Here is a 71,542-nt window from a genome sequence, read left to right on the forward strand (position 1 = left end):
TGGCAACGATGGAAACGAGAATACCTGCTAAACCTCCAACAACGACAGAAATGGCAGAAGACGTCCACGAAACTTGCAAGCAGATGACATTGTAATATTAAAGGATGACAGTGCACCAAGAAACCGGTGGAAGCTTGCAAGGGTTGTGGAAGCCCTGCCCAGCGCAGATGGCAAGGTGCAAAGCTAAAGCTTCTGCTCAGTGACACTACCTTTGATAAGGGAAAACCAATCACTAAATCAGTTTACCTTGAGAGGCCTGTTCACAAAGTAGTTACATTACTTGAGGCCACCTAAAACACACGTAAAGCTAAATGACCTACACTTAAATGTACACTCACACATCACTTCTTCTATAATTTTCATTGAGGAAAATCTCTCCTTTTAGGTCAATGAGTGATTTTGGTGGGAGTGTAAATGCTGTTAAAATGTTCTGTGTAGATTTCATGATGTAGATGACTGATTTATAATAAGTTACATAATTTCATGAACATATATATATATATATATATATATATATATATATATATATATATATATAGTTTGTGTTAAAATGTCTTTATTTGAAATGTACATGTGTAAAGTGTAAAAGCTAGTGTCTCGTGAGAATACCCCTTAACGAGAGTACACGAGACCTTTCATGGACTGCGAGGGAGCAGATGTCTCTCATGAAGCGATTTTAAGCTAAAGGTTTACTAAAAGAAAAGGTAACACAAAGACTTAAGGACCTCTTTTCAGGACAAGCAGCCAACGAGGTATTTGTCATTTGAGAAATGTTTTCATTTGTGTTTGGACTTAATATGTGTACTGTAAAGTTGCTAATTGGTTTGTACTGTTTACTCGTGACCAGTTCTCACGGCGTAAAGGCGTAATGGCGTATCGGCGTACTGGTGATGGTGAAGCTGAGGAGAGAAAGCTCAAGTAATAAATGCCCGTTTCAAAGAACCGACCTGTGTCTGTGTTGTCGTGAAGAGAGCTACATTCACAATGTGCATGAACTTAAAATCTTTAGAGTTTCATACTGATAAAGTATAGAAAAGAATACATTTATTCCAATATATGAAATACACTTCTTGTAAAACAAAAAAAATTGATTCGAAATGCATTAAAAAAAAGCTCCTGCCATCACCTTTCTCCTGTGCACACACACACACACATACACACGCACGCACACACACACAGAGAGATCATTAATACAAAAGATTGCACCAGCTTTTGGATTTTCACTCTTTAATATGAACATAAAATCCATTCCAATTATTTGCCTCTGCTTCAATTAAGATGTCTATAAATCTACGATACCTTTCTTGTTCAAAAAGCTTACTGACACAGTAAAGAAGTAGCTAGGGAACTCAGTAAGTATGAACAACAATAGCTTAGGGACACTTTCTCAAATAAAGAGGATTTCATCATCTGCATTTCGTGAAAAAAAAAGGTGCCACATTAAAAACAAATCTGCGTATCCACAAATTATGGATACAGAGTCTTTTCAGCTATAGAGGTAAAGGTATACTTCATGCACTTATCAGCATACAGTTTAAAGGCTTGCATTAGAGTGCATTGGTGCACACTTGGGCATCTTTTATTTAACATGGTTATACCATTGTGAATTTTGCTATATAAATATGCTCAAGAGTCTATCATATGTGTGACATCCAGCTAAAAATCGAAAATATATATTTTTAAATCAGCAACTTTGCAAATTTAGAGGAAATGTTTTTGGACAACAAATGAGTCGCCTTTTAAACAGGGTTTGAATAATTAGCACTGACAGACAGACATACTTACGTGTGAAAGGACCGCGGATGTCTTGGAGCAGAGAAGCACGGCCTTTCTGCCGGCTGGCTGGACCCTCAGATTTCATGCTGGGATCTGCAGCACAACTTCGCACTGGCCACTGGGGCAAAACGGATTCAAAACTTTGAAGTGCTAGTTTGGTTCTTCACTGCTCGCAGAGAATTAACAATTAAAGAAAGTGATCCAACACGAAACTCAAATCAAACAGCACAGTCGGAATTGTCCACAACCACGCTCAGTTTCACAAATAAACAAAAAGCTTGCACCAGCCATAGACACAGGAGGGAAAACGGAAAACTTCCCAGAAACTGACATTGTAATAAATTAATCACGCTAAAGTCGCCTCTACGCCTTTTTGGAAAGGTCCAGAGCCTTTATACATAGCATATGCCAAGCAGACTTAGTGCGAGATAAATATGTAGCCTTAAAATTTAACATCTAGAATTTAAAGAGACACACAGGTCAGTACCTTCGCTATTGTCTCTAAACATTAAGATCCATTTAAAAAAAACAAAAAACAATCAGTTTTATCAACAACGAAACGAGCAAAGCTGACAGTTCTGAAGAGCACGGTGCATGCTCTCATTTCACAAGTTGACCTACATTTTCCAGAAAGACAGAAAGACCACAGAGTTAAAACCTGTAAAAATACTGAATTAAGAGTTTCGCACTATGTTTCACCAAGTTAAAAACAAATCCAGCAAAGCTGCTTCTACCAAAAACATTAATCTTTCAGATCAGTGTCTAAAAAGCACCATTAAAAAATGTGATCCTGCATTTACAAAAGTAACTCCTGTTTGTATATATTCACACTGAAAACCAAAACGCACACAGCGGTTGATAAACAAGATTAAAATAATATATTGCACATCTATGTTTTAAAGATGGCATCAAAAATCAATGCGTATTTTGTCTAAAAAATATGAAATTTAGACGGTCAAATACACAAACTAACGTGCGGGTGTCAGGCTCAAGGAAGGAGTTCGCTGGCTCTTATCAAAGTTATTCTTCCAGTTATATTCTTCTCCTGTTTATCTGGACTTTATCTTGCGTCTTCCGCATTTTTGCTTTCAAACATATAAACGTGAATAGAATATGATCAGACAAAATAAATAGAAACGTTTTGTGTCCAATCTTGTAAGTGATCTTGTTTATTGTAGGAGGAAGTGTGCACTCTGAAGTATGGAGAATCATTTAGAAAGCAAAGTCAAAATCACGACTATAGTTATGATATCCTGGAGAATCAAACCGAAATCCTGCAGATTAGTCACGAAGCTTGAAGAAAATACAGGAGAAACGTTTATCACAGCTGATTTATTTGGGTTTAGCAAATCAATATTGAAGTCTCCACAAATGAAAACTTTTTTGTGAGCTATTTCAACAAATGTTTCTTCTATCCAGTCTTTAAATGTCTCAATACTATACCTGGAGCCCTGTATATACAGCTGATGATTACATTTTTACTTTTTTCTTTACAAATTTCAACTGTAATACATTCCAGTACATTATCAATCACCATCGTCATATTTTCCACCACATTAAACTTCAAGGATTTGTCCACATACAAGGCCACTCCTCCTCCTCCTTTGTTTCGCCTAGTTATAAATGTGAATTCATAACCCTCCAGTTCAAAGTCTGTTCCTTTTTCCATATTTATCCAAGTTTCTGATAAGGCAATGACACTATTGCCTTAGTGTCATTGCCACTTCAATTCAATCGCTTCGAATCTTATCAGTGACAACATCTGAAGCGGGTGGAAATTCTCACTGAGTTTATGTTATGTGCTTTATTTCTATGAAAGCTATGCTTTGATAGTTTTTTGTTGATCAAATGTTAGAGAATTTAATACGTTATGAAATAACGTCACGAAGCTCATGAATGCTAGTTGATAGTTTAACGGTGTAAATACATTAAGAGTAACTTTCATCAACAGATTTCTGAACTGTTCACTGGTAAGTTTTTAAATAGTTTATAAATATTCAATCAAAAGAACTTAAAAAGCGTGTATTGATCAAAAACGTTTACTGATTAGACTTTTTTTTTTTTTTTTTTTTTTTTTTACACTTTTCACAGAAGCACTTACCATTTGAAGACACACAGACGACCCAGAGGGTGAAAAGAAAAATCCACCTTGCAGCGTGCATCTTCATCAGCATCTCGTTCAATAAAATCATGGTATAAAGTCTTTAGACATCACGGAACAAAACCACGAAGTTTGGGTTTGGACCGCCTCCTTGCTTCAGATTTCTTCCCTTTCACGTGGGACGCGGCAGCGCTGTGCTCCGATATGGCAAGCCATAACCCATTCTTTTCTAATGCTTGCGCCGCGCAATAGCGACCCAAGCGACCAATAGAAACGAAGCCTAGAACCGCGCTAAGTTCAACCACACAATGAACAAAAACATTTTGCGCGTACCCGAGGCTTAGAGTGGCATGGAAATCAGATAGGGTGGCAAAATCAGAGGCATTTCTTTACACATCCAGGTGTTACGTTCTGTGATATGTATTATATATGGTTAAATTACATTAAATGCTGCAAGTATACACATGTTTCATATATACATAGTCTGTAACTTTCTTATTGGCTTTAGCTCAAACAATTAAACACTACAGTTAAAAAAATGTGAATTTTCATTCTGTGTACTGTATAGCCTATGTAATAAACAAGCATGTAGCCCAATAAGTATAAAATTCAGAAGGCTACATGAGGTGGATTAGTTAAAAATACAAGTCTAACTGAAGTTTATCTTCTTATGTCATGGTTCTGGGTCAACTGACCCGGCTTTTTGAGTTTTGATTACTTTGTCTTAATGTTTTAGTTTTCTGTCATTTAGTATTGAGTTTAGTTCTGGTTATGCTTCTATGTTTAATTATATTTCTGTTTTTGCAGATATGTCACTCTCTGTTTCCTATCTGAGTCTGTCATGTCGCATGTGTTTGTTCCTTAGTCATGTCCATATCTTGTCTCCCTTTTCTGTTCCCCTCGTACTTCCGTGTTCTTCCCAACCCATCATGCTGCTCGCTCTCCCTTATTTTTATTTTTTGACACCTGAACCTTCATTATATTTAAAGAGTATAACAATCAACACCTGTGATGAAATCTGAAGTTCCCATTGTATATATTCAGTTATTGTGTCAGTTACTACTGAAAAGAAGAAATAAAGCAGTTTCAGATGCTTTGAGCTGAACCATTTTTATTTGGCGACGGGGGTGTAACATTATGCAATATGTCCAGTTTTACAAAAATTCCTCCTTATCTAAGTGAAGGAGATTTCATTTAAACTACTTCATAGATTTCACCCTGTTAAAAGCTTTCTTCAAAAATATAAGAGCGATATAGATACAGTTTTGCCCCTTTGATAAAATCGTCCCAGAGACCTGCTCGTTTTTATTTCTATCTTGTACCTTTACACAGATTTTATGTAAATCTGTGTAGCTTCATCTCTAACAGCAACTTGTCAAAATTTGTGCTTTTTTGATTTATTTTTTTAACCAAAACATGTTATTTGGTTATACTGACTTCCCTGAAAAAGACTGTAATGCTTTTTACCACATTAATCTGATTTTACTCCTCGCCAAATACCACATCCATAAATGTAAGTTCTCAAGCAAGAAACCACTTTCAGGAAAGAAATAGTACTCTATGTGACACACAATATGTTCCTGTCACAACAAGAAAGCTTTAAAAATCATTAATATTGGGAATATTTTAATGTCTTTATTTAATTTTTCAATCTCACTGTATTTATCACTTTTCTTTTTTCAAAACAAATACTTTATTGTTTCTCCCTTTAAATCTTTATCTCCATCTTATTTGATTGTACATACTCTTCCACTGTATTATAATTTTGCACAATTGCACAGTGTCTCCTTCATGTATTATGCTTGTTGTTGTTGTTCCTATTGAAATAAAGTTGGAGGAAATTTAAAAAAAAAAAAAAAAAAAAAAAAAAGATGTGCCGATTGCCAAATTGCCCAGCAGGTGTCACTGTGAAGATGGGTTTTACACTGTTTCAAAATCCCTATACAACAGGTGTTGTGTAAATGATTTGTTGGCCCATAACATGCAAGACATATGTCAAATGCATGAATGATAACAAGTCATCTTGAGCCACAAACAACATTCCAGTCACGAGCTGGAAGCTACAATCAGTTTTTGCCAAAGTAACTTCTGTATAACCTTTATCTATCAAGTTAAAAAGAGTCACTGAAAATAAAAATGTTTTCTTTGAGAAGGATCTGTCCGATATGGTAACTCCCTAGAAACTTCCGCTGAAGTCACGGAATCATGGTAGGATTAAAGTTGTTTCAAAATCTTTGGAAGAGATTGGCCGTCTTACAACAAGAATATTTAAATCCTATCACAACTTTTAAAAAAGGATTTGACAGTAATTCACTATTAAAATGACTAATGTGAAAACTGCTGTTCACAGTGGACAATGAACCTGGTCAGCCAAACAGAAAGCATTTGAAGCTTTCTGAAAATGTTGAAACAAATGAATGGTTTGAAACTCAAATGCATAGTAATAAAGAGATACTGCGCAAAATGGAAAAGTGGCTATTTGATGTCAAAAACCAGTACAAAGACTATGATAATCATGATGGTGATAACAATGAATGTTGTGATAATAAAATGATGATGTTGGACCAAATGACAGCATTTCCATTGTTGTTGGTAAAACATGTTTGTCAGCTTGTCGTTACGGTCGTGGGCCTTCGTAAGCATGCCTAAAAGTAGAAGCTGAAAGTGCTGCTCCTAAGGAAAAACATGAGCTGGAGCCTCAGGAGGATCAAATATGACCAAAAAAACAAAAAACAAAAAAACCCAGAATTGCTCCAATTGCACATTCTGATAATATAAATTCACACAAAGAAAATTAAAAATGTAAACCTCTTCCTAGCTTCAATCCAACTGACTTTGTTTCACAAAGTTTAAGACAGCAGTTTGATTATCCACCTACAGGAGTCAAAGTTGTAGTTTCAGTAAAAGTATATTCTAAAGATTCAAGGCCTTACTTTAGTTATCTTCCTACAAAACTAAAAAACTCTGCTTAAAAAACTGGCTTTAAACAAGCTGGATCTCATGCTCTGTATATCAAACCAAGTATGCTTCAAGGATTCATCCACACATCATGAGCAGGAGACCACAATGTACTTAAAGGATCCCAATCAGTATGCTGAAACGGTACAACTGAATGTTGATCAAAGCAATTTTAATGAGCATTACAGCTCTGTTATTGTAACAACAGTCTTCATTGCTGCACAGAGACATAGAAATCTTTGATGAAAACCTCTTGAGTACAGAACATTCATCAGAATATTTGAGTAGTGTTGAAGGAACGGCTGTAAGCAGTGTGGATTGTTTGTATTTCTTGCAGCAATATACCCGAAGACAGCTTAAGGAATTTCTCAAGAGTTGTCAACACATGCCAGCTGATAGTATTAGGAGTTGGTGGTATGTGTGTTGGTGTTTCTGGGGTTTGTTTTCCTTTTTCGGCACAGGTAGGCGGGGGGCGGTGTTTGACGGCATGCCGGCACACCTGCGGCGCATCGGACGTCATCAGTGGGAGCATTTAGGGAGCTGAGTGATGGACGTCTGATGTCGGATTATTGTCGTTCCCATAAGTGGTAACAGTGCTGTTGCAAGTCTAGCCTGTTGGTTCCGAGCACCTGAGCTACATGTTTTAAGATTCATCTCCTGTCTGCTTTTTTCCCTACACCAGCCTGTCTCGCCGCCTGCTCGCCTGCCTGTTTCTTTGTGCGCTGGCCCATTTTTTGGATCTGTGACAGAGACTTACCTGGCGCTGGCCTGCGATCGTTGTTACTCCTGTATTCTGGTGTTTCAAGTAAGCTCTCCAACTCTCTCCGTGTGTTTTAGTTTCATTCTCGATTCTCGCCGGGTATTCGTTAATTCTGTTTTTGTCCCTCATTCTCAGGTAGCTCTGGTTTGCGCATCTATCTGTCTGCGTACCTTGGCTCCGTTCCGTTCCCCCTCGGCTCTGTTTATTTGCACATTTATTTGGTTATTGTATATAGCCCTGTCCCCTTGTAAATATTTCCTGATCACGGTTAATAAATCTGCTTCACCGCTGTTCTGCGCCTGTGTGTGTTTCTGCCACTGAATCCATCTGTTTAAATGAACCTAACAGATAGAGGATATCAAAGAGCGAAGATGCTTTTAGAATATTTTGGAAATGAGCATAAAAAGCCACTGCAAATATGAGGAAAGCACGTGATTGGCTGACAATTGAGCCTGAACATATTAAAGTCTTGCAGGCTTTTGTCTCGTTTCTACGTGCATGCTGTGATGCCATTGGTTTTCTTTCAGAAATGAATATGCCATCCAATATGAATGCCATAATCTTAAAGTTACCTGATATGTTAAGGGAGAGTTAGAGAGAAACTGCTTATGAGTTAAAGAAAAAATATAATCACCAAACTGGTTTCAATGATATTGTTCATTTCATTCAAAGACAAGTGTGCATTTGTCATGGAGACCTATTTACAGGCAAGACTCTGAGCTCTAAGTGAATAAGGTGCTTTATTTACAGAGAATAAGACTGAAACACAGTTTCAAAAAGGTCTGAACAACCGGAAGGGCCAGTCTCCTCAAAACTTAATTCAGACAATGACAATCTTCTCCCAGAAATCACACCCACATCAGTTCACCACTGGATGTCTTTTAAATTCCCAATCCGGCACACAGGGACAAACTGGTTTTACTCACAAATCTTCTACTTCACAACCAATGTTCCCTCAAATATTTCATGTGTCTGAGCGAACACACAAACTCCCTGAGCGGTCCCTTGGACCACTGTGAGCGACATCAGACGTGTGCACTGCGGTCACGCCAGCATCGAATCCATCCAAGTTACATGGTTTATTAAAATAATAAAATTACAGCATTTACATGTACGTTAGACTACTTTTAATTAACTGCTTTAGCCCATTTACAATGAAAATGTAAAAAATCTTGTTCATGACCTGTGTAGTATGTTAACACTATTGGAAGTAAAAATAACTTGAACTCCAATTTTGAAAACACAACTTTCTTTCTTTTTTCTTTCTTTTTTTTTTTTTTTATAAACATTTCAAACTATTTACAGAACAATCAGCTGTTCTGCATCAAATCTGATGCCACACAAATTATTTGTGCCACTCCAAAAAATAATTTCTGTCCACTATGAGATAAAGGAGAACAACAGCCTGATACCTGCAGGCCTGACAACAGGAGATGTATCACTCCTGTAACACCTGTAACATTCAGCAGCCGCCTCATTGTTCTGACACACACAACAAAACTACACTACACACTAACTACACAAGATTTGCGCTAAACGTCTCAAATCTCTCACATCTCAGAACACCGCCGTCACTCCTAAAACTTCCCCCCGTTTCTTAACAACTAGATGCCACGTTGCCATATCATTTTTTGATTGGTCGACACGGTACTTTTTTCGACCAATAGGAAAGGGTGGGGGGTTTTTGGTTTTGTTTTTGCTCACAGGCGGAGAGTGCTTTCGAGCGTTTCAATTTGTTGTGCGATTTGTTTTTGTGGTTTGCACTTCAGGGCCACCGTAGTTTTCCTTATAAAAAAAACGCCGTTTTTACCGTTTCTTCCCGCAGTAATTATAAATAACGATAGTATTCAGGAAGAAACCCAAACATTGCATATTTTTATCATAACTCTGGTTTTACGTGTCCCATCAATACAATTTAAAAACTGGTATAAAGTCCACACTTTTTCCGTCAGTTGTTCCGTCTGTCCTGCTCACATCTCCAAAGGTTGTACACGTTGTCATTAATGTGGCTTCACTCCACATCAGCCACGCTGCTTTGCTAGCTAAAACTCCGGTGTCGGCACATAAGGACGCGGTCATAGCCTGTCAACCACGTTGATTAGCTGCGTATATACGAATGTGAATCGCATTATTGGCTGGACTATAGGATAAGGTGGCATCGTTCTAATCCCATACAGGAGCAGCCAGTCACTTACTGACTAACACTGCAAAACAGAATTGTTAAAGTTTTAATTTTAATTTCAATTCAGGTTAGATTTTTTTTGTGCGCAACGCAGATTTTCTGTGCGCAGAGACCGTGGCAGCAGTGCGCAACGTGCGCAGCTTAGAGGGAACATTGTTCACAACTTCCATGGAAGCGATGACCCTTAGTGACTGCTGTTAGGGTAATGATCCCACGCATTCACTGCTGCTTCCTTATGAAGCTGCCCAACGAGATCATCAATGTAGGTGTCTGGTTGCCATTAGGTGTGTGCATCAGAAGGCATGAAACTCCTTTGCTACTTCTGTGGGTATTCTTGATTCTAGAGCTGCAACTGAAATAAAAAAGAGATATTTGCCTGAGAAGTGAATTAAAATATCTTCTATACTATGTGAAGACGACTATAAATTGGAGGCCACCCCCCCCCCAAAAGGTTTGCAGATAGCCACTTCATTTCTGGACTGGCAGTAGCTGCACTTAACAGCAACACTTATAAGGAATTGTCTGAAGTGTAGGATGCCAATGACTCATGATAACATCCCACAACAGGAAGAATTACGTGCTTGGCCACACTTAAACTCTGTGGAAATTCCGGCGCTGAGGTGGAGCTGATAATTAGAGCAAATAATTCAAAGGTAATGGAACCAAAGAGGTGGCACGTAACAAGAGTGAAGGCCCTCATGGTATTAAAACCTTTTTGGGCTGAGTTGTTCATGGACCGCTAAAAGAAGGCTATGAATGGGGGGAGCAGTGACCCCACCGTTAGTTAACTGAATCTCCATTGATCACAGAGGGAAAATCGACAGAGAAAAAACCTGAAATGTCCACTGAAGATCTTGATTTATAAAAAACATGAATAATTCAGCTGAGCTTATGAGAACTAAGAACAAAAAAACAACTCAAAACTCTCCTTTTTAAAATTGATTTTGGTTAATTATTGCCTGTTTTATATTGTCTGTTTTACCTTTTATGAATTGTTATCTTATGTGCGGCACTTTTTGATTCTGTTTAGAAAGGTGCTACATAAATAAAATTGTATTTATTATTTATTTAAAACTTTACACCCATGGCTGGAGTGGTAATCTGGCATACTTTCTAGAATAAGTCAATATACTTATGCGGGCTACAAGTCAGCTTCTGGGCCGCTGCCCACTGGCCCTACAAACACTGACAGCAGCCTATTGCTTAATTTTCATTACTGACACTGGATTTCCCAATCTAATCTCTTAAAACAATCAGCCCTTCCCCTTCCCTGCATGCCTATGCACACTGGGAACAAAAGCGAAACAAGAGAGACCTAAAAAGCTGACAGAGAAAAAGAAATAGTAACTAGAAGTCGAGGCAAAATGTGTCAAATTAAGTCACATGTTAGCAGCTGCACCTTTAACAGAGGGTTTCTTACAGCAACAACTAGTAAGAAGCCCTCTCGGTCACAGACGGTGGTTGTTGCTTGCACTAATGCCTCAGGGCCAAGAGAATGGAAACCACGGTCCTCATTATGGTAAAATACTGTGTATGAATAAAAACTGGTGGTTTGCACGAAGCTGCTGAAACTCACACACAGAAACATCACCTGCAACTTTAATGTACCCAGCTGACTTATACAGTTCTCACTTTTTTCTAAATATTGCATAGTAATAAGAGTGCAATGAGAAAAGGGAGAGAGACATATTATAATTCAACACGGTTAAAAGCAGCAGCTAAGGAATGTCTCAATTTAAACTCTTCCGGTATATGTCTGCTTCCCCTACAAATTAAGAAACTGACAGATGGTTTGCAAATAGGTGTGTACAAAACTTCTTTTCCTTTTTTGAACACTGAACTGAGCAGCTGAACTTATTGATCTTGACAGAACCCAGTAAACTTGCTTCTGGATAATCAGTTGCAAAAAAAACATGCATATTGAGTAAAAAATCATGTGTCAAGTAAAATTAATATGTTTGAAATAAATATAACTTGCACATTTCTTTTCTTTGTTAGTTTTATTTGGTGGTTGATGTCACTTGCTATATTTTAGTAAACAACAGATAAGCAAACCTTCTCTTTTAGAAGCCAATGCAATTTACACGTGGATGCACACACTGCATAAATTTCAGGTTTCAGAGTAGAGAGTTTAAATTAGAACCATAAGCCACAGTGGGTTGTGAAAGGGAAGTGTCAAAAAAAAAAAAAAAAAAATCAGCATATATGCATACATTGCTGTGAAGAAGTGGTTTTCCCTCTTCTTGATTTCTTTTTCTTTTTGCATGTTTGTCAGACTGTTTCAGATCAACAAACACTTCAATATCACACAAAGGTAACCCGAGTAAGTATAAAATGCAGTCTTTAAATGATGATTTCATTTATTAAAGGAATAAAAATGATCCAAGCCTAACTGGCCCTGTGTGAAAAAAGTAATTGCTCCCTAAACCTAATAACTGGTTGTGCGGCAGCAGCAAAACTCTCAAAGCAAACAGTTGTGATAAGGAGCAATATCTCTTATTGTTGAATCATGACCTCTGACATTAACTGAGACAAGTGAGGCCTGCAGTTCATGAGATGATGTTCTGTTTTCTTTTTCACCTCCTAGATGAGGTCAATGCGATCATGGAGTCTTCTTGTTAGGCGGTCACTCCTGGGAAGGTTCACCACTTTTCCAAGTTTTCTCCGTGTGTGGATAATGGCTTTCACTGTGGTTCTCTGGAATCCTGAAGCTTTAAAAATGGCTTTGCAACCTTAGATGTCATTAATTGCAGTTAGTTCATGAATAATTTATAGAATTTTGTATTTTTGTAACTTTTCAATCTTTTCATTTTTGCTCTTCTTCATCCTTCTTCTCTTTTCCCTCTTCTGAGGATTAATTATAAAAGGAAGATTCTGTGGCTTCTCACCTGTCTTCCCCTGTATATAAACAATACATTTTATTTTAGATTTCACATTTATTATTCCAGTAGTCTGACATTTATTGTTTTATTGGTTTGTGTTAAAGGTGCTTTTAGCATCATGCTGTAGGACAACAGATCCTATTTATTTAGGAATCATTAGCTAATTGATTACTGTTTGAAACAACTTTTTTTTTTTTTAACTAAAAAATAGGTTAATTCAAAAAAACAAAAATAACAAAACATTTTCTCTGTGATACAAATTCTACAGGACTGTAAACATGGGATATCTTGTAGTTTGGCAGTTTAATGATTTTTTGTCTGGTACAATGGTTCTGTGACCAATCCACCCTCCAAAACAATCACTTGATAACCCAGTCAGACACAGCAAATTCTCACCTTTGCATTTTTGGTAGCTGAAGTAGCCACCAACACCCACCACAAATAGAGCAGTCACACCAGCGCAGATGTAATTCACCAGCCACGGGATTCTTTGTGTACCTGCATGAAGAGCAGTGGTTTTACTAGATATGTATCAGAGTACATTATTGTAATAGATTATTGATTTGTCCTTTTGCCTGTCAGGCTTTGAGATTTGTTATTCAAAATGAAGAAACTCTACAGCTCAATATTAAATTAATTTAAAATCTACAAGTAAAAATCCACTTACCTATCTCATACAGCACCACTTGAACACATTTCCCCCCCTGTATACAGTGATAAAATCCTACGTCAGCCTTTTCAAGAGCATCAATTCTGATAGAGTAGTTCCCCTCTGAGCCCTGGTTTGGAAAGGCTTTCACTCGGCCATTTCTGGGGTCCAGGAATGTAACGTGCCCTTCAGATGACAGATTGAGCAATTGCCCTGAGCCATTGTAGTTCCATGTCACTGTTTTGAGGCCGCTTTTTTGAATGTTGCATGGTAGAAGCAAAGATGACCCAACTAGAGCCCCTAGTCTGTACTCTTCAACGATTCCTCCTAAATGCTCACAGGATTCTTCATCATAAAGGGAAAAATGAAACAAAAGAGAAAGTTTAGGTAACTCATCTCATGGTCAGATGATCAAAGAGCCAACAGAAGAACATCTTACTCCTCCATACAGCAGGTATTCAGAGCTCATGATGTGTTATTTTAAAGGTATTTTAAAGACACAAGCACTATATTTTACAAGAAAGATCTCTGGTTATGTTTCAGTAAAACATGATTGTCTTTTATCAGTTGGATGTTTGTAGTGAAACATGAGGACATAGCATGCATAGTATACTTTTGCATACTATGTTCACACTTCCTTTAATAAATACAATTATAAATAATAAATGCAAAAATAATCAACCTCATGAATGTTAGTTGATTAGTTTAATTAATATATAATAAGTCTAATTAAAAATATTTTTCTGAACTATCCACTGGGTCAGCAGTCCAAATATTCAGCCAAAATATTTCAATCCACATTTTGTTTTTATTTTTTTTAATTAATTAGACTATCTTCATACTTTTTAGACTTCCACAGAATCACTTACCAATTGAAAACGCACAGTTGAAGCACAGACAGAAAACCAAAGTCCACCCAGCTGCTTGCATCTTTATCAGCGTCTAGTACAATGTGAGCAGCACCCTGGTGATGGTGTACTAATCTGTTTGAGCATCACGGTACAACACGCAAGACCAGGTTCTATTTAAAGGGTCCATCCGGAAGTATATTTGGCACTGACAAAACAAACGGGTGGGTGGGCCTAATTCGAACATAACTTTCAAAATAAAGGTATTTTTTCCTTGGTGCAGTGTGAGCAGAAAAAACAGCCAAACAGAGACGTTGTTATGCAGTGTAGCCTTTAGTGGGCGATTTTTAACTCTTTTTTTTTTTTTTAACTTAACTTTCTCTTGTGTATCCTGTTATGATCTCATTATGCATCATATCCAAGCTTGCTTTTGCAAAACAGAAAGCAGAAGAAACACATTAATCAGTAAATTACTTTTTGCTAGCAGGACAGAAAAGACCATCAGTTTGTCATTTTGTTCAGTGTGCGATGTGTGGTGTTAAATTTAAGTTGAGGGAGATCTTAACAATTAGTGTTATCAGAATAATCTACACCAGTGTCTGCATTATGGACGGGCTCCAGGGGTCCAGGCTGTCCAAAAAGGTCACTATTCCCCCTCAGCTGAATTCTACTGACCTACTTTTACAGTTATAAGTAAAATTAAGTAGATTTGGTAATAAAATGTGTTTTTATTTATGCATTTTTTAGGTGTGCTGAATCTAATGTCCCCCTGTTAAAGCTAATTGCCCATCCAGTCCATCTGCTCTGGCGCTGACCCTGCACAATACAATTAAAAGTATAGTTTAAAATAACACATCATCATTCTGCATGATATGGCTGATTAATGAGTCTGTATCAACGGTATCAAACCAACATAATTTTTTAAAAGTTATTTCGAAGTTGTTGTTTTTTTCCCCCTAGTGTTTTGTTTTGTGTTGGTTTGCGCTTCATTTTTTTTTTTTTTGTGCTATGTGAAGTATGGAGTTTGGGTTCTTGCTTTATTTGAGTTCTGGTTACCATTTGAGTGCTTGTAAATAAGACTGTCTCATCTTAAACCCTTAAATTCGTAATTTTGAAGCTCTTGAGTGTAGTTTGTTCAGTCTTACTCCATCTCTGATCTTTTCTTTGTCTAAGTGTTCGTGTAAGTGCAAATATACTGGGATCCACGTTTAGATGATTTTTGAGGTCGAGTCCTGTTGTACTTTGACAGATGTTGTCTCTGGTGTCTTGCTGTGACTTTTACTTCCTGCCCCCCCCTCAGTCTCACTCTCACTCTCTCTCTATGAGCCGCACTTTGTCCATTATCAAAAAAATGCTTGTTTGTTTAAACCCGTGCACAAATGTGAAGATTCAGAATTTTAATTGAATTTGAATGGATATTTTCAAATTGTACTTTTTCGTTTGGTTCCACGTGATATCAGCTGTTAGCGGATGCAGTTCATTAGAGATCGATTCTGATACAATCTGAATGAGTCAAACAGATTTACAGAACAAAAGCTGACACTGTTTTGTAGTTGCATAAACAGCCTTTTGTTTGCAGCAGATCCATATTTGTTTCAATCAGACACTGAAAATGTTAATGTGCTAGCTGACATAGGGCGACATCTGCTGGTCTTTTATCGTAACTACTCGTAACAACAACACTGCTATTCACACAACATCTGCTCCTTGCGTGCATCTTAGCAGACAACCTGTTGACCACAGCTGGACTGACCATCGGGCATACAGAGCATTTGCCCGGGCCGATGGTGATTTTTCGTTTTTATGGGCCGATGTTTTTTTGTTTTTTTGTTTGTTTGTTTGTTTGTTTTGTTTGTAAAGGTATAAACAATGAAAGGTGGTGGATTGGCCAATTGGTCATGATCGACTCTGGGCTGGACCAATTATAGCCGAGGAGGTCGGATGCATCCTCCCCTTGGTTGGGCAACGGCTCTGAAAGCAATCTTATCACAGACAAACAGAAGAAAATGGTATTGAGGTGAAAAGGAACGCTATTTCTCCCGTACTTCAGCTAGAATGAAAAAAGACACAAAGCTGGAGTTATTCTGTGTCTTTACGCTGAGCAGCTGCCTCTGCTCGCCGTCTCCCCCTCCTATTGCTACTTCAATCATGAAACTGAGCTTTTCTGTCGCAAGTCCCGCTTTCTTGCTTGTTTATCGCCCACTTTGCGCCAGAAAGAGGAAACCAGCGGTTGTCGCGCTAAACAACAGCAGCACGTTTAAGCTTGATAAGCTGTTGTTAGAAATCATTTAATATTACTTTCTATCAGCTGATGTTTGCTGGAGCCACAGCCGTACAAGCTGCTGGTCATATCGGTTTGGATATCTGGTGAGAGGGAAACATGAAGATGAAACCGGGAGATGTCCTTACTGAATCAGAGCTGAACAGGTGATGAAGAAACAGGTTTACCTTTTAGGTAAGGAATGAGTTGAAGGGAAGTTATGAACCGTTTCTGACAGAAGCTGATAGCTGGTAACTGTACAGGGGCGAGTCTAACAAAGTTTTGCCTTAGGTCACGTAGGGCAGGGAAAGGGGGGCACAACGAAATACTTCTTTCTTATTCTCATTTAAAATGTCTAGCTTTTAATAAATCATTATCAGAATCTTACAATCAAAGTGGTCATCTGATGCAAAATGTATAGAAATCATACATATATGCCAACAAGACAGCGTACATCACTGTCACAAAAGCGTTTGTGTTCATTTAAAGGCTTTATGGGTTTTCCTATAATACCTGGTGGGCTGGTTTTTAGTCAAAATGCCCGGGCTGATTTTTTGTCCCAGTCCAGCCCTGCTGCTGACACAAAGAACCCAAAGTGACAGTAAAGCTGTACAGTGATTGGAGAAGAATTAAATATGTGATTAAATATTATAAGGAAAACGTCTTTTGGGAGGTACAATTTAATATTCATTACAAACTGTACAGTCCTTGGTTGATTTGATTGTCATATAGTGATCCAGGAGGTCTTCCTGATTTATGCACTCCCCCAAAACAAAGAAAAACAATCTTTTGTTTACAGTGTTACATGTTAACGTGTGAGATCAGTGTTATTTTTAGATTTATAAGACAAAAGATGAACGGTCTAAAAGTCGATTTCCAACTACTGCAAGGCTGCAGGCACTCTGGCCCCTTACAGATCTCTACATTGCAGTGGAAATACACCTGTAGAAGAAAAAGAAGAACTGTAGCAAAGCTTAAAATGATAAAATGATACAAATCCTCTCCAATTTCTCTTTAACATACTAGGTTTTCGGCTGTTGGGGATTTCACAAAAGAGAAAAGTCTAACCACAAACCAGTTGTAAATGGAGGATCATCCTAGTTCTGTAGGCTACTGGAAACTTGCAGCATAACTGTTTTGTGGCTGTCACCAGCAGCAGTTTCCATCTTTGTGGGCCATCTGAGTCCTCAGTCAGTGTAGCCCAGCTGTCCTCCAGCAGCAGAACCAAGTCCCTGTTCTCATGTTTGACTGCAAACAGTTCCACATACACGGGCTGGCCACGCTCAGCTACTATTGGATGGTAAAAATGGGAATAGAAACACCTATATGAGTAATCTGCAGATAAACATATCCGAGTGAGACCCACCACATTTTAATCACATTAAAAAATACAAAAAAAAAATTTTTTAAAACAAAAATAGGAATGAAACAACTTCTAAAAATAAATAAGCACTTTGACTTTTGGCAATCCTCAGTTCAGTTCTTATTCATAAGTTTTAGTGGGTGCTCTGACTTTTTTTGTTGAATCATGATGCCTTGTTGAATCATTTGAGTTAGTGCAAAGCTGCACTGCACAGTGAGACAAAAGGAAAAGGAAACTAGAATGAGTGACAACTATCTTAAAAAAAAAAGTGTGAAGTGTGTCATTGTCTTCTTACTGGAAAGGAGGGTCATGAATTATGAAGCCTTTCTGGATGTTTCACTTCAGTGTGGATCCAATAGGTAATATTGCAATCTGACCCACCACTGTGCAATATTTAATTTACATGCAATAACTCACACTGTAAATATATAACATTATTTATATTCTAAAGGCTGATGGTTACCATAGACCGAGTGCCACAGTCACTGAACAGAAAGTTGAAAGTGATGCCATCAGCTGATCTTTTCTTGGGTTTACAGTTGGGATTTTGGCCAGAAGGGATCCAGACTGTATCCAGATTCAGGGGGGGCATTGTTGCATGCTTGTGTATGGTAATGTTGAAGCCATCTTTGCTGCAGAGAAACTGCTTTGATGATGCTTCTGTGGAAAACATGTTTGAATTATTTGATAAACAGAAAGCTAAAATATATTGTGATATTTATGTGCATTACCTTTCATTCCTTTCACAGATTAGAGGCAAAGACTCAGCACTTTTCTGACTCAACTCAGCCACTGCCCGGCACATGCCTCAATGATAATTGTTAGATTTGTGGTATATTTATGTTCAGTTAAAGAAAAGTTTGGAAAATAGAAGTCCTTTTGCTATTATAGAAGAATATACAATGGGTTTATCTTACTCGTCTTCTCACAAAACATCCCCAGGACGCAACTGTTAAGATAAACAAGCTGTCATTTTCTTGCAGGAAGTAGTGGCACTGCTTGCTTTAGCAGTGACTTGGTAATATCCGCTGTGGTCATCTGAGTGCAAATCGATAGAAATAGAAGCACAGACACAACAGATATTTCAAAGCTCCACGCACTTTGAAAGCTACAGCATCTGACTTACCATAAACGTACATGGCCATCAAAAAGATCTGTGAATTTGATCTTTGATATATAGAGAGACATGAACTCCTCACAGCAAATCAAGGTGGCGTTTTTGATTTTCACAGTGTCCCGAAATAGTTTTGAAACAGCCAGGGTTTCACATTTCAGAATAAGCAGTGAAAAGAAAGTAAATGTCACCAGAATAAAGTTGGTCTTCACTCGTGGTTGCTGAGACTGAGTGCGCGGGCGCAGCTGGTTGTTGTTAGCTTTAATTTGCACCTCTCCCACCAGGAGGGTAAAAGCAACCCAGCAGATCAGAAAGTGATCTGCAAACTGATGCAGACAGTTGACAGTGGAGTGTCTGTGCCCACACAACATGAGCATTGCGCGGTCATCCTCTGGTGTTATCAGTTTTTTTCGAGATGGGTTTCCCCCCAACTTGTTAAAGTTACAGTCACTGCGTGAGTGTGTGTGTGGGGGCAGGGGATTTTTTTTCTAAGAAAAACATCTTGAATTTTTCTCTTTAAAATAATGAAAAGACCATAAAACCATTTTTATTTTTAAAAAGTCTTATTTCAATGTCATACACACAGGCTCAATACAACAATCTGTAAGTTTAAACAGCACACACGTCTAGAGTCACACGACTCTGTACATAATGGTAAACATATCAATAGAAGCCATTTTTAGTATCATCATCATGCAATCAGTTTATATGTGAAAACACTGATGGACTTTATTCTAACAGCATTTAAGAGAATAGTGGAATGCAGCACACATACAATACAAACAAATACAAGAAGACATGGATCACCTTAAAGGAGTAAAATAGAAAAGAATTCGTAGCCCTCATTCTCAAATGAGTTTTAAACTCCTTCATTCGTGCCCTTCATTCTCTACAGCTGGCTGAGCTGTTCGGTGCTCATGTTGTAAATCGGGTTTTTGTATTCACAGTCTGAGAGGGAAAGAGTGGAAAATCGGGAGAGCAGTTCAGTGCACAGTATTATTCCATCTCTAACATGCCCACAGATGAAGTCAGCACTCACTGTCTTTGTTTTTCTTCTTCTCGCGGTCTGCTGGAAAAGAAACAGGTGAGGAAAGAACAGAAATCAGTGTTTTGTGCTTATTGTCACACAGTGATAAATAATTCTGATCATTTAGAGAAAACTCAGTGAACACTAAGTACCTCTCTTTTGATTCTCCGCCTGCTTTGACTTGGCGTGTTGCTTTCGGAGATCATGTTGGTTTACTGTAAAATAAAATGGATGAGTCAAAATCAGACAGAACTGAAATGATGATAGCATAATTATAAAAATAAAAGATAATTAGAATTGCTCATTCTACCATAATAATGCTGACTGAAACTTGCTGGCCGTAATCTGCTGAAAAGGTCTAATGGGGTAAGAGAAGACGGTTACTTCACACAGTTACAATTTAGAAGTCACCAATAATGCAAACTGCAGAAAGTATATTGACTTTTTCTAAGCACCTAAATGAAATCTATGTTTGGTTCTCTGACTTTCCACCCTTTCAAAGCGAAACTGATCCAAGTTTGGATAAATTCCACCGCTGCTTTGACCGGGCTGTTGAGGCTGGGTCCTGTCCAGATACTGCACAGCTCTGTGTGGATTACTTCTGTTGGGGTCAGCACTGGTTGGGAACTGGTCATCATTTTCTATTGTTTGAGAACATTATATATTGAACTTTTTTCCCCCCATTTTTCAGTTGATATACAATAACTTCAAAATGTTTTTTTAATAGTGAGGAAGAGAAGAAAATAATGAGTAAACTCACCATAAACAAGATCATGAGGGTAGGCTCCTACTGCCTGTGGTACATGTACATGCACACCTACTGGTATGTTGATTGTTGTCACAGGTGGGGCACTGGGACCTGCAGTGAAACATTAGCAGAGTAACTGAAAGATGTCTTCTGTTTGGTTCTGCTAAACATGAAGACAGCAGGTAGCCATCTTCACAAACAAAACAGGGATGAATTAAATATGTAAATAACTGTCAAAGAGTGAATAAACGGTTGAAATAGCACCTTTAAAGTGCGTTGGTTAACAGCTGACCTAACAGTTACTTAATAATATTGATTAAAAACATCAAATTATTTTGTAAAACTATAAATGAACAGCTGAAAGGTAGCAAACAGTCTATGATTTGATAGATAAAGGCATGTTTTGTAGTTTTACCTCTGTATAGCGTGTTATGTATATTGTTGTTATTATAATGCAAATTCACATGAACATTAAACATAATGGATAGCCATGAAAGTGGTACTTGTTTAAATGTATTTTATGCATCTGTCATACATTTTTTAAAAAGGAAGAGAGTCTTCTAGTCTTCTAGTTTACACCCAGCAAATAAACATTACCGGAGTGACACAGAGTTGAAATTGTTGCTTACCCGGAGCAGCTGCACTACTGGGAATGACCGTACTCTTCTCTACTTCGCTGTTGCTTTTGTTGTTATGGATATCTACAACAGGATCAAAAAGTGAGTTGAATATACAATGAGCCTCCTAAACAATCACTAAAACACCCAGCTTTGACTTTAAATTTCAGACAGGGCAATTCTCACCTTTGCATTTTTGGTAGCTGTAGTAGCCACCGATACCCAGCACAAATAGAGCAGTCACACCAGTGCAGATGTAAATCACCAGCCACGGGATTTTTTGTGTACCTGCATGAAGAGTTGTGGTTTAACAAGATCTATATCACAGGAAACAAACTTATTTATTTGTCCTTTTCCTTTGTGCTGGGCCTTGACATTTGTCACCCAAGGACGGAAGAAACAGTACAGGCTGCTGCTTAATACTGAATAAACTTAAAATCTACAAGTAAAAATCCACTTACCTATTTCATACAGCACCACTTGAACACATTCCCCCCCCTGTATACAGTGATAAAATCCTACATCAGCCTTTTCAAGAGCATCAATTCTGATAGAGTAGTTCCCCTCTGAGCCCTGGTTTGGATAGACTTTCACTCGGCCATTTCTGGGGTCCAGGAATGTAACGTGCCCTTCAGATGACAGATTGAGCAATTGCCCTGAGCCATTGTAGTTCCATGTCACTGTTTTGAAGCTGCTTTTTTGAATGTTGCATGGTAGAAGCAAAGATGACCCAACTAGAGCCCCTAGTCTGTACTCTTCAACGATTCCTCCTAAATGCTCACAGGATTCTTCATCATAAAGGGAAAAATGAAACAAAAGAGAAAATTCAGGTCACTCCATTAAAGGGTGTGGATTTCTGAAATGTAACTGAGTGATTATGACAAAGACTAATAATGTATAAATGATAACCTTAATCTTGCTTATGAAAACCATGAACAATTTTACATTGCCTGCCAAACACACAGGTAAAAATGACCCTGTGTTACTATATCAAGGAAAAAAGTATGGTCATTTGTTGTAAATGTTAAAATAAAGATACAAATCTAACAGATATACTCTTTAAAATGCAGCTAAACAAGAGTTTGGTTAAGTTTAAGTCAAAGTTATGATGAACATTTCCTTTGTGTTTTGTTCAGGTGTTATGAGTGATCTGATCTTAAGATCACTTACTCTTTATTAAACAGTCTTCTATCAGGTCGCTGGTAGACTTTATATCGAAATCCTGCTGAAAGTTTACCTTGTTTAGTCTTCTAAATAGTTTTAATAATGGTATTACTTTTTGAATTTGCTCTGCAAATACTTTTGCATAGTATAGAGTTCACCCTTTCTGCAATAAACACAAGTTGCCATGTGTCACTGTCAGAAAAAACAGATTGTCCCACCTCCACGCTGAAGTCCGGTTGGAATTCCTCACCTGTTTTTCTCCATTTAAGCTTTTTAATCATTGGATCCCTGGAGGTTAAACTGACTCATCTGAGCGTGGTGGTCATTCAGACCAAGTTTATTATTTAATTTTACTCTGTCTCTTTTTTTAAATCCAATGCAATGTCCCGTTTTTGCAACTGGTTTTAAGCAGCTTGCTCTAGGATAGTTTACAGAAGATTTTACGCTGAACTTCAAAACTGACAACTTGTGTTATTTATTTTATTAGAAAATATGTTCAGCTAAATGTGTTTCTCTATGAACCAAAGTTAACTGGACATAGTAATGCCATGAAGCTCATGACAGTTAAGTTTAATGGTCTAAATACATTAGGTGTACTTTTCATTGACCGGATTCTGAGCTTTTCACTCGGTAAAGTCAAATATTAAAAAAAAAGAAAGAAAAAGAAATGAAAGAAAACCTAACAGACTTATCTAGACATATTTTTTTCTAAATATTACATTAAAACTGGTTATTATTTGTACATTTTTTATATCATATTTTTCAGATTTCTTAAAAAAACAAAAAAACTTACTATTTGAAGACACACAAGTGAAGCACAGGGCAAAAAGGAAAGTCCACCTGACAACGTGCATCTTCATCATCATCTTGTACAATGTGAGCAGCACCCTGACGATGATATATTAACCTGTTTAAGCATCACGGAACAAAACCACAAGACCACCAGTTTCACTTCTTTGAAGAAATTCTTTATATTAACTGCAGCCAGATTAACACAACCATTATTTTAACTGAGCAGCAGTCATGGGAAAAAACAAATGAACCCAAATGACTAAAAAAAAAATCTTTCAAACAGTGATATCGTACTTTTGACAGACAGCAGAAAGGACCTGCTGCAAAAGTCTGCTTCAGACCACTTCCTGTGGAAACGATGTTGATGTTTCCGGAGTACGAGACACAAAGAAAGATAATTATATGAAGTGATCATTGTGCAAAGGTGTTTTCCTGTCACTGTGTGATATGAAATATCAGTCTGTATGAATTTAAAGAGCTGGTAAACAAGTGATTCACAATTCCAAAATAAAGGGACTTCATCTATCAGGTCATGGGTTAACCAGCTGAAGCCATGTGTGTTTCCTTTAGCTGTCACTGGCAGCTCTACTTAGTTTTTGACTGAAATACGTCCTACAGGGCCACAGGAGTCCAACCTTAACGTAAAAATAGTCACTTTCATCACAGGGAAAGTTGGATTTCAGGCCCTTTTATCAAACATTTGAACTTCTTTGGTACCTCTGGACCTCTGGACAGAAATAAAATGTCAAGCGGTATAGTTTAAAACCAGAAGTAACTAAATAGGTGACCAAAGGTAATTAAGAATACAGATTTTTTTGCTTTTATCAGAGCCTCTTCCCTTTTTCTTTTCCATTTTCTTGTTGTCTTTCATTTTTACAGTTAGTTTTTCCATTTGCTGTTCCTTTCTATTTTGCACTTCCATAAATGGTAAATCAGAACCAGAATCTGATTTTTTCACAAAGCTGTAGTGCTGAGAATTGTGTTTTTTTTTCACCCCCCACTGGCTGTTTACTGTAAACGCTTGTGCTGAATCTGTCATTTAAAGAAAATGTCATGTGAACATTGTCATCATAGTTTAGCCTGCCACCTGCATGCCCTCAGCTACAAGTCATAATTTGACTAGAAATGGAGAATGTAATGTAACCAGACAATCACATGGCAGAAACTTATTGCATTTTAGCATCTGAAATGGTTAAGATGAATGATTACCTTTGTTTCTTAAAGTTTAAGCATCAGCATAAGAAAGAAAGGTAATTTAAATGGTTTTGAATGATGGCTCTGAGTATTTTAAAACTTGCTGATCTACTGGGATTTTGCCACACTCCAGTATCTTATTAAATTTCTGCCAAATAGCATTGAAGTATTTCTGTAGTTCCACCCAGAACTAGCAAAGTGTACCTAATAAAGTGTCCACTGAGTGTATATATCTATTTTCTATTCCATCCATGGTAAGGATCTCTGTTTCACTGGGTTTTCCACGTTTTAACAATAATAGTGACCGAAAACAAAAGCCGTCATTTCGTTTTGACAGCTGCGCTTGTTGTAGTCCTTCCTCGGAAGATTGTAGTTTCACCTTGGCAAACATACACGTCATCAACATGAGCCGCCGAACGAACGCCGCGATTCTCTGAAGCCCTTACAAATTCTTCTTCACCCTTTTCCGTAACTCACGTCACTTGGCATGGAGGTCAATATAAAGTGTTTAAAAAGGAGATAGGATGTAATTTATTTATTTATTTATTTAACTTTTCCGCAGTACCTGTGTTGCCCGGACATGATCGAGCACAACTTCCGCTTTGTAAACCAATCAACTTAGCCTATTTTTCAGACGCGTGTATACGTGTAAACGGATTGGCTGGTTCAATTTTCTTCGTCTCTTTTTGAATTTCGTGTTAGTTCACATGGGACTGTTTATTTTCTACCAGTAACTCTATGTACTGTAGACTGGCAGGCGTATCTTCAGACACTAATAAGCTACACTTCAGACTAGTGCTGTACAAGTGGCAAGAATTGCTAACCTTTAAGGTGAGTCACGATTTTTACTACCGTTCGACTTAATAGACGTTACTGAACCCTTTGGCAGCTCTATTTCGGCGCAACAGTAGGTCAGCAGCTGGTGCTTTAAAACATTATGGTCAAAATAACTTTGCTGAAACACATTGTAGATATTATTGTCAGGTACTTGTTAAGTAGTAGTAGTTAAAAAAATGTCGTGCAACAATGTTAATCGGTGCTAACTGGATAGCTTGCAAGTATTTAACATAGCTTTTTGTTTTATAGTTTCCTGATCGGAAATCCCTTTTTTGAATAAAGGGTCAGCCAAGATGGAGATGAACTTGGCTGTAAAGTCTTTACTTGCCTGGGTAAGTTGAGTTATGTTAGTGGAAATTACGGTGAAATGATTGCACTAATGTTTAACGTTTTAATCACCCGTTTTTGTTTTGTTTTTTTCTCTCCAAACTATAATTTTATAGGTGAACAGTTTAAAACTCTGTGACTCAGAACTGACCATCGATGACTTGCAGGACGGAGTGATCGTACTTAGACTTGTTTATATGCTGTAAGTATGCTGGCAATGCGGTGTAATGTTTAGCCCAGGAGTGGGCAATCTCAGTCCACGAGGGCTGGTGTCCTGCAGGTTTTAGATGTGTCCTCGAACCAACACAGCTGATTTAAATGGCTAAATTAGCTCCTCAACATGTCCTGAAGTTCTCCAGAGGCCTGGTAACGAACTAATCATGTGATTCAGGTGTGTTGACCCAAGGTGAGATCTAAAACCTGCAGGGACACCGGCCCTCGTGGACTGAGATTGCCCACCCCTGGTTTAGCCTGTGTAAACAGGGAGTGTCAGCGACTGACAGGGTGTTAAACGTGTTGGTTGTGTGCTTTTGGAAAATATAGAGCTCCTACTTCCTTGCAGCAAACCTTTATTTTATTATATTTTTCTTCTTTTTCTTTGTCATTTTAGGAAAAAGCAGCCCATCCCCTGTCTAAATGATGCAACTGAGGATCAGTTCAGAGTCATTGCAGAGTTCCTAGAAAGTGAGTTTCTTTCTGGAGAGAGTTAAAAGAGCGTCTTTTTGAATGAGTCTGATATTAATACAAGATAGATGTAATAAAGGCTCCAGCTGGTGAATCACAGCACTTTAGCTTATTGAGGCTTATGTTGTTCCAAACCAATGACTGAAGTACGTATGATTAAAGGGGATTTCATGGTCTGATCGGGCTTAAAGCGCTTTGTATTTCAGAAAGTGTTAATGTAGGAACTTAGAGCTCATCCTTACTTTAAACACATTGTTTTCTCTCCCTTAAATAACAGATATTTTGCACCTTTGGACACACCCTGCATTCCTGGGTGTGATCCAAATTGTGTCCTGGTAGATGGACTGCTACTTATTTAACACTTTTCTACTGTTACAGGGTGTGTTTTAGCCTACAAGCCAAATTCACTCATTCATATAATACACATTAACTCTAGTGGATAAGTGTTAGTTTGGGGTTTAGTGTCTTGCACAAGGACGCTTCAGTATGTGAGCAACTGAGCTTCATGTTTAAAGATGATTGGCTTTACTTCCTGAGCCTCACTGTAAAACTTCCTCACTGGTACCATTTTTATTATAATGGGTGATAAATATATTACTGACCTGAGCGTGTGTGTGTTTTGTTGTTTAGGGGACTGCAGATTTAATGCAAGCAAGAGCTCTTCTCTGCGTTGGGACCACATTAGAGATGGCATCAGCCTAACAGCTGAAATTTCAAAGGTAAAAAACTTCCTCTTTGTTTTTCATTTTTCTTTTGAAAGGCCCAGAGAAAGCACTTATCATACTTTTTTATTGCGACATCACTAGGTGCTTTTGTTGCTTGTATACCATGATATGATGAATGACCACTGCACTCTGAACATGTTGGACTGCGATGTGGAGGTAAGCTGGGAGCTGCTGGTGTATTGTGGTCACACTTATATATCTCATCTCATTTATCATTAGTTGCATGGTGCTATTATTTTTAATTCTGTGTGTATTTATTTATTCCCACTCTGCTAGCGGGAGCTAGCACACCTAACTAGTTCCTTTGTGATGGAGAGTGAGGGTTGTGTTTATTTGAGCGAGGAACTTGACGCCCATCTGAGAGGAAAACGTAAGTCAGAAATGTGTCACTTTTGTTTTTCCCCTCCGGGGTAGACTGTAATAAGAAGTCTTTAGCAAAACAAACTAACTGGCTTGACTTTATCGTGTAATCTTTGTCTCAGATTTGACTTTCTCTCAAGAAATATTTGAGCAATCAGCAGCCACCTCTGGTACCAACATGTCAAGCATCTCTTCCTTCTTGGGTGATGAGTCTCCTTTCTTCCACCGAACCAGTAGAATAAAATTTCTGGACATAGAAACTGTGGCTTCTTCTTCAGTCAGGTACCAGATTTGACTTGAATATTGTAACATAACCTGAAAATATTTATTTAAAGATATAAGACAGTTTTATGGGTTATGTTAATCCAAACTTCCTCGTATTATATTATCTTATAATATACATGATGAAAATCCACAGGTTGTCATCATTTCATTGAAAACCTTTACCTTTCTGATCTGCTTAATTCACACAGCAGTTCTCCTCTGGAGGATGTAATGAACACACCGAAATTTCAGCTGAGGAAAATGCAGCGACAGATGATCAAGGAGCGAGACTACCGAGATAGTTTGGAGAGGGAGCTGGCCAGCAAGATTGCGCTCATTGAACAAAGAGGTACTATCTGTTGAATGTATGGTTTGCATTTTGTTAGACTTATATGAGAAATGGCAAAATTCTTGTTAAAGCACCACTCATATTTTGTCTAAGATTGTGTGCATTTTCATTTAAGCTTTTTATACCTGTCATGTTTTCAATAGACTTAGCTTCATGCTTTGGTTTTCTTTCTCTCTCTTTCCCAGAGTCTCACATTAACCAGTTGCAGTACCGCCTGGATAAACTAAAGGAAGAACAAGGTGATCAGGAGCATGTTACCAAAGAACAAATTAATGAGCTTGAGATCAAGAACAATGAGTAAGTACCCAAGAACAGTGATTTATGAACCTATAACTAGGGATGGGAATTGATAAGATTTTCACGATTCAGATTCCTTTTTTGATTCTGTTTAACAACTTGATTCTTTATCGATTCTTGTTTTTAAAAAAGAAGAACACACAGGTCGATTAGCTTATAACTTTGTTTTATATCTTCTCTTTGAACAAGATAGAAATTTAAGAGTAACATGGCCTTACAAACCCAACAGTGAGATCTTAAGAGATTCACAGCCTAGGGCTTCCAATTAATTGAAACAGTGGGAACCGGTTCTCAACAAGAACCGGGTTTCGATTCCCATCCCTACCTATAACACCATATAAAATCATCATTTTAATATCACAACCATAACATCTAATTTCTATCCACAAAAGTTACACGATATTTTGTAATCATGTTGCCTAGCAACCCCTAACAACAGACTAAATTCTGTACAACAGACTAATAATCTGTACTTCAAGACCTTTGTACATATTTATTTATTCATTTATTTATTTATTTATTTTTCCAGCTTACAAAAGCGTCTTAATGAGATGCTGAAGCAAAATAAAGACCTCAAGACAAACACTTCACTCATGGAGCGCAAAGTGGATGAGCTTGCAGATGAAAACGGTGTGCTTTCTTCTCAGGTAATAACATGCAAAATATTTAGTTTTTTGTTTGTTTTTGTTTTTTTAAATTGTTGTTTGTTTTGTTTTTGTTTTTTTAAATTGTTGTTTGTTTTGTTTTTGTTTTTTTCTTGAGGGTCTCTTATTTACACTAAAGATCTAATGACCGTGTCTGCTGTTATGGCTTTTGAGGCAAATCTGTGATAGTGAAATCTCAATTATGACAGGATTCAGTAAAGGTCATGTGCATTTGATGTTTCTGGAGAGTGTTGCACTAGTAGAAACCTTTTAAAGTCTTGAGGAGTTTTTTGTGTCAGTTTTAAGATCAAAAAATGGATTTGAAAAACCTTTTTATCTTTTAAAAATTTTCTCAGGTGAGAGCTGTGTGCTCACAGCTTGCCGTCTTTGAGACAGAAGTTGGTAGACTGACGGAAAGTCAAGTGTCTGCTCAGGAGGAGTGGAGAAACAAAACAAACCACCTACAGTCTGAGCTCAACCAAGCAACTGCTCAAAAGGTATAGATTCACAAGAGATAGTTTAACATGCATTCCTGTGTCATTCAGAGAAATCCAAATGCAAAAAGGACAATGAATTGGAAACATCATTTCTGTTAAAGACTCACAAGAAAAGCACATTTAAATACTTGTGTCTGCCTATTTTGTTATAAATAAGGAAGAGTAGTTATATTAGTTCTGTGTTGAATGTAAGTAATCTTATTTCTCCATTGGTCTCATTAAATGTTGGTTTTTATACAAATGAATTTACTGTAAGCTGCTCTCTTTCTCATTTCTCAGGAACTCCTTACAGAACAAATTCAAATCCTTCAAGGAAAGATTTCCTGTTTGGAGGATGAAATAAGCAAGGCCAGTAAGGACGAAGTAGGGGAAAATATGGGACCCATAGTAGAGGTAATTATATGTAAAAGCTAACAATTTTAAAATCAAACTTAATTGAAAAATATGTAAAATATGAAAAATGTATAAAATATTATGGTAAACGATAAACATCTTGAATTGTGTATCCTCAGTTTTCAGTATTTTCTGTTTAAGTTTGGAAATTTTATTTTCTATTTCATTGATTATAATTGTTGGTTCTTAAATTGCCAGAGAGAAATGTTGGAGACTGAAATCAGGGGTTTGAAGAATGAGCTAGAGACTACACATTTCTCCCTGAAAAAGGCTGAGCTGGAGATTCATGCTAAAACTCAGCAACTGGAGGAATGCCACCAAGAAATTAAGGAGATAAATGAGCAGAGGAGAGTTCTTCAGGAAGAGATCCGAGTCCTTAAGCTTCAGCTTGAGCAGGTTGAGCAACAAAAAAATGAGCAGACAGACAGGCTACAACAGCATATTGCTGCTTGTGAACAAGAAATAAAAAAACTACAGGAAATTAAGCAAGCAAAGGAAGATCTTCTTCGTCAGACTGAAGAAAAGGTGAATGATCTTGAGACAAAGTTAACTGCTGCTACTTCTCTGTTGGCTGTTAAAGAGCAGCAAATTAACAGTCTCAAAGATGAAGTTGACATGCTTACAGATGAAACTAACAAAAACAAAGATGAAATTCAAGCCAAAGAAGAAGAGCTTTCCAAGTTACTTCTTGAAAAGTCTAATGTGCAAGAAACTCTCAGTGACACAATCCAGATCTTAACAGCTCAAGTGGAAGACCTTAGTTCATCTCTCAAACAGGCGGAGCAGGAAATTCACATGAAGCAAGACTTGCTGGATAAAACCACACAAGAGAATGTCCAACAAAGAGAGCTACTTCAACAACAAATTGCTGAACACATGGAAGCACTCGAGAAGCAGAAGACAGTGTCTCAAGATGAAATGAAGAGGCTAAATGCAGATATTCATGCTAAGGAAGAACAGTTGGCTCGGCTAGAGACTGAGGCCTCTACACGCTCTGAATTGTTGCAGCAAGAGCTTGATGATCTGAACAACCAAATCAAAAGCATGACCCATTCTCTTGAGATGGCCAAGGACCAGGTTCAAGCCAGAGAAGCTCTAATGGCCAAACAGCAAGAGGAAAGCACTTTGCACATTGAGGAGCTTAGGAAACACATTTCAGTTCTTGAGGCAGAAGTGAATCGACTGAAGCAGGAAATCCAGACTAAAGAGGCTGAGGTAGATGAGATCAAGTTTGACAAATGCAAGGAGTCAGAAGCTCTACAGAATGAGATCCAAACTCTTCAGGGTCAAGTACAGTGTTTGAAAGAATCACTGAAGAGTGCAACAGAGCAGGCTGAGGTTAAAGAAAACCTGCTGAAACAAAAGGAATTTGAGTTTTCTCAGGAAAAGAACTCTCTACAAAACATGATGATGACCTCAGAAGATGAGGTAAAGCGGCTGAGGGAGCAGGTCGAGGCCAAAGAAGAACAACTGATCACACTTCAAAAGGAGGGTTCGATCAACTCTGACATGCTACAACAAGAGATCGAAACTCTGAAAAACCAAGTATGTGACACGAGAGAGGCTCTCACAAAAGCAGAGGAGGAGTTTCAAAAGCAGCTAATTGTGCTTGAAAAACAGGAGCAGGAGAGTGTCGTCCAGAAAGAGCTGTTGCAGCGACAACTGTCTGCCTCTGAGGAAGAGATGAAGCGAATGAAAAGTGAGGTCCAGGCAAAAGAGGAACAGATGGTTCGGCTAGAGACTGAGGCCTCTACACGCTCTGAATTGTTGCAGCAAGAGCTTGATGATCTGAACAACCAAATCAAAAGCATGACCCATTCTCTTGAGATGGCCAAGGACCAGGCTCAAACCAGAGAAGCTCTAATGGCCAAACAACAAGAGGAAAGCACTTTGCACATTGAGGAGTTTAGGAAACACATTTCAGTTCTTGAGGCAGAAGTGAATCGACTGAAGCAGGAAATCCAGACTAAAGAGGCTGAGGTAGATGAGATGAAGAACGACAACTGCAAGGAGTCAGAAGCTCTAAAGAATGAGATCCAAACTCTTCAAGGTCAAGTACAGTGTTTGAATGAAGCACTGAAGACTGCAACAGAGCAGGCTGAGGTTAAAGAAAACCTACTGAAACAAAAGGAATTTGAGTTTTCTCAGGAAAAGGACTCTCTACAAAACATGATGATGACCTCAGAAGATGAGGTAAAGCGGCTGAGGGAGCAGGTCGGGGCCAAAGAAGAACAACTGATCACACTTCAAAAAGAGGGCTCAATACACTCTGACATGCTACAACAAGAGATTGAAACTCTAAAGTCCAATGTGAATACTATGAGAGAATCTCTCACAAAAGCAGAGGAGGAGTTTCAAAAGCAGCTAGTTGTGCTTGAAAAACAGGAGCAGGAGAGCGTCGTCCAGAAAGAGCTGTTGCAGCGACAACTGTCTGCTTCTGAGGAAGAGATGAAGCGAATGAAAAATGATGTCCAGGCAAAAGAGGAACAGATGGTTCGGCTAGAGACTGAGGCCTCTACACGCTCTGAATTGTTGCAGCAAGAGCTTGATGATCTGAACAACCAAATCAAAAGCATGACCCATTCTCTTGAGATGGCCAAGGACCAGGCTCAAGCCAGAGAAGCTCTAATGGCCAAACAGCAAGAGGAAAGCACTTTGCACATTGAGGAGCTTAGGAAACACATTTCAGTTCTTGAGGCAGAAGTGAATCGACTGAAGCAGGAAATCCAGACTAAAGAGGTTGAGGTAGATGAGATGAAGACTGACAAATGCAAGGAGTCAGAAGCTCTACAGGATGAGATCCAAACTCTTCAGGGTCAAGTACAGTGTTTGAATGAATCACTGAAGACTGCAACAGAGCAGGCTGAGGTTAAAGAAAACCTACTGAAACAAAAGGAATTTGAGTTTTCTCAGGAAAAGGACTCTTTACAAAACATGATGATGACCTCAGAAGATGAGGTAAAGCGGCTGAGGGAGCAGGTCGAGGCCAAAGAAGAACAACTGATCACACTTCAAAAAGAGGGTTCGGTCCACTCTGACATGCTACAACAAGAGATCGAAACTCTAAAATCCAATGTGAATACTATGAGAGAATCTCTCACAAAAGCAGAGGAGGAGTTTCAAAAGCAGCTAGTTGTGCTTGAAAAACAGGAGCAGGAGAGCGTCGTCCAGAAAGAGCTGTTGCAGCGACAACTGTCTGCCTCTGAGGAAGAGATGAAGCGAATGAAAAATGAGGTCCAGGCAAAAGAGGAACAGATGGTTCGGCTAGAGACTGAGGCCTCTACATGCTCTAAATTGTTGCAGCAAGAGCTTGATGATCTGAACAACCAAATCAAAAGCATGACCCATTCTCTTGAGATGGCCAAGGACCAGGTTCAAGCCAGAGAAGCTCTAATGGCCAAACAGCAAGAGGAAAGCACTTTGCACATTGAGGAGCTTAGGAAACACATTTCAGTTCTTGAGGCAGAAGTGAATCGACTGAAGCAGGAAATCCAGACTAAAGAGGCTGAGGTAGATGAGATCAAGTTTGACAAATGCAAGGAGTCAGAAGCTCTACAGAATGAGATCCAAACTCTTCAGGGTCAAGTACAGTGTTTGAATGAATCACTGAAGAGTGCAACAGAGCAGGCTGAGGTTAAAGAAAACCTACTGAAACAAAAGGAATTTGAGTTTTCTCAGGAAAAGAACTCTCTACAAAACATGATGATGACCTCAGAAGATGAGGTAAAGCGGCTGAGGGAGCAGGTCGAGGCCAAAGAAGAACAACTGATCACACTTCAAAAAGAGGGTTCGGTCCACTCTGACATGCTGCAGCAAGAGATTGAAACTTTGAAAAAACAAGTATGTGACACGAGTGAGTATCTCACAAAAGCAGAGGAAAAGGTTAAAGTCCTTCAGGCAGAGTTGTCAGTTGTCAATGCGCTCGCAGCTGATAAAGACCAAAGTATAAACACACTCAGAGAGGAGGTCACTGCTCAAGCTAACTTGGTACAAAAAACAAAAGCTGAAGCTGAAGCCAATGAGAAAATGGTGGGTGAAATAAAACGGGAGAGCTCCAAACAGACCTATGTTCTCCAAAATGAGATCCAGAATTTGAAGGAGGAGGTGGAAAGGCTTCTGGCCAAAGAGCAGAAATTAGTTGAAACTCAGCAAGAGTCTGCTCAGCAAATAAACCTCCTTCAGCAACAACTTGCATCTGCAACTGCAGAGTTGACACAGAATGAAGCAACACATGCTGCAAACATCAGGTTGAAAGAAACCGTGCAGGAGATGCAGGTTACCACACTCAAGGAGAAGGAGGCTCTTGTTCAAGAAAAACAGGTGCTTTTGGTCAGAATACTCCAGGCAGAAAAGGATCACGAAGCCATAGTTTTTGAGAAGGAAAGACTTCTCCAAGCCAACCTGGCCCTTGAGAGGGAGAATGTAGCCTCACGGAAGCTTGAGTCTGTACTGCAGCAAGAGCTGGAAATACTGAAAATGCAGAATGAGAAATTGTTGAAAGAGCGAGAGAAAGCAGAAGAAATTGAGCTAATCAAGAGAGATCTGCAGGAACAGCTTGCCACTAAATCAGAGGCTGCTGAACACTACAAGGCTCAGGTTGGTGTGACCAGAAACTGTTACAAAATATATTTTACTGCTTGTGACTGAATAGCCGCATGGATTTGTTTGAGAATTTGATCATTTTTATTTCTGCTTATCACTTATTAGAATAACTGTTTTGTTCATGAGCATTTTTTTGTGTGTGTGACAAATGATCTGGACTAGAAAATTATTAAGATACGTGTTTTGAATACCACAGATGGAGAAGGCTGCAAATCATTACAACAGCAAGAAGCAGCTTCTCCAGCAAAGCCAAGAAGAAGTGGATGCTCTCAAGCTTTCTCTTGAAGCTAAAGAGCGTGAAATGCACACTATGATAATGGAAAAGAAAGTACTTCAGCTTGATTTGGACAAGGCTCAAGCCAATGAGAAGACACTTTCACACAGGGTGGCCAGCTTGGAGGCACAGGTTAGTATTGGAGTTTGAAGCATGACAATTGAACACCATGAGGAGAAACAAGAAATTAAAAGCACACTTGATTTTTTTTTTTTTTTTTTTTTTTTTTTTTTTTTAAGCATTCTAATCTGTTCTGTGAGAAGAATCTCAGGTGAAACCTCACAAAATTTCTGTTTACTTTCAGCTGGCCTGTGCTGACCAGAATTTGAGAGTACAGAACAAGATTCATGCCACTGGAGGCAGTGCAACAGGCTCGTGTTTCTTTGAGGTGCCTTACTCAAACTCGGGGGTTTGCACTAGAGCACAGGTGAAGAGAGCTATGAGCTCAGATAGCCTGGACCAGAGCAGTCTGGAAGACTCTCTGAACTCCACAAGGTAAGTGTTGGGTTAAGGTTTCTCAGAATCCTTTCTTAGGACTTGCTCACCAAACAGACAGGAAAATAAATTAAACGCACAGAACAGCGTTAAAAGACTGGTGTTCTAGAGAAGAGGAGATGCAAAATCTTTTAAAAGCCGTGACTTGAGTAACAGATAACTGAAGTCCAGTTGGGAAGGATGGCTCCAGCTGAAGTCAGTGTGTTCTTAGAGTAAAATGCATTACATGAAGCACACGATGATTGCAGTAATGCATTACATTGAGAAGAATCCAAATGGGATGACAAATTGATATTCATGTTTCAGGGGCTGTGGCTCATAATTTCTGACATGCCTTCACTCTGTGTTCCTACACACATCTTCAACTTCATTTCAATCCCAATGACACACCTGTGATGTTTCATGACTACTTTAGTACTGACAAAACACAACATGTCTTTCTAGACACACAAACACCTGCCAAAATTCTGAACATCACCTTTGTGGTAGTTCTTACAAAAACCACTCTATACATGCAGACACTCAGTGTGTGGAGCAGGTGAAAGTGTTATATTGGATTTGGAAAGATTTAGTAGGGGTAGTGATTAATGCACACTGTTTTCTTTCTTTTTTTAAAAACTAACTTTTTCAGAAAACTGTCAGCGCCCGATGAATCCAGCACACCACTTGTTCGCAGTTCAGAACGCTTGGCAGCCAAACGCCGGGGTCTAAAGGCCGAGTCACTGGAAACTTTGTACTTTACTCCTATAAACACCAGACAAGTCAAGAGGTGCTTTTGTGGTCATACTCCTTACACCTTTTTAGCTCTAGATTGGTTGTGATATTACCAAGACATGTATTATTATCGAGACAAGATTTAAGAATTAGCAGTGATTATATCTTGTCCCCTGATATTCTGCGATTATGAAAAACTTTGAAACTCTTTACTTCTTTAAGGAGTGTGTACTTTATTTCCTGGTTACTGTAGTAAAATATTTTATTATTCAGACCCTTTAACATTTTTTCATAAATGTACAATTGTAATTGTAATGTATAAAACTGAATTAGACACAATTGTACAGATAATTGTGTCTAAATTTTATTTTTTGTATTAGAAACAACACTGATTTATTTGCTTTCAAAATCTTTCATTTTCAAATTCTTTTTCTTTCTCATCTTCCAGAACCGGAGCAGAGGAAATTATGGATTCAACCCAAAAAAATCCCACTTCGTCAGTCAAACGCCGAAGAACCACACAGGTTATAAACATCACTATGACCAAGGTGGAGGAAACTCACACACGCTTACTGCATGTTCACAATAATACACACTGATAAAATTGGTTTATTTTAATATTCTCTGTACTTTTTTTTTAAATCACAGGGGTTTCAACTTCACTTTTTATGTAATTTAGTCACTATGCTGATGAAGGTGTACTACTATTATTATTATTATTATTATTATTATTATTATTATTACTATTATTATTATTACTATTATTGTTGTTTCATTTAACCAGTTTCTAAAATTTCTCTGATGATGCCTTTCTCTAACGAGGAATCACTGTCTCAAGTTTTAACTATCATACTAAAAGATTAGTTGACTTATAGATCTCTGTGTACATCACTTGCTTGTTGGCAGCACATATTAATTCACCGCAGCACCTTAACAATACATTTGAGTGGTCCAGAATTTCCCTTTCTAAATATCCCTAAACCTCCATCCAAGTATTACTGTAGTTGTGACTGTTGATGTCTGATCTGTAGAAGACCCCGGGCTGCGGCGAAGCTGATGAGACCTTCTACAGCCTGGCTTCAGCTCGCTCCCAGCCAAACCTTGCTAATGCAAACTCCGCCCGGCCCGTGTCTATGGAGCTGTTTGACACTCCCGCCAGAAGGACCAGCTGTGCCAGCGACCAACTCATTGGGCTTCCAGGGTACAGACGGAGCACCATCCACGTACAGCGTGAGTAAAAGGATCAGTTTTCCCTCCTGAAAGGAAACAGTTGCAGAATCATGATGGAACTTCACTTAAGTTTGGAGTTTGTTTGGTTGGTTGGTTGGTTTTTTTTATTGTAATTCTAATAAGTCTTCAGAGAGAAACTGCATTATTCATTTGGGTATCAATTATTGTATAGTAGGAGCACCTCAAGCTGCTTGATTATGGAAGAAATCATAATTACAGTTATGACAATTATAAAGACTATTTCATTAAAATTATTTCAACCAATCAGCTTCCTTTACCAGTTATAATTCACTTTTTATATAACTAAATTTATATAAGTATGTAACTTAGCATACTTGTGAGTGATGTCAAGCTGAATTTCTGTTACTGTTGTGGCCCACCTGCAGTACCTTTGTGGCCCATGAGGGGACGCTGACCACACCTTGGAAATCACTGTTTTTCCTTGTTTTAACAATTGGTCGAAGCCGAATTTGGAGCTGATATTAAAATTGCAAACTGCACGTTCATAGTAACAACAGTAAAACCTGAGATTTGTGTGTATGTGTAACTATTTTCCTTCATCGGTTTCTTTTCAGCCACCAGTACCTTCTGTGTCGGAGCAGAAAACGAGCCTGACGGCGGACCTGAAGACTGGCTGAGGATTGCGGAGCTCCAGGCCAGGAACAAGGCCTGTCTGCCTCATCTAAAGAGCAGTTACCCTGTTGAGTCTGAGGTGATAAGAGAAGCATTTGGATGCCAAATTTCTCAAATAGTGTGTTTGTTCCTAATTAAACGAGTGTATATTGAATACACTACACTGAATGTACACTGAATGCACTAAAATCCTTCTTTCTTCTTCTAGACTGGAAGGAGTGGTCCATTGGTTTTCACAGACGAAGAGCTACGTACAGGTGACCCGTCTGACACAATCCGCCGAGCGTCCATGGTTCCAAGCCAGCTGCGGGATTCCCTCATCTCCCATCGACAGTCTCTCATGTTGGGACAGGTGGGTGCTGCTGCTGGCACTCGCTCCGACCGTCTGTCCTTGATGCCAGGTCAACTACCCTCAAGGACCACCAGCTCCTATCAGCTGAGGAGCCCAAAAGGCACAAAGCAGTCTTCATCCACGTTGTCCCTACACCAAACTTCACCTGAGGTTGGTTGAACAGTACCATGAACAGGAAACTGTGATATATTATTACTGGTGCATAGTATATTGTATTGTTGTTGAATAGTCATCAAAAATAAGTAGAAAAATGTTTCAAATGTAACCTTGTGTTTGCTTTTTATCTCAACCTGAAGAAAAAGATGAAAGCCAGCTGCTTCCCTCGTCCACTCACCCCGAAAAACAGGAGCGTGAGCAGTGGTCCTTCTAGCTCTACTCTTCGTGCTGCCCTCAGCCCAGTGAGTGTAATTTTAGCTCACACAAAATTGTGACAAAACTTTGTTTTTGCGTTTTGCTAAGTTTCACTTGCATTACTCTCAGGCCGACCGGAGGCAGTCAATGATGTTTACCATTGAAAACACCCCTAAAAGCAATAACTACCTGAAGAAACATCTGAACAAGCTGCGCAGCTCTGCACGAAAATCCCCAGGCAACAGCTTAAAGAAGTCGCCCGCTCAGACGAGCGCACGCATGTACCAGGAAAAAATGCCATCGGGTAGTTCACGTGCTGGTGTGAGACAAGCTGGGAGAACTGGAAACTTTAAATCACCTCAGGTGGTAATGAAAGGATCGAGGAAATCTCCCCAAGCCGCTAGCAGATCTGCAAAGTCTCCTGGATTGACAGCCAGTGCTCGCAAGGTAAACATACACAGACAACCCTGTTAGTTTTACAGGGTGCACTTTAATAATTTAAGGTGACCCCTAAGTATCAGTTCAGTCCCTCAAATGTATAATAGTGCATCTCTAAAGATTAGAATATCATGAAATTTCAGTCTAAAGAAATTGTTTTAGTTATGGTTTATAGCTCATCTGTCAGGTTTACAGCTGTCAGAAATCCACTGTCTCAAATTTATTAGGATATTTCCCAATAATAACAAGAAATACTATTAATGAAAAAGAATTTGCAATCAGAAATGTCCAGTTTATTAAAGGTATTTTTTCTTTACATACTCGATATTTGGTTGAGGCTCCTTTATCACAAATTCCTCTATCAATCAATGTGGTGCTCCCAGGATGCTTTGATGGCAGCCTACAGCTTCTCTATATTTTGGGGTTGAATTGATTGACAAAGAATTACCTCTTTTGTTATTTAATTATAATCTGACACTGCAGTGGTTTATGAAAGGCCAACAGCACAGGGTGTGTGGTTTTTTTTTTTTTTTGGTTTTTTTTTTATTTCTGACATGTGAAACAACATTTTATTGTATTCAGATATTATTAAATCTTGTTTTGTAGCAGTGTTGCTGAAATGCATTTTCCTGAGTTTTGGTTTAATGTTTGTCTTTCTTTTCTTCCAAACTTACAGATGATGCGAAGGATGAAAGTCTGAAGACTGGTCAAGCCCCCCACATCCTCCCGTTCACCCACAAATAGTTCATTGGGACTTTGTTTTTAACAGTTCATCATTCTTTTTCTACGTTTGTTTTGCTTCTTACTCTTTGTATTATATGTACATGTTTCTCAGTTAATTGATTTAAATGGCATTGCAGGAAATTGATGTTGTTTGACCTGCAATTGTATTTTGATATTTTTAATAAATTTCTCATTGATTTGGGAGTTCAGTCTCTTAATTTCATTGGTGGTGCCATAAATGGCCAGAATAGAAACCTGAATTGTTGAGGCATGTCAGTCTTATGGACTTATTTCATTATTTATATGCACCCAATGCTGCTTAGTAGTAGTAGTAGTATTATCATCATTATTAAATCTGCTTCATTCACCAAAGATTATAAGGTTTCTTACATAAAAAGCTATTATTTATATTTTGAGATGAGAGTTCAGAGACTGCATTCTCTCTTTGATCCAGGTAATGCTGGAGGAAATGTTGAGAATTAAATACCTGTTCAGGAATCATCCATGTGAAACACTTACAGGTCAAAAACCAGGAAGAAGAAGAAGGCCTTGGACTCATAGCAGTCTTTGAGCTGAACTGGAGAAGAGAGTTACTTTGATATTTGGCCATGTTAGAAGAACAAAGTTTAAACAAACCCAAGTTTTCCCAGTCAAACTGATTAAATGAAGCATGCGTACTGATGTTTTCCTGTCCGTAGACTTTCTTGAGGATGTCGATCTCCTTCACCGTCGCCTCTCTGGTCTCTTCGATCTCCTGCGGCGTCATCTTGTCGGAGGGGGTGATGTCGATGATCTTCACCGTGTACTCCTGAGAGGTCCGCTTGTCGACGCAGCGGCGCACCACGCTGCTCACTTCCCTAAGGATGAAGAAAAAAACCCCCCAAAAAACCCCACATCAGCCGTCCGAGCTGCACATCTGTTGCTTTTAGGTTTGGATAGGAGGGCAACTTGTGATAACTGCTGGATAAAATGTTCTGTGACCGTCACAGTCTCTTTCATCATGAATCATGTGTTTAATCGTTTCAAAACAGCACTGTTTTTGGTAAGAAATCAGTGACATGGTCAGACTAAAGGAAAGTGTTGGGTCTGTCTAGCACAGGCCCACCGCTGGAACGAGACAATTTAACTACACCGCAAAAGCACTGAACACCAAGTAGGCAAAGTTCATACTCATGCATGAGGGAGACCGGACCGGAGCCAGATGTCGTTCCGCCCACTTGGCCTCCGTCGGACTCTCAGCCAGGTTCCCCATAGCACTCCTTTTATTGTGGTTACATGAATATGCATAGGGTCATTAACATATGACGTATACATACACACAAAGAGTACCTTGCCTGTGCGTTGTGTAAGAGTGTGTGTGTGTGTGTGTGTGTGTGTGTAAGAATGTGAACCTGTGAAGACTCCCCAAAGCTGCTGCCAGGAGTCTAGCGGTCCATCTAAACAAAGGGCTCTTATGCTTAACCAGATACAGAGTAGGTGTCCTCCTATACCATAAATCAGTAAGAGCAGATATAACCTCTCTCCTGACCTTAAGTTGTGTGTGCATGCCAGAGTGCTCTGGAATGCACACAAAGTTTGCTGACTATTAAGGATCAAAACCTCTACCAATCTACAACTGGTCATAAAACTCTAAGCATATATGGGTAGATATTTCTAAGCATAAATGACAATCACAATACAAATCCAACAGAAAGTATCGTGTGTTTTTACCATCTTACCAGTTTGACAGAGCAAGTAAAAACAGTGAAGAATGTGCTTGTCATGAAGATTGTCTTGTTTATCATTAACGTCCAGGAAAACAGAGAAAAACATCAAGTAAGCAAACTGAAAACCTTACTGTTGAAATTAAATTCAGAGGGCGATTTATGAATGAACAAGAGAAACTTCAGGGTGACCACAGTAAAGGAACTCCAGTGACTTTTCTCTGAATGAAGAATACTAGAAGAAGGACACATTGTCCACATCCTGTGACCTCCTGACCTGCATGTGGGAAAAGGGGGTGAAATTACATAATCTATCAGCCTGACGGCCAACACTTTGTCTGAAGCGTGCTGAAGTTAATAAATGTGGCCTCCTTGGATAATGTGTCTTACGTAACAGCACCACCCTCTGACAGCTGGTGGATTGAATGACAATGCCTTGGCTCGGCTCCCATTTCTCAGGGGCTTGTGGGAAACTTTGGGGAAACTGCTTGTTCTGTTCAGAGAATGATAACTGTTTGAACTGAGGTCTAAATCTGAGGTGTGTTGTAACGTTAAATGAGTCTCTACAAACTAATAGCAAGCAGTTTTCTTGTGTTCTGCCTTGTTACTCTTTAAAGTTACTTTGTGTAAATTATCCATGATTAGTCTCCAAAAGTTGAATCTGTTTATCTGGACGTAGCGTTTTGTGGGAGAAACGTAAAGGCCCTGAAGGCCCTGAGTAAATGTGGTTATCCCAGCTGGACTTTTGTCAAAGCGGGAAAGGCACCTAAAGAAAGCTCCAGCCGATCCAGGAGAGAAGGACAACCACTGCCCAAGCGAAAACCTGTAGTGATCCCATATGTGTCAGGAGTATCAGAACAGTTGAGACGCATTTTTTCTAAACACCGGGTCTCTGTGGCTTTTAAACCCCAAAACACGCTGCGCCAAAAACTGGTCCACCCCAAGGATCGGGTCCCCCGACACAAACAGAGTAACATAGTGTACGCTGTTAAGTGCCAGGAGGATTGTCAGGATTTATACATCGGGGAAACCAAACAACCTCTAGCGAAGCGGATGGCACAACACAGAAGAGCAACCTCATCAGGCCAGGACTCTGCAGTCTATTTACACCTACAGGCCAGTGGACACTCTTTCAATGATGAGGATGTACACATCCTGGACAGGGAGGAACGCTGGTTTGAGCGCGGAGTCAAGGAGGCCATTTACGTGAAGAGGGAAAGACCATCTCTGAATCGAGGAGGGGACCTAAGGGTACATCTTTCGCCATCTTACAACGCTGTGATTGCAGCCATTCCCCAACTCAAAGTGAATGGTACTCATGGCCATTGATCAGTGTTCTTTGATCAGTGGGTTTTGGTCAGTGATTGTTGATCAATGGTCATGGGAATTTGCATAATTATGATTAAGGAACTGACCTCACAGCCCATTGTTCCTTCAGTGGGCTGGTTTCAGTCATTATGCAAATGTACTGTTTATAAGGTTTGGGGAAACCTGCAGTCAGCTGAGACTGAAGAAGTCACTTGGATGAGTGACGAAACGTTTCTCCCACAAAACGCTACGTCCAGATGAACAGATTCAACTTTTGGAGATTTTCTTACCTGGATGATTGAGAATGCATCAAGACGATATCCATGATTAGATTTAACTAATATATGAAACCTGGCTTCTAATTTCTACCGTGGCTTCATTTGTAAGTTCAGTCAGGTAGCAGCACCTCTCACATGCCTCACTAAGCTCTCTTTCACCTGGTCTCCTGAGGCCGATGCCGCTTTTGCATAACTCAAAAACCTTTTTTCCAAGGCTCCAGTCCTGATTCAGCCAGATGTCCATTAACCATTTATCATAGAAGTTAATGCTTCTGATGTTGGGGTTGGAGTAGTGCTTTTACAAAACACCCTCCAAGCTCAAACCATGTGCCTTTTTCTCTCGCTGCCCTTCTCCCACAAAAACAAAATTATGATGTGGGGGACAGGGAGCTCCTGGCCGTGAAACTTGCATTGGAGGAGTGATGGCACTTGCTGGAGGGTAAATGCTCATCAGGCACATCTTTATTCTTTAACTCTTTCAATGTTTCCATTTTATATCGACCAGTTTCCCGTAACATCAAACCGGATGCGCTCTCCCGGCAGTTTGCCCACAGCACGGAACCGGAGGAGGCTCCTTCCATCCTTCCTGCCAACTGCAAGGTGGGGGCGGCCATGTGGGAGGTGGAGGAGGAAATCACTTGGGTTTTGGAGACGGAGCCTGACCCAGGCACAGGACCTGACAATTCATTCCAGCTGCAGCTCGCTCTAAGGTCCTGGATTCATAAGGTGAAGTTTGCATGCCACCCAGGAAGAGGTAGGACTAGTTCCCTAATTAAAAGACATTTCTAGTGAGACACCCTGGAAAAGGATGTCTGAGAGTATGTGGCTGCCTGTCCAGTATGTGCACGCAACAAGTCTAACACTTAACACCCAGCTGGGCTTTTACAACTGCTCCCTGTGCCATGGTCACGTATCATGCTCGTCACCTGTCAGCTGACAAAAACACCATACTCACCATCATTGACAGGTTCTCCAAAGCCGCCCACTTTGGCACCTTAGATAAGCTTCCCACTACCACTGAAACTGCTCAAATTCTGGTTGAACACATTTTCAGATTACAAGGACTACCTGTAGAAATAGTCTCCGACCGCGTCCTGCAGTTCACCTCATGAGCCTGGAAGGCTTTCTGCACCGCTCTCAGAGCCAAACCTTGTCTTAGTTCTGGTTATCATCCCCAAACAAACGGTCAGACTGAACGGTTAAATCAAGAATTAGAAACCATACTCCGCTGCATGACCTTACATGGTCCACCTGTCTGCACTGGGCAGAATACGCTCGTAATTCACTCACATCCTCTGCCGCTGGTGTCTCACTTTAAATCCTCCATAGGTTATCAGCCCCCACTGCTCCCGGAACAGGAGGTGCAACTTGAGTAGCTTTCCATTCAACACCATCTACAGCGTTGTCGACGAGCTTGGGATCAGACTAGGCCAGCACTACTCAAGTCAGTCAACTGCCAACACCAGTATGCCTATCAACGCCGTTCAATTGCTCCAGTTTACACACGGGGACGAAACGTATGGCTGGCGGGCAAGGACATTCCACTCAGGACTGAGTCACGCAAACTTTCACCACAGTATACTAGCCCATGGTGACAGGGGGGGTACTGTCATGGTTCGGGTGACTGGCAGAATATTTCTGTAGAGCTGTGAGTCTCCTCCTCTGGGCGGAGCTGACCTCATTTCCTCCCTGGAGCTGCGCCTGAAGCGCATTATCACAGCTGTATTTAAGACCAGCGCTGACTATTACTCTTGGCCAGATCATCTGCTGCCAAGTGTCAGTTCACAGCTCATTCATGTTCTCCGTGTTTGAATCTGCATTTTGGGTCCATATTGCCTTTTGGCCTCACCAGCCGTCACAAAAATGACCATTTCATATGGTTTTGTTTACAATTTGTAGGGAATTTGTATGACCTAAGATCCAGTTTCTCAATATAGTTCTTCGTTTTTGTCAAAAAAAAAAAAAAAAAAGCTAATCCAAACTTTAATAATAAATAATTTCAGTTCTACTTATATGCACAGCTGGGTGACTAATTTGTATGTTTTAAGTCCAACAGTAATAGAAATGTTTGGATAATGAAGTAAAATATAAAATACAGTGTAAAAATTTAGGCATGATATTGTTTCATAAATTAATCTGTGAGGCAGCTGCATCCCAAATCAGATGTCTCAGGGTGGGAGTGACAGATGTTAACTAACACTGTGATCTCTAATTTCAACATTTTCCACAAGGTTGCAGACATCACTTTGAAGAGGCAACATGATGGGTGGTGAGCTTCCTGAGCCATGTCTTGTTGGCATGCTTTTCATGTTTTTCTATTATGGAGGACCTGAAATGGTAATTTCTCAGAACTTGCGTTCTGCCAGCAGTCAAGGCTCGACAATGCACCTGTGCAGGTGTAAACTTTACAGGGTCAGCAGGCAAACTGGTCATTTTAGTCAATATCAGTGGTAAAGAACAACATGCTATTTACATTTCTGCGGTAGATTTGAATGTAGTGTGATCCAACATGTTTTCTACCCTTTAAAGAGAATCAAAACATGGCATAACATAGTATGGTTTTCCAGTTATCCCTTCCTCCCTGCTCTTCCCTTGCCTTCCTCACGACAGTTTTTTTCCTTTGGCCTGTGTTGTTCGGAAGGCCTATCTGAAGGCCAATAAAAATGTGCAACAGATTTATTTTCCCAAGTGGAACATTACAGCTTTGCCATACTGGTCCAATTGATTGATCTTTATCATTTATTTATTTAATCAGAATCAGAATACTTTATTGATCCCTAGGGGAAATTATTTTTCGTTACAGTGCTCCATTATAAACAAACATTAACAAAGACAGACAATACACTAACTAAGAATAGCACAATATATACAGGCATATATATATACATAAAAGTCACTTATTAATAAATAGCTGAAAAGAACATGTGCAAGAAGGGTGTAGCTGTTGCAGTAAACAGTGTATTAAGTGGATGAGTTGTACAGGGAGATGGCCACAGGCAGGAATGATTTCCTGTGTCGTTCAGTGGTGCTTTTCGGTAATCTCAGTCTCTCACTGAACGTGCTCCTGTGACTGACCAGCATGTCATGGAGTGGGTGGGAGGTGTTATCCAACATTGTCTTTATCTTGGACAACATCCGCCTCTCCGACACCACCTTGAGGGAGTCCAGCTCCATCCCCACAACATTACTGGCCTTACCGATCAGTTTATCGAGTCTGTTGGCATCTGCGACCCTCAACCTGCTGCCCCAGCATGCAACAGCATAGAGGATCGCACTGGCCACAACAGACTCATAGAAAATCCTGAGCATTTTCTGGCAGATGTTGAAGGACCTCAGTCGCCTCAAAAAATAGAGACGACTCTGGCCCTTTCTGTAAAGTGCTGTGGTGTTTTTAGCCCAGTCCAGTTTATTGTCAATGTGTACTCCAAGGTATTTATAGTCCTCCACAATGTCAACACTGACCCCCTGGATTGAAACAGGGGTCAAGTGTTTCCTGGTCTTCCTGAAGTCCACTATCAATTCCTTGGTCTTTGCCACGTTGAGCTGCAGATGATTCTGCTCACACCACGTGACAAAGGAGTCGACCACAGCCCGGTACTCTGTCTCATCATCCCTGCTGATGCATCCAACCACCGCAGAGTCATCAGAAAACTTCTGAAGATGGCAGGTCTCTGTGCAGTGGCTGAAGTCTGTGGTGTAGAGGGTGAAGAGGAAGGGGGAGAGGACAGTCCCCTGTGGTGCCCCTATGTTGCTGATTTATTTCCACTTTTAAGCAGGGCTGTCAGCATTAATGCTTTAATGCAGCATTAACGCTTTAACGCTAACAGCCCTACTTTTAAGTTATTACTTTCGGAACAGATAGCATTTCTATCAGCTCAGCAAACACACAAACTGTTTGTGTGCTGTTTGTCTCACAGTGTGTTGCTAGCTAAAGCTCCAGCTGCTGTATTTCACAGGAAAAAAAATAGAAAGAGCTAAATTCATTCAGAGACGGAGCAAGATAAGAAAGAGGTCAGGAGAGGAAGAAGAGAGGTTATATTTAAAGGTAATGACTTCTCGGTGGTATTTGATAAACTCAGATACTGGATGTGGCATTATGTTTTTCGTATCATGAAACATGCTGCAAATCAAACTGAGGCAGACTAACTGCTATTTATAGGTTGCTTGAAAAATTCTGCAGGTTAGTGCAGAGAAAAGAACAGTGTGTGACTGATACACAGTGGCTGTGGTGCTCATTGTCAGACTAAAGATGACTTTTAGCTGATAATACTGAGATCCATTGACTGAATTCCACCAACATACCAACTTTATACCATCTAAAAAAAAGGCAGTATGAACAGTGCATTGTTAGTGCAGAGGATGGAAATCAGCCAGGACAACTCATGAAACATCTGCTGACATGCTGAGTTCAGTTGTGTCCATCCACAAAGAGCAGCAGATCAGCTGATCACAGCCTCTACACTAAGAAAATCTGCAGGAGCTCTCAGTAGAATTTATTTTCAGTCATGTTTCCCCACACTGAGCCATTACAACCAAATTTAGGGTTCCCCCGCCTGCTGAATGCAACTTTAACCCCTGATTGTACTCATTTTCCTGTTTAGATGCAAAGTCATCCTCGACAATGTAGGCAACATAAACTAGACCCATTTACTCATTTACTTTCTTTAAGTGCATTTCAGAGGGTGTACTTTTTAAGAGGCTCTGCAATGTACTCAAAGAGTAAAGAAGTTTAATCAGTTTAATACTTCAACTTATACTGGAGTATTTCTTAACACTAATAACTGTACGACTTGTACCTAATAGCTGTGCTTTTGCCACCTCTGATCACACCAGATATGCAAGTGGATGAGATCATTAGACCTGTAGTCAAGACTGCCTAAACCAAGACCAAGACAATACCAAGATCAGGACAGACCGAGTCAAGACCAAGACAAAGTCGAGACAAGACTGAGACAAAAGTCTTTAAACTGCAGCCAGATGCTGCTTCGTTTACGGGTGTCAGGCATATTTATGTATTTTTGCCATGCACTCGCACAGCCCTCCTCACTGCTGTCTGTCTCACTCACTTACTGAGAGGACAGACGCACACTCCACTTGACTGCCGCATCTCTCACCCTCTCTGTTTTTCACATAATGATATTATCCTATATCCTCGCATGTGATTAGCCACAATATGGAGGGATTGGAGCATAGCTGAGCCACTGTGTGAGAGCTGAGCAGCGAAAGGAAATAAAGTGAGGAGTCGGCTCTCGCTCAATGGGAGTCGACTCTTCTGATTCACTACAAAGCACTCTCTAAGCACGGCTCTTAGAGCTGATGCTTTTGCGCATGACACATTATCAAACATTGAACGCAAAAATATATAAATATTCTGAAGTAGAGTCAATGTCAGCAACAATCTGATAAATACGCAGTCTAAATGAAGGTATTATAAATTAATCTTTACTCTGTCTTCTTGAAAGGCTTTCTGAGTTTTTAATCTGGCAAGCATTAGCATTTGGCATTTGAGAAGGAAGTTACTGATGAATGTAAACGTTGAGTAAAGGGACCTCTAGTGGCTGTCAGTACCCGTACGGGTAAACACTGCATTTGTTTTAATGAAGAGCTTAAATTTTCTGTTTAAAACCAGGGAAACCAATATAAATAGGTCTATGACTTAAAAAATAAACTTTAAAATAACCTTATCAGAAAGACTTTAAAAAAACAAAAACAAAAAGATCAAAACACTGGCTTCTAATCACTGATGTTACTTAAATGCAATCTTTGGCCTGAATCTAGTTCTTGTTACGAAATCAGTTTCGCCCTGATTCTTTGATTCGTCGAGGGATCCAGAAAATGGCACCGGAACTCAGTAGTCATTTTTACAAAATCTTTATTCATCTTTATTTAAGCATGCACTTCTAGAAGGGAAGACGAGGCCGGTGTCCCTCTGAAACAATCTTCACCCCTTTGTTAGTTCCACCCAGCTTTATAGGAGCGACCCCATCATAAATCCCCATGTGTGCTGCAAACTCTGTGTCTGTGTCTATGTGCACGAGCACATGAGTGCCTGTGTGTTCGCGTACCCGCGTGTCTATGTGAGTGCTCGTGAGTGACTGTGTGTGCATACCTGGTATGTGCGTGCACGTGAGTGAGTGTGCATGTGGATGTGTGAGTGTATCAGTTAAAACACTGTGGGTATGTGTCTCTTCCTAGGGGCCATAAATACCATCTCCCCTCCAGACCACAGTTACCAAGTTAAATGTTGAGACCCCCACACAGGTATCCTCTGGGGAATTTCCACTCAGCATTAACTCCTCTTTGTCTTACTTTCACAGTTCAACTGGGGAGGGTCTCCTAAGATCTACTCCTAAGTTCATGACACAGTCAGGCCTTTATTTATATCCAGGGCAGTGTCAGTGTCTCTACCATAATTCTACATTCTATCTTAACACATTTCTAAACTCTAAAACAAACTAAACATTCCTACATGTCTAAACTCTAAAATAAGCTAAACATTCCTACATTCTACATGACACTAAAATCAAGAGGTTTTATACTGTGCACAGTGCCACGGCCACTCAGCACAGTCACATTTGTTACAAGAATAATCTGTTAAAAGCCACATATTATTCTTACAATTATGGGCTATAATTGTATCCCATTAAGCTTTAGCACTTACCCTGGTATAGAAAAATCAAAAACGCACACACAAACCATTATTTATTGATTGATTGATTTTGTCAGTTGAAGCCAATTGAAGTCTATCTAATAGTGCCAAGTTACAACAGGCACTTCAAAGCTCTTTATACTGTAAGGTTAAAACCACACAGTATTAAAGAAAAAACCCCAGCAATCAAATGATCTCCTATGAGTAAGCACTAGGGCGACAGTGGGGAGGAAAAACTCACTTTTAACAGAGAGAAACCTCCAGCAGAACCAGACTCATAGGAGCAGCCATCTGCTGCGACTGGCTGGGGGATATTTGTGATGTCATTATATGCTAAGGATATTGAATTTCACGGGAAAATGTTGCTATAGCAAGTGGTGTGTGTTTGCTAGAATCCCGACGGCTATTACAAGTGTGATGAACAATAAGGTAAATGGTGCTCCACGAATAGTAAGGATGGGCCTGATGACAAAAAGTACTCCTTGTCCCAGAGACTCAACTGCAGCTCTAATAAATGAATACAAAGCTGAAAGGTTTGTGTAAACTCTGGAAGAAATACTTACGTTGTTTGTTTGTTCATTTTCTTCAGATCTATTAATATCTGAAGGTTCTGGAAGGACGCCATTGAATAAATCAGCGCTGTAACTGTCACTGGTCGAAGTGTCTTCATCTTCAGAGTTGTTCACATAAACAGTGGTTGTAGGAACCTCAGCTGTTTCAGAAGGTGACTGTTCATTTTCATGTGTATCTACAGAAACACTGTCTGTAGGAACCTGTGTTTCACTGGTGGCAGACTGGTCATGTTCATAGTTGTTCATATGAACACTGGTTGTAGGAACCTCTGCTCAGTCGGGCGTAATAAACTGGTCCCTTGAATATACAATTCTTTTTGAGGTGGGGGACTGGTCATTTTCATGTGTATCTACAGAAACAATGGTTTTGATAACCTCAGTTGTTTCAGAGGGCGACTGTTCGTTGCTTTGTGGACTTTTAAATCTGTATACAATAGTTTCTTCCCTTTTCGGTTCAAACAGAGGAAAAACTATACCCTTCTCCTGGCCGAGGTCTTTCATTGCTATCACTGGTTGTAGGAACCTGGGTTTCACTGGTGGGAGACTGCTCCTGTTCAACGTTGTTCATATGAACACTGGTTGTAGGAGCCTCGGCTGTTTCAGAGGGTGACTGTTTGTTTCTTTCCTCACTTTCAGGTGTCAAATTTAATCTTTCATGAATTCTTTCGTGAACTCTGGATGTGCCATTTTCTGCTTCCCTTACATTAATGTAAATATTAAGATTAATTTTGCGTGGTTCAGTAAGGAGGATGGTCAACTGTTCATTTTCATTGGTTTTTACGGAAATGCTGGCTGTACAAACCTCAGCTGTTTCAGAAGTGGGAGACAGTTCACTAGATTCACTCGTGGGTGAGGTAAATTGTTCTCGACCAATATTAAGGATTTGGTCAGTGACATAAGTTACTCCGCGGCCGATAGACTCAACTGGAGCCATAATAAAGGAAGTAAGAGCTGAAAGGCTTGTTTGAAATCGGGAAAAAAATGTTTCTCCTTCCTCTCTTTGAAGACTTCCTCTAACAACATTATCATTCTCCTCAGATCCATCAACATCACTGCTTTTAGGAACCTCTGTTGTATCAGAGGTGTCTAGCTGGTCATCACCGGAATCAAAAATCGGTAAAACAAGTCCATCGGGATCTATATAATATTCGTCAAGCTCAAAGATATCAGCATCTGAAGTACTGCACTGTTCTCTTGGTTGAGGAGTTTCACAGACATCGCTGCTCGTAGGAACCTCAGTTGTTTCAGAGGTGTCTAGCTGGTTATCACCGGAATCAAAAATCGGTAAAACAAGTCCATCGGGATCTATATGATATTTGTCAAGCTCAAAGATATCAGCATCTGAAGTACTGCACTGTTCTCTTGGTTGAGGAATTTCACAGACATCGCTGCTTGTAGGAACCTCAGTTGTTTCAGAGGTGGGTAACTGTTCATCTCTGGAATCAAAAATTGGTAAAAGGAACCCATCAGGCTCTAAATAACAGCTGTCAAGCTCCTCAAAGCCATCAGTGTCTGAAGAAGTTGTACGACCGAATATTGAGCGCCACATTTCTACAGCGAGTTTGGGTTGGCAATTTTTAGAAGCCTATTGAATCAATAAATTTTGTTAAAATGTGTTTTCAACGCTAGGTGCAGTTGGTGCAGTGGTTGTTACCTGAGGAGTATTTAAGCCCTCGCATGCCTTTAATCTTACACTTCAAAGGAAAACGTGCAGTGACGTCACAGTAGGCGCTCCTTTAAGTTTCATTCGTTTAGAACTTTCACGTTCCACGTGCCCTGAACGTCAGTATTAGCCACTATGCTAACATTAATATTGACAGGCTGTCATCGTTGAATGACAACCGGGAAAAGACGGTGTGTATTCGTTTTCGAGGTTGCGGGACCACTGTCTCACTCTCACCCATCCGGCCAGCATCCAGCCCTGGTAGGAGTTATTGAAGGGAAATGCTTTGTGTTTTTATTCAGAAAAGTAAAATTGTCGGAAACCGATTTAGCTTATAGCACATCAGCTAAATTAATAATGGAGGACTTTACGATATGGTGCTGTGTCCCAGTGTTAATTTATTGTTTGATGTCTGATGTGCATTGTACGGTTACATCCAGGTTTATACGCGACAATTGCCTTTAAGTATTATGACGTCGTTGGCTCACGACTTTTTCACAACAGTCAATTTGGTAGCCAACTTGGGTGGGAGGAGGTATGAGCATGCATACCTTGCAGCTTTGGCATAGCGAGCTTGTGTGAGCTTACTGACGTCTTTTGGCGTCATAGCCATTAGTCACAATTCACCATTATCCATGCCCCTGCTAGGTAAGATTTTTTTTTTTTTAACGCTTATTCAGTTTCTGTATGTTGTTATGTCATGACGGTATATTTAACCTCCTAAGAGCCGAACTCTTCCACGGCATGCATTTTTAATTTCTCTTTGGGGCCCGATGAATGTAAAAAAACAAAGAATTGCTAGATTTTTTTTTTTTTTTTTACTTTATTTTTGTTTTTAAGAAAAATAAGAGCCACATATGAGGATATTCGTTTAAAATTTCGATAGAACAGTAGCAGTATAATGTCCTTGTAAGTGGATATCAGGCCCATGTAGAGCAAAATTGAGTATTTTGGTCTAAATAACCCAAAATGTGATGTCCACATATGTGGACGCCAGGTCCTAGGAGGATAAAGCGGTGTTAAGAGCCATTGGTTCTCTAATCCCGGATATGCTTATTAGCATGATAATTAGCGACGATGCTAAACGGAGTTTGCCAAACGAGTTTGTTTGTTACTGTTTCGATGTGGTTAGCACTACTTTAAGAGTGTTGTGGTATCCCTTAACTCGGTAAGATATGTTTAATTTGATTTCTATTTAACTATATTTATTTTGTCCATTAAACATACCTTACCGAGTTAAGACCGAGCTTGTTCACGTTGTACTGTTGCTTATCCTGAACGAGCTCAAATGGCCTGTAGCTGTCAAACCCCAAATAGTCCTCTGTTGTTAAAGATACTGTTTCAGCTGTTATTCTTTGATAAGCTGACATATTGGTTACAGTACCAGACCTGTTTTATTTGATGGAAAACCTCTGACATTTCCTAAAAACTGAACTTGAAGAGAAATTAGTAAATGGAGGAGAGTGATGGTTATAAAATCTAACAGATATTTGTCAGTTAAAAGGGTGATATCTGTTTTACTCTGGAGGAAGCTGTGAAACTTTGTGGAAATTCTGAGATAAGTTGATGAGTCAGTGAAGCTCACTTCCACTGATGTTGCAGTATACAAGCTGCCCGTCCACCCATCCAGGGCCTGAGACGCTGGTTGTTTTTGAGTTATCACCTCCAGCTCCTTGCACATAACCAGGTAGATACTGGGCTGGGCCTGATCTCTGAGCACACTAACAATGACAAAAAGGGACCAGGGAGGAAAGGCTCATTTTAATTCAACCCAAAATACAGGGTGGGCCATTTATATGGATACACCGTAATAACATGAGAATGGTAGGCAATGTTCCCTCTAAGCTGCGCGCATGCGCAATTGCGCACTGCTGGCACGGTCTCTGCGCACAGAAAATCTGCGTTGTGCACAAAAAAAAATCTAACCTCAATTAGAATTAATACTTTAACAATTCTGTTTTACAGTGTTAGTCAGTGACTGGCTGCTCCTGTATGGGATTAGAACGATGCCACCTGATCCCATAGTCCAGACAATAATGCGATTGACATTCGTATATACGCAGCTAATCAATGCCGTTGACAGGCTATGACAGCGTCCGTATTTGCTGACACCGGAGTTTTAGCTAGCAAAGCAGCGTGGCTGATGTGGAGTAGTGATGGTAAATTCGATTCTTTTTACTGAATCGAGTTTTAATGAGTCACTCACCAAAGTGAATCGGGTTTCTTGAGTCATTTGAGTCACTGAGTCAGTTGACCAGAGAGTGCAAAAATGTATATGTTCAGTCAAACTTAATTTGTTTCTCTTTTAATGTAAATCCTACTGCTAAGATGAATGATTGTAAAAGAAAACAACTATTTTCTTAGAGCAAAAAAGAGCAAAAAAATTCTAAAGGGAACATTTATTTATTTTTATTTTATTTTATTAGTATTTTCCTTAAATGTGTCAAATATATATTTTCTCATCTAAATGTCTACTGAGCTGTGAGCCAGGGGCGGTAAAGTGCCTTAACATTGGTTGCCCACCAAGAAGAAGAAGAAGAAGAAGCTGTGAGCAAGGAGGGAGGGGGTGAGTGAGTCAGTCAGTCAGTGGCTGTATCCCAATTCAGGGTCTGCAGCCTTAAAGTACGCAGCCTCAACGGTCCTCAAGGGCCGCGTACTCAAAGACCGCTAAGGCCGGAAGTGTGAGGCTTGTGAAATGGGACGGTCTAGCCTCCGTCGTGCTGCCCAGGTTGCCTAGCAACCATGATAGCTGGAAACGTGTGGTTGACAGAAATGAAGGAGAACATATTTTTGTTTGTTTGTTTGTTTCTACATGAGCTTTGTGTGATTTAATAAGTATCTGAGGCTGAGACCACAGGACTGTAAAACATGATTGTTGGGCTTCATATCTGTACTGAACAGTCATATAAGATTAGCTAGTAAATAACAAATAGTTAATGTTGTTCATGAGACTAAAGTCAGTGTAAATATGATATGGCCAATATTATAGTTATGATATTAATCATTATTAGTTATTACAGCAGTGAGTTTGAACTCTCAAATCAAATCACTTCTATTGTCACATCACATGTGCAGGCACACTGGTACAGCACATGTGAGTGAAATTCATGTGAGTGAACTCTGTGTCAAATACTGAGCTTCAGTAAAGATTCAAGTTGCAGCTATTTATATGTCCTATCACCTTAAATCTTCACTCAAAGACACTCAAGTATCTTTGACAGTGTATATACAGATGTATTATATATAAGAGACAAATGTTGTTCCTTCAGTATGTTGGCATTACTAAATTTGGCTCAATGCTTACATATATGTATAAAAAGCAAATGTACGAGCTGTGATAACTGTTTCTGATAGAATGCAGAGTAGACTGATATATTAAATATTCCTTTATTGGGTGAGAAAATCATACCATGTCATAACTGCTTTAAGTCATACAGAATAGATATCAGAGCCTTAAACAGGCTGACTTCTGCTAAATGGGTCAAACTGGGCAGAAGGTATCCAAACACATAACATCCTTATAGAATATGATGTAACACTATAGATCAACTTACCTCAGAATATATAAAGCATATAAACAATTACAGCAATATGATGCAACAAACGCAGCAGTGCTACTAATCCAAAATACTCAAAGTTTCATAGAACTGAAACAAACATTTATTTTTAGGTCCATTCTGCTGCTGATACATACTTTAGGTTTCTGAATATTAAACTTGGTGCTGCCTTTCATAGTGTGTAACTTGAAGGCCCTGAGTACTTTCTCCCACACTGAAAACACTGGAATGATCAAATTATTTGAACATTACCTAATAAGACTGATTCAGGACAGACAGTTAGTGATTTTAAACTTTTCTAGCAGTCCTTCACAAACAGGGAACAGTCTGTCTATTCTCTCCATCTGTCAGCTGCTACTGGCTCTTCCTCCTCCTCTTCCTCACACACTGCTGAGTTTGTCCTGGTGGATCATCAGGGGTGCAAAGCCTCACAGATGATGTGCAGCAGTGGGTCCCTCTGTCTGTCCTCATTCTGGACACTTGCAGTTGTCACACATGGAAATCAAATGTGTGATAAGCTGCAGGATTCAAACACAAGTGTAACTTATAAATACATGTTCATACTTTTATTCCACAATCAGAGAGAAAGAAAAAGAGAGAGAGTGCAGGACAGACAGACAGGTGACAGTATCAGGTATATACACTGCTACAAACAGGAGGATTTAGTGTTTGTGTTATTACGAGTGCTAAACAAGAAGAGTTCCCAGATGGTACAGTGGACACATGTGTGACTCCTGTGATTAAAGCATCTTTCTTTCAGCTTAACGAGTGAACCGTCAGCTCGTTCAAACACACGTTAAAGTCCGTTTGGCTCGACACCACCGAACAGAGGCAGCAATATAACATAGCTAACATTAACAGTGCAGTGAATCCTGCTTGTGCCGTCATATTCAGGACTGCAAACCGAGCAGCATTCACCGACTTTCAGCTTGTTGTGTTTGTGGATATATGACTGACTTTAATTATCCACAAAATCATCACATTCTCTGTAAGATTAAGGCCGACTATTGTATTATATTTTAAAGGCTTTAAAAGCAAGTAAACGTTGAAAGTACAAACATCGCTAATGGTAAATAACTTTGCCGACATGTGGCCAACAGTAATGTTTTAATGTTCCTCATTATTAAACATTTGCACATAAATAAGTGACATAATATTCAGTACTTACTTTTCACAGTTTACTCTTCGGCCGCTCCGCTTCTGCCGTCCGCGGCAAAATTATCCACACCGACTGCCGCGCAATGAATTGTGGGATATGTTGGGCCACGAAGTCTACACTGCCACAGCCTTAAAATTCAGGGAAATGAAGGACGCATTTGAGGGACGCATTTCGAGCAGCCTTTGAATTGGGACAGCCTTCGGCGCGCCACTGTGACGTAATCGGCTTTAAAATGCAGCCTTTAAGGCTGCAGACCCTGAATTGGGATACAGCCAGTGATTCGTTCAACTCGTTTGAGCTGTGAGCCAGGAGGGAGGGGGTGAGTGAGTGAGTGATTTGCCTTACGCTATGATTCAGCACAGCAAGGGAGGGGGTGAGTACCTCAAATGTGCTGTTAGCATGCTAGCTGAGTGATGTTACTGTGAACCGAGGAGCTATTGTCTTGATTTGAGCTTCTACTCAGGGTTTTTTCTTCCAGTTCAGAGCAGGAATGTTTTTGTTAATAAACTGGCTGTTGTTTTTTTTCCCCACAATTTTAATTATAAGCTAGATATATTTCTACTAATGGAATTAGTTTGCTAACAGCAACAGGGATGAGTCAGTGAGTCAGCTGCGCTTGTGAATCATGATTCACGAGTCAGTAAAGTGATTCTCGAGTATTGAACGATTCGTTCACGAATCGAACATCACTAAAGTGGAGTGAAACCACGGTAATGACAACGTGGAGATGTGAGCAGGACAGACGGAACAATTGACGGAAAAAGTGTGGACTTTATACCAGTTTTTAAATTGTGTTGATAGGCCACGTAAAACCAGAGTTATGATAAAAATATATGCAATGTTTGCTTTTTTTCCTGAATACTATCGTTGTTTATATTTACTGCGGAAGAAAGCGGTAAAATGGCGCTTATAAGGAAAACGCCGAAAGGACTCTCCACCTGTGAGCAAAACCAAAAAAACCCCAACCTTTTCTATTGGTCGAAAAATGTACCGTGTCAACCAATTAAAAAATGATATGGCAACATGGCATTTATTGCTATGAAGGGGGGAAGTTTTAGGAGTGACGACAGTGTTTTGAGATGTGAGAGATTTGCGACCATCCATCCTCATCTGCTTTATCCGAAGTCGGGTCGCGGGGGCAGCAGCCTAAGCAGAGAAGCCCAGACCTCCCTCTCCCCAGCCACCTCCTCCAGCTCATCCGGGGGAACACCAAGGCGTTCCCAGGCCAGCCGAGAGATATAATCTCTCCAGCGCGTCCTGGGTCTGCCCCGGGGCCTCCTCCCGGTGGGACATGCCCAGAACACCTCACCCAGGAGGTGCCCAGGGGGCATCCTTGTCAGATGCCCGAACCACCTCAACTGGCTCCTTTCGATGTGGAGGAGCAGCGGCTCTACTCTGAGCCCCTCCCGGATGGCCGAACTTCTCACCCTATCTCTAAGGGAGGGCCAGCCACCCTTCGGAGGAAGCTCATTTCTGCCACTTGTATCCGCGATCTCGTTCTTTCGGTCACTACCCACAGCTCGTGGCCATAGGTGAGGGTCGGGACGTGAGATCGACCGGTAAATTGAGAGCTTCGCTTTTACACTCAGCTCCCTCTTCACCACGACGGACCGGTGCAGCGTCCGCATCACTGCAGCCGCAGCACCAATCCGTCTGTCGATCTCCGCCCCCCTTCTCCCATCACTCGCGAACAAGACCCCGAGATACTTGAACTCCTCCACTTGGGGCAGGAACTCATCCCGACCCGGAGTGGGCACTCCACCCTTTTCCGGCTGAGAACCATGGCCTCAGATTTGGAGGTGCTGATCCTCATTCCCGCTGCTTCACACTCGGCTGCGAACCGTTCCAGTGCGAGCTGGAGGCCCCCACCGATGAAGCCATCAGAACCACATCATCCGCAAAAAGCAGAGATGAGATTCTGAGGCCACCGAGTGAAAGCCCTCCGCCACTTGGCTGCGCCTAGAAATCCTGTCCATAAAAATTATGAACAGAATCGGTGATAAAGGGCAGCCCTGGCGGAGCCCATCACCCACCGGAAACAAGTCCGACTTATTGCCGGCAATGCGAACCAAACTCTTACAACGGTTGTATAGGGATCGAATGGCCCGTAGCAGTGGGCCAGACACCCCATACTCCCGCAACACCTCCCACAGGACACCCGAGGGACACGGTCGAATGCCTTCTCCAAGTCCACAAAACACATGTAGACTGGTTGGGCAAACTCCCATGCACCCTCAAGTATCCTCGAGAGGATAAAGAGCTGGTCCAGTGTTCCGCGACCAGGACGAAAACCGCATTGTTCCTCCTGTATCCGAGGTTCGACTAACGGATGAACTCTCCTTTCCAGCACCCTGGCATAGACTTTCCCAGGGAGGCTGAGGAGTGTGATCCCCTGTAGTTGGAACACACCCTCCGGTCTCCCCTCTTAAAGATGGGGACCACCACCCCGGTCTGCCAGTCCAGGGTACTGCCCCTGATCTCCACGCAACATTGTAGGGCGTGTCAACCAGGACAGCCCTACAACGTCCAGAGCCTTCAGGAACTCGGGCGGACCTCATCAACACCAGGGGCTCTGCCACCGAGGAGTTGTTTAACTGCCTCAGTGACCTCGACCCCAGAAATTGGCGGGTCATTCCCTCATCCCCAGACTCTGCTTCCTCCTCGGAAGACGTGTCAGTGGGATTAAGGAGGTCCTCAGTATTCCTTCCACCGTCTGACAATTTTCTCAGTCGACGTCAGCAGCGCACCGCCAGCACTATACACAGTGCAGGTAGAGCACCGCTTTCCCCTCCTGAGGCGCCTGACGGTTTGCCAGAATCTCTTGAGGCAGTCCGAAAGTCTTTTTCCATGGCCTCTCGAACTCCTCCCACACCCGAGTTTTTGCTTCAGCCACTGCCCGAGCCGCATTCCGCTTGGCCTGTCGATACCTGTCAGCTGCCTCTGGAGTCCCACAGGCTAACCAAGCCCGATAGGACTCCTTCTTCAGCCTGGTGGCTCCCTTCACCTCTGGTGTCCACCATTTGGTTCGGGGATTACCACCACGGCAGGCACCAACCACCTTGCGGCCGCAGCTCAATGCAGCAGCCCGGCAATGGAGACGCTGAACATGGTCCATTCGGACTCAATGTCCCCAGTCTCCCTCGGAATGTTGTTGAAGCTCTGCCGGAGGTGTGCGTTGAAGATCTCGCGGACTGGGGCCTCTGCTAGACGTTCCCAGCACACCCCTCACTACGCGTTTAGGTGCACCGGGTCTGTCCAGCGTCCTCCCCGCCACCTGATCCAACTCACCACCAGGTGGTGATCAGTTGACAGCTCAGCCCCTCTCTTTACCCGAGTGTCCAGAACATATGGTCGCAGGTCTGGTGATACGATTACAAAATCGATCATCGACCTGCGGCCTAGAGCATCCTGGTGCCACGTGCACTTATGGACACTCTTATGTTCGAACAAGGTGTTCGTTATGGCCAAACTGTGATTTGCACAGAAGTCCAATAACAAAACACCACTCGGGTTCAGATCAGGGAGGCCGTTCCTCCCAATCACGCCCTCCAGGTCTCGCTGTCGTTACCCACGTGAGCATTGAAGTCTCCCAGTAGGACAACAGAGTCTCCAGGTGGGGCACCTTCCAGCACCCCCCAGGGACTCTAAGAAGGCTGGGTACTCTGAACTGCCACTCGGCGCATAAGCGCAGATGACAGTCAGGACCCGTTCCCTGACCCTGAGGCGCAGGGAACAAACCCTCTCATCCACCGGGAAAAACCCCAACGTACCGGCAGCAAGCCGGGGGGATATTAGAATACCCACCCCAGCCCGCCGCCTCTCACCAGGGGCAACTCCAGACTGAGACAGAGTCCAGCCCCTCTCCAGGAGACTAGTTCCAGAGCCCAAGCCATGCGTAGAGGTGAGCCCGACTATATCTAGCCGGTACTTCTCAACCTCACGCACTAACTCAGGCTCCTTCCCCACCAGAGAGGTGACATTCCATGTCCCTATTGCCAGTCTTGGCAGCCGGGATCGGTCCGCCAGGGCCTCCGCTCCTGGCCGCCGCCCGACACACATTGCACCCGACCCCTATGGCGCCTCCTGCGGGTGGTGGGCCTGCGGGAGGATGGGCCCATGTCTCCTCTTCGGGCTGTGCCCGGCCGGGCCCCATGGACTAAGGCCCGGCCACCAGACGCTCGCCCTCGGGCACCCTCCCCGGGCCTGGCTCCAGGGCGGGGCCCCGGTAACCCTATCCCGGGCAGGGTAAACTGTTCCCTCGATGTTCTTTTCATACGGGTCTTCTGAATCGCTCTTTGTCTGGTCCCTCACCCAGGACCAATTTGCCATGGGAGACCCTACCAGGGGGCAAAAGCCCCCAGACAACATAGCCCCTGGGATCCCTGTGACACACAAACCCCTCCACCACGATAAGGTAGCGATTCACGGAGAGGGAGATTTGCGACGTTTAGCGCAAATCTTGTGTAGTTAGTGTGTAGTAAATGTTAAATGGCCTGTATTTGTATAGCGCTTTACTAGTCCCTAAGGACCCCAAAGCGCTTTACACAACCAGTCATCCACCCATTCACACTACACATTCACACACTGTGTGTAGTGTAGTCAATTGTTTTGTTGTGTGTGTCAGAACAATGAGGCGACTGCCGAATGTTACAGGAGTGATACATCTCCTGTTGTCAGGCCTGCAGGTATCAGGCTGTTGTTCTCCGTTATCTCATAGTGGACAGAAATTGTTTTTTGCAGTGGCACAAATAATTTGTATGGCATCAAATTTGATGCAGAACAGCTGGTTGTTCTGTAAATAGTTTGAAATGTTTATTTTTAAAAAAATGCCCTGGCTGCATTTTTAGGTAAACAGCTGCAAAAAACTTTGTTTGCGCAACACTTGTGTAACTATATAATTAATTGCCCAACATTGGTCATTATATACTGTATTTTGCAGACAGAGAGTTACAGGACTCTCTCCCAGACCACAGACTCATACTCATCATACAAGTCAGAGCTTTATATAAAAAAAGAAAAGAAAGAAAGTTGAGTTTTCAAGGCCACTGGATATTTGAAATTGCTACATGATGATGTGTTTCCCTTTTTGTGCACTGAAGCTGGCACGTTCCCTGAGTTTTTCCAGCAAGATGGTGCACCACCGCATTATGGGTGCCAGGTCCGAGCATTCCTAGATGAACAGTTTCCTGGAAAGTGGATTGGTTGTCGTGGGCCAGTTGAATGGCCCCCAAGGTCTCCTGATCTGAGCCCCTTAGACTTTTATCTTTGGGGTCATCTGAAGGCAATTGTCTATGGTGTGAAGATACGAGATGTGCAGCACCTGAAACTACGGATACTGGATGCCTGTGCTGGCATTTCTCCTGCGGTGTTGCTATCAGTGTGTGAAGAGTGGGAGAAGACAGTTGCATTGACAATCCAACACAATGGGCAGCACATTGAACACATTTTATAAGTGGTCAGAAACTTGTAAATAACTCATGAAAGAATAAAGTTGAAACCAAGCACACCATTGTTTTTCTTGTGACATTACCAATAAGTTTGATGTGTCACATGGCCCTCTTCCTATTGAAAAAAACAAACGTTGTATCCAAGATGGCCGACTTCTAAATGGCCACCATGGTCACCACCCATCTTGAGGAGTTTGCCCCCTCACATCTACTAATGTGCCACAAACAGGACTTTAATATCACCAACCATTCCCATGTTATTACGGTGTATCCATATAAATGGCCCACCCTGTACTTTACTCTTCATGGTAGAAAATGTTTATAATACAGTAAAAGATTTATGTAGATTTATATCATATATAGTAGAGCTGGGCCATATCATACAGTTTACGATAATACCGGTATAATGTTGGGCAATGATAAGAAAATGAAATTTCGTGATAGAATATGGGTAAAACGCGCATGCGCATTGCCTTTGTTTTCATACGCACACGGCGGCGACGGAGAATGAAAACGGCGAAAGCGGATTGTTGAATGAAACGGATGAACCAGAATTGGTTTGTAAAAATGCTGCAACTTCAGTGGTGTGGAACTGGTTTACCTTTCGTCTGTCAGATACACAACAAAGCACTCTGTTTTTTTGTTTTTTCAATCCTTTGAGTTTTCTGAAAATCGACAGTGCCCCTTATAATCCCGTGTGCCTTATGTATGAATTCTGGTTGTGTTTACTGACCTCGAAACGATTTTATGTGGTACATGGTGCTCGAAAATCTGTCAGATGTTTTAGTATGACTTTGCTAAGCTACGAACCCGCACCGCTTGATGGACTGTCAGAGCATTACGGCTATCGTAGGCAGGAGCCTCGCGGAGTGATACGTATTGTGCTTCAACATAATATTACCGTATTGTGTGTGTAGAACCTCTTTTTAAGTTTTGTGGATATTATACATGGTTTTGCTGAGGATATGTTTGCCAATTTCCACTGGAAATGCTTTTTGGTTAAACTGTCAGCAAAGAATTTGGATTTGCACTGTTAAATTTTTATATAACTTTAATGCACATTAAAAAACAGCTGCTTGTTTAAGTGAAAATGCATTGATGGGGTTTTTGCACTAATAAAGTTGTGGAGTTGTAAAGTATTTTGTTTAGTGTCAATTATATCGTCAGTTATATCGTTATAGGGCTTTGGAGCGTGATGTCACTGGAGGTGGGCCACGCCCCTTTCCGCCATGACAGTAGGCTAGACACAGGATACAGCTTCAGCTATGGTTCGTACGTGTTGTGTTATCAGTTGCAACGTTTGATCACACGATCGTGAAGGCAAGAAGCTGGATAATGGGCTCTCTTTTCATCGTTTTTCAACCTGGAGGCAATGTGAAGGATCCCATGTATCCGATATTACTAAACAAAGACGTCAGGCTTGCATTGCAGCGGTGAGACGAGCGGATCGAGTTCTGTGCAATCCCCAGCTTTTTGTTGGTTGGGTCTCCGCATCTTCTTTCCGGTGAGTTCTAAATTAATTCATATCACTATTAAAATGCTTTCAGTGTTATTTTCAATGTGCTGAGGTCATAGATAATGAGATAAAACATGCTAATGTGTGATGCTGCAGAACCACATCATGTCGACTGAGTAGCTTATGATTTAGCATTATTGCAGGCAAACCAGCATATGAAATGGATGTAACAAATCCAGACTGGGCACCAACACTGCTCATGGGCCTCTAAAAACATACTAAATTGCTCTCATTGTACACTAATCCGCACATAACTTCCAGATGAATCACACACCTGTCATGTGCACTAATTTTATCTTACCGCCTTTGTCCTATCCCGATCTTTGCATACCTTGTCTGTGGAGTCAGCGCATACACAGCAAACCAGTTTAAGAATTATAAATCCCTGGAGGCCCACATCCAATTCACGAACGGCTGGGTGCAAGATTTGTCCATCTTTATGCCTCCACACTGCGACAACTGTACGTTGTCGTTAAGACAAAAATAAGTCGGTTTGAACATGATAACTTTCTAAACAACTTCCTTGTTACAGTTTTTGATTTGCACGCACAGCCAAACCATCTATATTAGCCTTGGTTCATTACAGACCTTTTATTAAGTGGTTTTTGTGTGTTTCAGGTACTGCACTCACAACGACTGAATGAAACTGCACTGTGACCTCGTTGTGTGGACACAGAGAGACCTGTCATACGCATCTTCCTGATGTGGATTTCTGGGAACCACGTTTAAAGCAAGCACAAGACTTCTTTCTTAAAGTGTGTCTTCCTGAACTTGTTGGGAAATACTTCTCCAAACAATGTGCTGCTCTAAATAGCCTGTAATGTTTCATTTTGTGGTTCAAGATTGATGCCAGCTGTGTGTTGCCATGTAAATAGTTTGCATTTCATTTCTATGTACTTGCTAAGTACATGTGATAAGATCAAGAATAAAAAAAAAAAAAAACATGTATACTATTCTTTTCTGTTTTATTGAAATTACTTCACACAAAGTACAATTATTTACAATGAACTACACATGCAACACAACAGCTTTATGAATACTCAACAAGAGCAAGTTTCATTTGGCGCTGGTTTGACAACCACACTGGGGCACATATTCACCAAAACACAGCAAACCTTAACAATCTTATCAAGCAGTGTTGTGTTTATTTCTGCTCTGCCCTGTTCATTGCACACACAATGCTTCGTCTGCCCTTTAGCTTCTGTGATGCTGTCTGTCCGATCACCACTGTCCACATTTACAGGTGGTACCTCAACCTCCACTTGTCCAACACAACTGCTGTCCACAGCTATGACATTGTAATTTTGTTGTTGTTCTTCTGTCAGATCTTCATCGATTACTTCTGCACGGGCACACCTTCAGACTCTGCAGCTGCATAAAAGCCTGTAAGATAAAATTAGTGCACATGACAGGTGTGTGATTCATCTGGAAGTTATGTGCGGATTAGTGTACAATGAGAGCAATTTAGTATGTTTTTAGAGGCCCATGAGCAGTGTTGGTGCCCAGTCTGGATTTGTTACATCCATTTCATATGCTGGTTTGCCTGCAATAATGCTAAATCATAAGCTACTCAGTCGACATGATGACATGACGTGGTTCTGCAGCATCACACATTAGCATGTTTTATCTCATTATCTATGACCTCAGCACATTGAAAATAACACTAAAAGCATTTTAATAGTGATATGAAGTAATTTAGAACTCACCGGAAAGAAGATGCAGAGACCAAACCAACAAAAAGCTGGGGATTGCACAGAACTCGATCCGCTCGTCTCACCGCTGCAATGCAAGCCTGACGTCTTTGTTTAGTAATATTGGATACATGGGATCCTTCACATTGCCTCCAGGTTGAAAAACGATGAAAAGAGAGCCCATTATCCAGCTTCTTGCCTTCACGATCGTGTGATCAAACGTTGCAATCGATAACACAACACGTACGAACCATAGCTGAAGCTGTATCCTGTGTCTAGCCTACTGTCATGGCGGAAAGGGGGCGTGGCCCACCTCCAGTGACGTCAACTCCAAAGCCCTATTGCAAATTTTCAAATGTATATCATGATAAATAATTTTGGTCATATCGCCCTGCTGTATTATATATAGCTTTCAAGAAGCCAAGGATCACCGGACTAAATGACTACAGACCTGTGGTCAAGACGTGTTTTGAGTGCCTGGTTCTCTACTATCTCAAGACCCTCACGGCTCACCTCCTGGACCCCCTGCAGTTTGCATACAGAGCCAGGTCTGTAGATGATGCTATCAACATGGCTCTACATTCCATCATGCGGCATCTGGACTCCCTGGGAATCTACGCCAGGATCCTGTTTGTGGACTTCAGCTCTGCCTTCAACACCATCCTTCCAGACCTTCTCCAAAGCAAGCTTTCCCAGATGAATGTGCCTGAACCCATCTGCCGATGGATCACTGACTTCCTGACGGACAGGAAGCAACATGTGAGGCTGGGGAAGAATGTTTCGGACTCCTGGAGCATGAGCACCGGCTCCCCTCTGGGCTGTGTTCTTTCTCCTCTGCTCTTCTTCCTGTACACCAACTGCTGCACCTCCAACCACCAGTCTGTCAAGCGAATTAATTTTGCATATGACACCACCGTTATTGGACTCATCTCGGACGGGGATGAGTCTGCCTTCAGGATGGAGGCTGAACGTCTCGTGTCCTGGTGCAGCCGCAACAACCTGGTGCTGAACGCCCAGAAGACAGTAGAGATTATTGTGGACTTCAGGAAGCACACGGCAGCTGTTCTTTTTCACATCTGTTCCATTTTTTGCACTGATCATCACCTGCATTCATGTATATATCAATCTGCTTAGCACTTTTTTATTTTTATTTAAGTGTTTGTGCGAGACCTGCGATAAGACAAAGTACCGCAGCAATTTCCTAATGTTGTAAATCTGCTCAAAATTTGGCAATAAGATCCTATCTGATTCTGATTCACTTTTCATATTTTGGTGGAAAATGGGAAATATGCACAATAGTTCTCCAGGCTCCTTGAAGGACATTCAGAACTCTTATTTGCACATTGGCTGCTTTTTGTTCCATTCTTTGTCAAGATGGTCCTTCACTGCTTCAGTAATGTTGAGGTTGGCCTCAAATACTCCACCTTGATTTAGTTTTTACACAGGGGAGTCTTTGTTATGAAAAAAATGCCCCAACTGTTTTTTAACAACTGCATGAAAAATGGCGAGAATGATTGTTCTGGTGGTACAGTTGTGCCAAATTAATTGAGGAAAAAAATGAGGGGAAAAATGTAAAAAAACAACAGAACTTTAAGTGGTTTTCAGTTCAGGCGAACAAATCAACATCTTAAGCTAAGACACAAAGAGAAGAGGCAAGGGAAGCCACTGAGCATGGAGAAAGTGAGAAATGAGAAGAGGGCCCAGATTTATCTCACTCAAGCAAACAAGCAGGTGGTCATCACACCTGTGAACATTACATAGCCACCCTCAGACCTCAGTTCCAAGGTAAAGCAGCCCCCCCTCTCCCCTGCTTGTCCTTTGCAGGGTCACGGAGGGGCTGGAGCCTATCCCAGCTATCATAGGGCAAGAGGCAGGGTACACTCTTGACAGGTCGCCAGTCTGTCGCAAGGCCAACCCAGAGAAACAGGCAAGCATTTGCACTCACTCACACCCACATTCACACCTATGGGCAATTTAGAATAACGTAACCCCACTAACTGCTTACCTTTGGACTGTGGGAGGAAAGCACCTGGAGATAACTCACACAAACATGGGGTGAACATGCAAACTCCACACAGAAAGGAACCGGCCAGGTGATGGAGTCAAACTCACCCTCCTGCCGTGAGGTGAAAAGTGCTAATCACCACGCCACCATGCTGCCCTTGTGCTGGTTTGTGCTGCTTCTGTTTTAAAGATATTAATGAAGATGTAAAGGTCAAAAGGTCCACCAGTTCCTCCGACACTAGCGAAAACAAAATTTATGTTAATTAACTGTTACATTTCTGCTGGTTTGTGATGGAACTAGCTATTATTTTTGTTTTGAGTTATTGCATTAAACTTGAGACTTGGACACTTCCATGTATTTAGAATTTCTAACAGGAAACATGCCTACATTGTTCTGATAGTTTATTTTGTTATGTGAGATTATTATATTATCTTATGACACGTTATACCCCTAATTAAAGATTGTGAAATTATTATGCAGTTTTAGTTTGCATTATTCTCCTGAATTAGAAGAAGGTAATAACTATTACATTTGTTAAACTGATTTGTATTACATTAGACTGCTGATTTATTGTGAATGGATGATATTGTTTTATGATGCACTATACCGCTGAGTTAAGAAGAGAATATTGTGTGCAGAGAGTCAGGGCCTTGCTGTTTTGATAGCAGAGGAGACAGAGCACATTCCACAGGAGCTTCACCCCACCACCTTGTTGGGAGCAGAAAAACAAGGAGCCGAGGTCATAACTTAGGCGCCGTGTGAGAGAAAGAATGTGAATGTTTAGGCTTTTACAACTAGGTGGGGGCCGCTAGAGGCTATAAGAGTTTGAGTAACCCTCCACCAGTTTGAGATTTGCTGTGACCCTCTGCATGCATGTCTCCCCATCCGGATGGTTTGTGCTCAAAAGTGTTGAATTGTATGTAATAAAGTAATTGTTGATTGAGCATTTATACACCGAGTATTGTCCTTCCTTCAGCCCAAAGATCGAAAGAATTGGGAGGTTATAACAATTTGGTGCCTTGTGACCCGGATCTTTAGTGTGCTGAGGAGGGCAGATTTGGCCTGTGGTGAGATCGTGAGGCGAGGCGAGCAGAGGACCGGTCCAAATTAAAAAGGTAAGCACAGCCTGTTGTATAATAAATACCAAATGTGCATATTGGGCTTTCCAAATTTATCTGTTCATTGAGTTACACGTATTTTCACTTTAAATTGTCAGTGTCTGGTTTTCGGCGTGAGATACTAACATAAGTTGAGGCTGAATTCCAGTGTGTCATAGGAACTGGCTCTAGCAAGATACTAAAAACATTCTACGTTGAGACTAGAGTTGCAGCCCACATTACCTTCCACATTTAACTTTGTCTATGACTGGCTTCTGTTGCAAGAAACGGGGAAAATTTCTAAGACGCGGCCAAAGTTCAGCATATGAAATAGAGGTGAAATAGAGTCTGGCTTGTGGTGCGCTTGCACTTCAAAGGTGAGCTCAGAGGTTTCTGTGTGTGTTTCTGCGCGTGAGACGCGCTCTCTGTGTGTTTTTCAGTGAAATATGAACATGGTGACAGTGACGGTTAATGTGTGGATTGGAGGACACTAGTGCAAAGAAAATATTTTATGATCAAAGGTTGACGCCTAGTGGGCCTGTGGAAATTGATTTTGTTCATGGTGTGGCAACCCCCCTGTCTGTGGACGCACAGGCCGGTCCAGCGGCGTCTAGTTAGCCGAGGTGGCGACTTGGGAACTGAAGACTCCCGCATTAGCTACAGAATAACACTGAAACTGCCGTGTAATCACGGGTTTACATTTATTCTGGACTAGAACAAGACACATTTTGGGATCAAAGGTTGAGTTCTAGATTAGTCAAAAGGTTGAATTCCTCGTTTCAGTGGTTGAAAGTGTTGATTGCTTTGTGCCTGTCCCCTGACGAGTGTGTATAATTGAAATAAGAGAGTAAAGAGGGCAATTTGGAGCCACATAGAGACAGACAGGCGTAATTGGGTGTAATACTCTGTGGTGTAAAAAGAAAAACGGTAAGAGGTGAGTAGTGATGTGAAATATGTTGGGTTTTAAATCTGACGTGGAGAAAGGCGAAATGCAGGGAGAGTGGAGAATTATTGAGAAGCAGAGAGGAATGTGTTGTGAGACTGGCGTGCAGTTTGTGGTACTGCAAAAGAACATAAAGAAAGAAAACATATTGTGTTTAGTTCTGATAAATTCAAGTTAAAATGTACCATTACACTCAGAGGATCAATATGAAATCAAACATATGCAAATTTTGTATGAAGCACATGACTGATAACTGTTCTGTCCTGAGCTTTTGTTTCCTATAGCGCCCGCTTGACCACACCAACAGTTTTTCGCCACCAAAGGAGGGTAATTGCGAATATTCGAGGGAGGAATATCACCACAAGTGGGAAAGGTAAGCCCCGATGGGGGTGATAACATCATAAATTTTACTTATGGTCAAATTCTTCAAATTTGACACCAAACATAAAATTTCTCCAAAACTTAGAGACAGGGTGTAGTTCTGGTTAAACATAATTTGGCAAACCACATAAGGATGGAGGTTTGAATCTATAATATTTTGAAACAACACTCAGTAAAATCTTGACCATATTGAGTATGTTTATTCTAGTGTGCAGAGATTTGGTAATCTGACCAGGGAATGTAATAAACAGGACTGTTAGAACAGTCCCCGGTAATGTCACCTTTGACGGTCCAGACTGGGATGGCGTTGGACATCCGCACGGTGGCTCTGTTATAAACATGGGTTGGTAACTAAGCAATTTAAATTTAGTTTGCCAGTCTATTGTAGATTTCAGTATGAACATTTACATTTGTAACTAATTGCATATCTGCATGCCCAGTACTTGCAGCAAATTGGGCAGCTTTAATTTCTAAAACACCTAACTAATTGGTTTAGCCTGAATTATTTGGAAATGTTGGATATGCAAATATTTGGATAGTTGTTGGATATCTGTTGTGTAGACATTTCCTTTTATTTTTGAGCTTTTACAACAAGGGCGTATCAATTGATACACAATTAGTAAAAAAGTAAATATATTTGCAAATTTGTTGCAGTTATGTCCACGTCATTATATCAAGTAAAGTTGTTTCAATTTAGAAAAGTTAAAATATTTTGTACTTGGAATCTTCTGATCTGTTTTTTTTTTGTTGTTGTTTTTTTTTTTTTTTTTGCAATGAACCGAGAAAACTTGCAATTCTCTAGTTCTTGTCTAAAAGTCAGTCCTTTAACAAGTTCTTTGTAACAAATTCAGATTTTGTGTAAACAGCCAAGTTAATCAGCTATGGGGCAAATGTGCAACCTTTTCTTTGAATAATTCTATAATTAAGTGTTAAATTGCAGTTAGCAGCTACTGTAAACCAAACCTTGTAATAAAGATCAAAAGGGAATAAAACCTTAGGACAACCAAGTATACAAGATGATGTGATTAGAAGGAAAACCACCCATCAAATAGAACGGGCAAATGCGTTCTTAAAACGTTGCAGAGGTCGTGGGTTAGCATTTCAATGTAAGACTACCCAGCTGATTTCACTAAAAGTTCCTCTTCCTTTGTAGAATAACCCAGTCAATGAAATCAACTGCTGTGGAGCTGATATGAAATGCAGCCTCTGCAGCTTTCTAGTAACATTTTTTAAGAGTGTCAGAGCAGCATGGAGCTCCTTAACCTGGTGAACCTTAGAATCCTAATCTTCTGCTCTGCATGTCAGACAGTGATCTGCAGTTAACAGCCATTCTTCCACACATGCTCGTGCAGGAATCTTGTGCAATTGTGTCTGCGTGGGGTGGGGTGAGATTATGAAGCAGACCAGCTCTAACACTCTACAACTTCCTCTTAGCAGTGACAGAGCAACACAAGCAGGGGCTAAACAATCGGTGAGTTAATACTAAAGTCACATTTTAAATTTTGATGAAAAAATATGAAAATGTTTTAGATAAAAAAAAATAAAATAATCTGTTTTAAGACACTAACCTATATCCTGTATTTTGCACTTGTAAGGAATCATGGATTACGGTGATTATAATAACACATATCCTGACGGTTATTACACATTTCCTGAGTCTGTGACTCCTGAGATTAAGCCGATCCAGATAGCGGCTCTGGCCATGTACAGCCTTGTGGCCCTCCTGGGTGTGCCTGGAAATGCTCTGGTGGTGGCACTTCGGTCCGCTGGCCTGCATGCTCATCAGAGGCCTGTTTTACTACTGTACTGCAGCGTCCTGCAGCTGGTTGTGATCAGCGTGGATCGTTTGTTCCTGGTCATCAGACCCATCTGGTGTCAGAACCACAGGCGACCCAAACAGGGTGCTTATGGATGTGTTGCTGTGTGGGTCCTGGCCTTGATAGGCAGTA

At 40.7% G+C, this 71,542-nt stretch overlaps 2 protein-coding genes, 2 long non-coding RNA genes and 1 pseudogene across 11 annotated transcripts; 3 read left to right on the plus strand and 2 right to left on the minus strand.

Annotated features, from left to right (window-relative positions):
- Positions 1-7,235: 7,235 nt before the first annotated feature.
- On the plus strand, positions 7,236-7,885 carry LOC120432930. Its single transcript, XR_005608206.1, has 3 exons — positions 7,236-7,422; positions 7,518-7,640; positions 7,731-7,885. It is a non-coding gene; the product is annotated as an uncharacterized LOC120432930 (long non-coding RNA).
- Positions 7,886-17,022: 9,137 nt separating this feature from the next.
- Positions 17,023-19,214, minus strand: LOC116313849. Of its 3 annotated transcripts, XR_005608173.1 has the most exons (6): positions 18,906-19,214; positions 18,697-18,728; positions 18,511-18,586; positions 18,243-18,439; positions 17,492-17,706; positions 17,023-17,358 (listed from the first exon to the last, which is right to left on the minus strand). It is a non-coding gene; the product is annotated as an uncharacterized LOC116313849 (long non-coding RNA). The 3 variants fall into 3 exon arrangements; XR_005608172.1 differs by having other exon boundaries at positions 18,511-18,728; XR_004198978.2 differs by lacking the exons at positions 18,511-18,586; positions 18,697-18,728.
- A 186-nt stretch (positions 19,215-19,400) lies between these two features.
- LOC116313847 lies at positions 19,401-44,542 on the minus strand. 2 transcript variants are annotated; one of them, XM_039622553.1, is made up of 13 exons: positions 44,204-44,542; positions 40,303-40,481; positions 40,144-40,201; positions 23,243-23,337; positions 21,747-22,073; positions 21,472-21,573; positions 21,298-21,369; positions 20,681-20,779; positions 20,376-20,561; positions 20,231-20,278; positions 20,073-20,135; positions 19,933-19,962; positions 19,401-19,841 (listed from the first exon to the last, which is right to left on the minus strand). In XM_039622553.1, the coding sequence occupies exons 1-13, from the start codon at positions 44,305-44,307 to the stop codon at positions 19,783-19,785; spliced, it is 1,422 nt and encodes a 473-aa protein (XP_039478487.1). In that variant the 5' UTR covers positions 44,308-44,542; the 3' UTR covers positions 19,401-19,782. The 2 variants fall into 2 exon arrangements, with proteins under 2 accessions (XP_039478487.1, XP_039478488.1); XM_039622554.1 differs by lacking the exon at positions 44,204-44,542 and adding an exon at positions 40,795-40,880.
- Positions 24,646-39,828, plus strand: numa1 (nuclear mitotic apparatus protein 1). Of its 5 annotated transcripts, none has more exons than XM_039622552.1 (24): positions 24,646-25,266; positions 25,522-25,604; positions 25,716-25,801; positions 26,210-26,283; positions 26,914-27,002; positions 27,090-27,164; positions 27,285-27,378; positions 27,491-27,650; positions 27,842-27,981; positions 28,167-28,278; positions 28,808-28,925; positions 29,279-29,419; positions 29,699-29,812; positions 30,011-34,408; positions 34,611-34,820; positions 34,993-35,183; positions 35,815-35,952; positions 36,346-36,421; positions 36,932-37,127; positions 37,703-37,839; positions 37,969-38,262; positions 38,409-38,510; positions 38,593-38,910; positions 39,578-39,828. In XM_039622552.1, exons 2-24 carry the CDS (start codon positions 25,566-25,568, stop codon positions 39,599-39,601), a joined length of 7,326 nt encoding a protein of 2,441 aa, XP_039478486.1. In that variant the 5' UTR covers positions 24,646-25,266; positions 25,522-25,565; the 3' UTR covers positions 39,602-39,828. The 5 variants fall into 5 exon arrangements, with proteins under 5 accessions (XP_039478486.1, XP_039478484.1, XP_039478485.1 ...); XM_039622550.1 differs by having other exon boundaries at positions 24,647-25,266; positions 36,346-36,445; XM_039622551.1 differs by having other exon boundaries at positions 24,647-25,266; positions 36,929-37,127.
- Positions 44,543-68,760: 24,218 nt separating the features above from the next.
- Positions 68,761-71,542, plus strand: part of LOC120443617 — a 3,858-nt pseudogene continuing 1,076 nt past the window's right edge.

This window comes from Oreochromis aureus, linkage group 14, assembly GCF_013358895.1.
Source record: "Oreochromis aureus strain Israel breed Guangdong linkage group 14, ZZ_aureus, whole genome shotgun sequence".
In the NCBI taxonomy this organism is placed as follows: domain Eukaryota; kingdom Metazoa; phylum Chordata; class Actinopteri; order Cichliformes; family Cichlidae; genus Oreochromis; species Oreochromis aureus.

Excerpts from the sequence above, each read along its gene's own strand:
- numa1 (XM_039622548.1), top strand. The coding sequence starts at position 25,566 with ATGGAGATGAACTTGGCTGTAAAGTCTTTACTTGCCTGG. Across the intron at positions 26,284-26,913 it reads CATTGCAGAGTTCCTAGAAA|GGGACTGCAGATTTAATGCA; the intron begins GTGAGTTTCTTT and ends TTTGTTGTTTAG. Across the intron at positions 28,279-28,807 it reads CTTGAGATCAAGAACAATGA|CTTACAAAAGCGTCTTAATG; the intron begins GTAAGTACCCAA and ends TTATTTTTCCAG.
- LOC116313847 (XM_039622553.1), bottom strand. The coding sequence starts at position 44,307 with ATGGTGTTGAATGGAAAGCTACTCAAGTTGCACCTCCTGTTCCGGGAG. Across the intron at positions 21,370-21,471 it reads CAGCTACCAAAAATGCAAAG|ATATCCATAACAACAAAAGC; the intron begins GTGAGAATTGCC and ends ATCCTGTTGTAG. Across the intron at positions 19,963-20,072 it reads GGCGGAGAATCAAAAGAGAG|CAGACCGCGAGAAGAAGAAA; the intron begins GTACTTAGTGTT and ends TTTCTTTTCCAG.